This window comes from Pyxicephalus adspersus, chromosome 6 (assembly GCF_032062135.1).
Source record: "Pyxicephalus adspersus chromosome 6, UCB_Pads_2.0, whole genome shotgun sequence".
In the NCBI taxonomy this organism is placed as follows: Eukaryota; Metazoa; Chordata; class Amphibia; order Anura; family Pyxicephalidae; genus Pyxicephalus; species Pyxicephalus adspersus.
The window spans coordinates 15,807,588-15,871,209 of NC_092863.1; the positions used below are offsets into that span (position 1 = coordinate 15,807,588).

The following is a 63,622-nucleotide window of genomic DNA, read 5'->3' on the forward strand; positions in this document are numbered from 1 at the left end:
GAGTGAAGTCATGATGCCAGAACCTGCCCACTCTCTCACTGTAAGTCTGAGCCTATTATGGGAGAATGGGGACCTCTGACATGGAGAACCCTTTTCCCAATTTTTCACTTTACAGTCATTACAAAGTACATGAGGGCACTCTGTGTCTAGAGGAAAAGAAAGCTAATGTAGGGATCCTTCACAGTAAGTTATGTGAAAATGTGGTATAGGCTCCCTCAAGAAGTAGTGTCAGCACCTACTAAGATTGCTTTAGGAAAAAGCTGGATGCTTTTCTAGAAGCACATAATACAACTGGGTATTGAAGGTTTTTCAACCTGACTATGTAACTAAGTGACATTGATGGTCAGTAGAAAAGGGCACTTTCATGTTGTTGGTCAGTTTATTGCCCTTTATATTTGTAGTTGGTAGAAAAGGCCAAACTTACTTTGGTGGTCAGTTTATTTACTATTTTGTTGGTAGTTGGTAGAAAAGGTCACTTTCCTGCTGATTATCAGTAGAAAAGGCACCCTCACGCTGATGGGCCTTAAAAAATGACATCTTTACATTGGTTATCAATAGAAAAGGGGAACCTTCATGTTGTTGGACAGTAGAAAAGTGACCTTTACATTGGTAGTGGGTAGGAAAGGGCACCGTTACATTGGTGATTGGTAGCAAAAGGCACCCTTATATTTGTGGTCAGCAGAAAAGGGCACTTTCATGTTGATGAAGCAAGCCTACATTGGTGATCAGTTTATTGCCCTTTACATTGGTAATCAGTAGAAAAAGGCACCCTTACATTAGTGGTCAGTTTATTATCCATTACATTGGTGGTTAGTACAAAAAGAGCATCTTTACATTGATGGTCAATAGAAAAGGGGCACGTTCATGTTGATAATCAGTAAAAAATGGCACTCTTACATTGGGTATTTGTAGAAAAGGGTACTTTCTTGTTAATGATCAGTAGAAAAAGAGCATCTTTACATTAGTAGTGAATTTGTTGGCCTTTATATTAGTAGCTGGTAGAAATGGGCATCTTTCTATTTTTGTTTAATAGGAACATGCATGTTTTATTTGGCAGTCATTTTATTGCCCATTGCAATAGTAGTCAGTAGAAAATGGCACCCTCACATTGGTGGTCATTTACATTGCCCAAAACTATCACATTGGTGGTCATAAAAGCAGAAAAAGATGGAAAGCAAAAATCTGTTAAATTCACTTTTTACATTCATCAATAGGACATAGACCAACATTACCAACAACAGGAAGAGTACCTGTTTGTCATTGTACATAAAATGTGCTGCTCCTGAGCTCAATGTTTTACCTAATACATAAACACATAAATAATTTGATCGCTGGCCACTATGAACATTTGGGCAAATGTTCTTTGAGATATCAGCAACAGCAACATGGCCATTTGTAGGCAAAATATGGCCCGGGGCAAAAATAAAGTGGGGGGGGGGGCAAAATTCACTTTTCAGCTTCCTGCAGGAAACCTGTGTAATTCATCTAGACTTGGTGGCTCAGTGGTTAACACTGTGGCCTTTTATAGCGCAGGCCAGGACACTATCTGCATGAAGTTTGCAGGTTCTCCCAGTGTTTCCGTGGGTTTCCTGGATAAACATATGACTATGGTAGAGACATTAGATTATAAGCTCCTTTGAGGGACAGTTAGTGACATGACAATGGACTTTGTACAGGACTGCGTAATGTGTTGGCGCTATATAAATACTGTGTAATAATAATTTATTGAAACATTCCCTTGTGCATGAATTTCCTGCGAAAATACCGAAAGCTCCTGCTCTCTCCTTGTGCAGAGTGACTGGTCTTGTATCTGCCTTTTATGATTTCCTGTAGTCTATAGTGAGTGGGTCTGCTGAATAACTCCCATATGCCTTGTGCAGCACAGTGATATCTTCCCTGCTACTTTTACAAGTATGTTTGCAAAGGCACTGGTGATCTCTGGTTCCGCATTAAGTTAATATATGTTCAACATTAGCATTTAAAGAAGAAACAGTGTATAAAATACTTACCTAGTCTTATCAAAATGCCATTTTGCTGTTTGGCATTGAATGCCTTGCAAGGTTGCCTGGTGAGAACTCTGACCAATCAACTCCATTACCTAAGGAGCCCTTAAGCTGTTACAATCCAAAGTGGCTTTTGTAGGAGACACTGTCACCTCACCCATTCATGTTTAAAATGACAATGTCTTTCCTTAGGTGCCACTTCGCAGCAACTTCGCAGCATTTTCAATTCAAACCCCTATGGTTTCATATTGAGATGACCAACAAACTTTTATAGATGTGATAGACATCTATAAACCTGTATTTAACCTTGCACTGTCTATAAATTTCCTTTAACCAAACTTTAAATTTATAAATTTAATAAAAACATTTAATGTTATTGATTATATATATATATATATATATATATATATATATATATATATATAGCAAAAACAAGTCCCCAAGTGAGCCTGTGGTTGCAGTGTTATAAAATCAGGTTTCTTCAGCTGGTCATGTTTAGGTTCACCAATGTTATGTGCCCAAGAATGAGGCCAGGTGACTATCTGAATATACTGAATGACCAGGTTTTTCCATCAATGGATTTTTATCTTTTCTGATAGCATGGAAATATTTAAATATAGCAATGACAGGTTCCATTGGGCTCAGATTGTGAAACAGTGGTTTAGGGAGCAATGAGACCTCACATGGATTTCCAACCAATCAAATGTAAAGAAGTCCAAAACTTAAACCTATTGACAATCTTTGAGATGTGCTGGAGAAGACTTTTCACAGTGGTCTGACTCTCTAATTATCAATACAAGATGATATAATTGCAACTCTGGATAGATACAAAAAATGTTGTGACATTGCAAAAATTGAGCCTTATTACAGCTCTCCACGACCAGATAAGATAGACTATCATGGGAGAGCATTGGGGATCCAGCAAACCTGAAAAGGATTTCCTAAAAATCACTAACTATTAGTTTGCTGGATCCCCAAGGTACTCCCATGATAGTCAATTTTCCCCAGTCTTGCAGGCCTACTCTCTTACTAACTGACTAGTGCATGACAAAGAAAAACTCACACCCTGGACAACTGAGACTGGTTTCTATCTGCATATTGAAGGTCTGCTCATTTTAGCCTCCAGAGGTGTTAAGCAGGAAATTCAATGTTCAGATGCCTGAAGCTGAATGCTACTAATTGTAAATGGTAGTGAAATAGCTTAAGCTGCTTTCAGACATCTACATTATAATGTAATGCATTCTAAAAGTCCTGTTTACCCTGTCTATGGGGCTGATTCCTGGAAAACACAAGGATATGAATTGAACAAATGGAAAACATTGCTAAGGACACCAGACTCCAACCACATAAACCACACCAATGTGTTAATGTAGTCTGGATCCTAACCACACGATTTCACCAAAGCGTATTAAACTTGACAAACAGTTCTAAAATTGCCTTAATTGGATTGGGAGCAAAGTTAAATGACATATAGGCAGCATAAATGGACAGGCTGCACACCCTACAATACTTTTTAAAAAATCAAATTAACCTTTTTGTGGGCTTTGCAGTATGTTAAAAGCTAGGTCTGTTGGGCTTCATTTTAAATGCCACCATTGCAATAGTATTTATGTTTCTACAACAATTAGATGCAAATGGGCCCCAAACTTTTGGATTAAATTTGACTTTTTTTAACATATTTAAAGAGAGATTGGATCTTCATTCAGCAGTGCCAACATATGAAGAGTTATATCAGTGTTTCTCAACCTTTTTAACATTGGAGAAACCTTCAAATATTTTTTTTAAGTCTTCAGGGAACCACTCCTATAATTACTATATCTACTGCTCACAGTGTATAAGTGTGGTGGACGGTATAAAAAAAAATGCCACTTACATAGCAAAAATACCAAGTTATATATTGGAATACAAAAAAAAAAAAACAGTTGTTCATTGCTTAGAATATCAATAAACGTAAGTACACCCTTGACTCTATAAGTTTTACCGCCCTCTTAGCAGAAATCACTTTCTAGGCATTTTGCTTTTTAGGCATTTTGCCTAACTTCCCTCCAGTATTTCACATTTGACCTGTGAAATGTCTTCAGAAACAATAGGTTTGTGGGATTTTTTTTCATAAACTTCCTGTTTAAAATGACCACACAACTTTTTTTGGGACTCAGAACAGGACTTTTACTAGTTCCATCTATAACCCGAAATGTATTTCTTTCCTTGGTAGATTTGCTTGTATGCTTCCTATTAATAATGAGTTGAAACAGAACCCGCATGACTCACCTATCCATGTTCCTTCGTAGGGCATTGTTATCTTCCTTCTTTTACTCGAGACGATCTTTGGCTGTCTTGTTTGACCATGCTAAAATGACTTAACTCCCATGTAGACATGCTGGAGTTTATTCATCCCAAACAAATGTAAGGAAAGCCAGGATTGCCAGGTTTCTGCATGCACAGCTCAGCTTTTTTTTACTTTTCCCTGGCGCGATCAGGGAGGTAAGATTTTTTTGCAGAAGAGTCATTGTCTGTTCCTTTCTGCCTACCTGATCCCGTATTTTGTAAAGTGGGACTTTATTTCCACTTTAACAATCTATTTTGTATAATGTTCAACTTTTGGACATATGGCCTCATGTTCTTATGGCACTTTAATATAATGTAGGATAGATATTGATGGCTGAAAGACCCTGAAGCACCCTGTAACTCCAAACCATAACATTTTCATCACCATGTTTCAAACATAGTATGAGTTCCTTAAATAATGCTGCTGTTCAAATTCAAGATAAAGTAAAATTTGACCAGAATATTGGTCATTCGGTCCAGTTTTACAGTGACAGAGTAACATTGATATCCTATAATTTTTCTGCTGAAGTCCAAATTTTAGTGGGGTGGGAACTGTTAATTTCTATTTGTGTAGGGGTCAGAGGAGCTCAATGCTATTATACTTGCATGATATTTACTAAGTACTGCAGGCAGGGTCTTTGTTAGGCAGGGACTGTAGTGTCAGTGCTTTGTTGTAAAACAGTTATTGTCCTCATTGATTTCTGCTATTATACATTGGACTTGATTTAATAAATCTCTTCAAGGCTGGAAACACTTTCATCAATGAAGCTGGGTGATCCAGCAAATCTGGAATGAGACCTAAAAGTAATTTGCTATTTGTTAGCAAATGGTTTTAATGCCGAACCAGATCCATACCAGATTTGCTGGAACACCCAGCTTCGCTGATGAAAGTGTATCCACTCCAGCCTTGGAGAGCTTTAAAAAATCAGGCCCTTTGTACCTAATTATTTACAACTGAAACATATTTGAACATGACAAATAAGTGGCCTACATAAACCAAAAAATAAATGGTTGCCTCCTCTAGCAAACATTCCCACATTTTTCTCCTTTACTGATTCCCTTGTGTATTCTATTGTGTTTTAGGTAGACCATCCTTGCTAATAAAAGAAGTGAGAAGAAACACTATAGTCCAAGTTTGCCATCTGCTGCTGTTAAATGCTGAAAAAGGTCATCAGGGAAATCTGCACAGTACTTGTCAAGCTGTCACTTAGAAGGCCTTGGCTTATATCTTCTCTCAGGTCAAATGTCTGCCTGTTATCCCTTTGGTTATCTTGTTTAATTTTCTTGTTGTTCTAAAAATATCTTGCACATCTAGTGAGGGTTTGTAAAGCAGATCATTAACTAAAAAGGTGTATACCACTGGTTAAATAGTTATTAAGGAATATGTATAGCCATTTAAAAGTTAATTTGTGTTCCAAGATAAAAAATATATAAATAAGAGATACAAGTCTGAACTCAAAATACTATCCTAAAATCATGGCAAATCATGTAAATGGTGCTCTAAAAACAAATTCCTTTACAGGGTAAATAGTCTGCGTTTACTGTATTAATAGAAACTCTTCCTATTTTAACATATAGATTAATGGGATGTTTGCTGTATCATATCACATATGTTTTAAAGAATACTAGGTGTGCCATCTAAATGGTAAAGAAAACATAGCATGGTGTCGTTGAATAATTGATTTGTTTATTTTGGCACAGATTTACAACAGAGCAGGTGGTTCAGCAAATATTCATCTTTCCTATTCACCTCCCATGTCATTTCATTCAGCTGTCAGGATCAGAAAATTTAAAACCCCATCTTAGTGCAATACCAACCTAATGTAGCCTACAAGGGGTTATCAATAGAGAAGAGTTTGGGGTTTACTAATATCATGGGGTAAATTCACTGTCTTAGATTAGCAGGGGATGTTTTTTATTTAAAATTGTAAAGCAAAGCTTGGCCTTTATACATGGGTTACACGCTTAAAAGGCAAAAAAGAGGACTTCAATAGAAACCAGCCTCTTCACTATAAAATTATGTCTGTGGGGAATAGAGAGGGAAGTGTATGAAGCTCCACAGAAGTATGAGTAGGGGTATGTTCAGACCTGTTTCAGGATTGAACGATCCCCCACAGCCCTTGGTGGCTGGCAACTAGCGTCTGAATACACAACAGCTGGCAGCAATGAGAAGTACTGGTACTGCTCACTGCCACCCCTATTCAGTACACGGGGGAAAGCTACATGTAACATCTTCCCCAAGAAAAAGGTTCACTGGCATGAGAAGCAGTAACCGCACCACAACCCCATAGCCAGTGTGAACATAGCCTAAAAAAACTGTCTTAATTCTGTTTGCTAGCTCTTCAGGCAATCAGCCCTTTTGCTGCCTTTGTTCCTGGTTGATTTTGAGAATAAAGATGACTTTTATTTGCTGTTTGATCCACTCTAACCATGCGCTTTAGTAACAGGAGAGTGAATGAGCACTGTTCTTTTCTATGGAGAACGGAAGGGGCCAAATGTAGCATCCTGCTGCACTACACAGTACAATGATCATCCCACTGTGACCACTGTGCACATGCTAGATTTTCTTTTCAAGAAGATCATGTACATTTGTCTCTGAGCTGAGACAAAAGATAGGATGGTCCTAAAGATCAATGGATTTGAGCAACTTTACTACTCAAAACTGCTTGCAAATTATGGTTAATATTGGACCCAAAGGGTCAGTTTTGTTCTTCAGGCGGTTGGTGCCAGCAGCATTGCTTCTATATGCAATGTCCAGGGGCAGTTTCCAGCCTAATCCACATTCAGAGGATAGAATTTTAAAAAAAAGTTCTGCTAGACTTTTGTGGCCCCTGCTATTGGTTCCTGTTTTTTACTACTCCAGGCTACCCTTACTATATACCATAACCTGAAACCTCTGTTTTATCTTGAACAGATGACCAGTAAATTTTTACAAAATTGGGAATTTGGGTATCTGTTGGACAAAGCAGAACTTTTTATCTTTATTTGATTTACTTTTATTTTATTTGGAGATCCAGTTTCTTACAGATGGCCTTTGTTAAAAGGTTGTTATCTGAATGTCACACAGTAAAGAGGGTTCTTGATAATGTCTTTTGGATGGATGTAGTAGATAATTGTTCAAAATCAGTACAGCCTCCATAATGTTTTTTGATTGCATTGTTATGTTAATTGGGCAGATGTACTACTTGTTAATTCATTTAAATAAAGGACAAAAAAAACTCTTTGATCAAAGACCTAAAACCTTGAACAGACTTCCCATGGATGTCAGAGGATTGTGGCTAGAAACAATCTTTAAGATGAACAACTGCAAGTTCTATACACACAGTCCCATTCTGTTTGATAGAGCGAGGAGGATAATCAAGCGCAATCTTGCTGTGCACTCCTCCATAGGAATGAACAGCAGTTGTTCCCAATCGGTCATTTATCAATCAGCTTTGGCAATGTCGGTGGACCACTATATACATCTGGCATAGGCACAACTGTTTATCTTGGGAGACTTATTTTATTGTGTGTACGTAGCTTACCAAATATTGTTTTCTTTAGGGTGATTTAACAAACATATGTCAAAAACATGTGAATCTGGTTCCTGATGATAAATTCTGGTAGATGTACTTCATTAGTATTGTAAGCAATGCTCATGTCCCAAGCATCAACCACAGCCACAGGAAGGTGACTGAAAATGTCCCTAAATATCAGGTACTGGAAATAACCATGGAAGTCACTAAATCTTTCTGGATCTGTGTCAAGCTCTCTGGTGTTATCAGCTTTAATAACAACCTTTGTGTCCGGAGGAAAAGACATTGCAAGGCCTCATGGACATTGAGAACTCCTCCGATAAAGAGAAGAATGGGAAATGGCCGGAAGTGCTGTCCCAGACATATGACGACAATGAAGTATGGACCTCCCGCCAATAGGTCGATCTCTTGACTTATGTAGGAGTCATCTTTGACTGTGTAAAAGGAACTTGCGACAAATGGATGGCTGTGCTTTTTCCAGTGTAGCTGAATGTCCTGCTTTTCATTAGTGGCAAAAAGTAGAGAAATCAGTCCCTCACAATGCAGATTGTCTTGAACCCTGGTATTACACAAAAAGGGTTAATTCAATGTGTTTTCAAAGAGATCTTGTCCCCATACTAATAATATCAGCAACAAGCTTCCTTTAAGTTTACATGTCCAAAAAACTTGTTTCATTTATTTAATCTCCTGTAATTATTGATATTATGATGCTGAACATGCACTTTAGTCCAGCAGGGGACACGCTTCTTGGATGTGACATCAGCAGCCCCAGGCAGACTCCCAGCGGTCACTAAAATGATGACCTGAGATATTCTCCTGCTATTATTTGTCTGTGGACAGCCTCTCCTTTATCTGATGGCAGGGCAGATAGGCTCTCTGCAGCTCCTCTACTTTTTACATATTACAATCAGCTGCTGGTGCTTCTGAAAAACATTCAGTACAGAGTACACATAACAAAATTACTAATTCTACCTGAGATTGATAGGGTGATAGGTTCTCTTTACGATATACCCATCACAAGAGAAATATTAGGGCTACTTTTGTTTATATCTAATGCTAGATCCTTGACTGTCATACTGATAGTTTGACTTGATGAACTGAAACGAGTACAAACATAAGGAATTCCTACATTTCTCTGGGACTCTAGTTAAGAAAATATTGGAAATAAAGTACAGTTTGGGACTATCATGAATTTTAAAACAGATTAGATTAAAATCCATGGATGTGTATAGAAGGAAGCAACTAAGTATGCACTTAAAATGACAATCAGCGTCATAACTTCACCCCATGTGGCTCATGCACATAAATCAAAGCACATTTTTATTGGAAAACTTAGTATCACCTTGTCCTTTGCAATGACTTTATACTCTCTGGTTCTAGAACATGATACCAACACTGGAAACGCAACACTGATCTATTTCCTTTTTTTAATGTAGGTTCTTTTTATGTCTTTTATAAAGTTGGGGAATCTGTGGTATCTATAAGACTAGCTGTTACAGATCAGCAGCTTTCCTACTTTGCTGCAGTCTGCGTTATTCCAGGATTGGGGGATATAGGCCTCAACATGTCATCTTTAGGGTAATATAGCTCCTACACAAACAGTGTTGTCCTTACTATTGAGCTGTACCTCTTGCTTAAGCATAAAGTAATTTTCCTAGCTCTGAATATTTGGTTCCCCGTGTTAGTGTCCCTCCTTTGCTGTCATTACCTACATTTACCTGACTGTCCTGGATCGTTATTGCCATTCTCAGGTTCTATCCTTGATCATCTACCATCTACAAAAGTTTGTGTAAATGTTGGAACACTCATTAGTAAAGTCCACCACTCCTTGTGAGGTGCTCTAGTGAAGATCTGGTAGGTGTTCTTAGATTCTGTGTCTTGGTCCTTTTAGGGTTCACAAAGCATTCCCTGAGTAAATTACTATCCTGTTCTCCTAAATTTGGGTTACTACGTACATGCATGTGTGGCTCAGATTATCTATTTGGAGATGAGAGTTGATAGGCAAGAAAATCTGTAAACGAAGAGATACATTCTCCCATGTAAGTCAGGATTTTTAATACAAATGCCTAAATAATGATATAGTCTGGGTTCATTGCATAATTTTACTGTGAGCTAAAGGCGCTTGATGATGTGCTCCCAGGAAGGGTCTTAGTTGACCTGGGCTTACAAAAAAGAGAACTAGCATATAGGACATGAAGAATATGAGGAGTGCAGCGCTGAAGTGTGATGAGGGTTAAAATGGGGGGAAGATATATCAGTATATATATGTGTATACTTTAAAGTTATAAAAATGGACCGAATCAAGATTGTTTGAGGCATAAGGTTTAGTGTGAGAACAACAATAAATATTAGGGTTGGGTAAAACTTGAGGAGGCATCAGTGTCTAAAATGAAATTTATACTTGATTTGGGTGCTGATTGTTCTTTTTGCAAATGTCCTTCAGATACCAACACCTACATTTCTGTATTTATATAAAAATGTAATATCCTAGCCTTTAGGAACCATCTACTTTAAACTTTTTTTCCTTTGTGTCATAGAGCCTATTGTAATTATATATGATGTACCTTCTAATATACTGGTCAAACTATCGAACGATTGCCGCACAGTGGAATCCCTCCAAAAAAGCACCCTCTTGTCATTTAAACAGGTGTATATCTGCTCTTGGCTTCTTAAAGTTGAAGATTTCACAAAATGCAGGTCTCCACATATTCTGAAACACAAATCCACTTGGAAATGGGGATTCCATTCCAACTGTACACGGTTCTAGATATGAGTCTGAAGAGATGAAAATTGACAGAAGTTTACAAACATGTTCTTAAACTGTATATATAACTGTATATAAATACTCTCGTTCTATAATCGCCTCAGGGCTGATATCAGACGAGAATCTTGCCCGTGTACAGCGCTCCTCGTCAATCGTTTGTCCTGGCGGATCCACGGACGAAGAAGATCATAATGAAAGTGAAGGAAAGAGAGCACAGTGGGGTGCCACTCTGTTGTTCTCCCCCTCCCCTCTTCATAGAGCAGAATGGTGTACCCAACCTTAGACCCTCTCAGGTGTTCTCAGATATTCTGTCTAGCACTTTGCTTCTATTTTCTTTTTGTATTCACATACTCACCTGACAGCTGTCATAGCAAACATCAAGATAGCTTTAGTGAGTGAGGTCAGGTAATAGATTAGGTTGGACTATGCAGTGTTGGGAAGAAGATCTTTGATAGGCTGGAAGGCTTCCTGACCTCAGTGGACATTTTCTTCTAAATCAGAAGTTATATATTGTCTTCTGACAGGTTGACAGGGGTTTCAGTATAAAAATACCAGCACCATAATTTTTACATTAAATCCCCTGCCAACCAGTATACAAGAAAATTGCCGCTGTGGTCATATGGAGACCATTTGTTTTGTTGACCAATTTGTTATCGGGGGTTTAAAGCCAGTGCAGACTGAGCCAAGGGGGCATAATTCAGGGTACAAGTGTGCCATATGTACCTGTTGTAAATATAAATTATCACAACCACCCAACACAGAAACATCTTTTTCGGGGCTGTGCTTTTCTAGAATAAAATTCTGACACTAATACAGTCTGCTATATAGCTGACATCTTCTAAAATGAAAAATCATTTTCAGTGGCAAGTAAAGTAGCAATAGCAGCCTCCATGTTTCCTTTACAAGTGTTTAAAGGATTACAAGTGTTTAAAGGATGTTTTACAGTGTTTTACAAGGATGAGTTAACTTACTTAAACATTCAGATACTTTTATGTGTCCAAAATCTCCTGGAATATTCACCCCTATATTTTGCCTAAAATGAACACAAAAGATATTGTCAATGTAGCTGATCAATTCATATATGTTAAAGCAGAACTGTGCTTGATTTTTGAAGACATTTTAAGTAGGTAAAGGTTCATGGAAGAAGAGGCTATTCATGTCACTTCTGTTTTAAAACCTCTTTTCTTGCTTGATAACATTTTTTATCCTATTTGCACACTGACCACCAAGTTTGTGCAACTTGTCTATAAAATGCATGAGCTTGGTGGCAGGATTAAGTAACTCCTAATCCTATGTGAAAGTGTAAAGCTGCGTACACACTTGCAATTTCTGTCGTTGGAAAGGATCTTTCACGATCCTTTCCAACGACAAGGGACTGCACGATGCATGAACGATGCTGTACATACAGCACCGTTCATGCTCTATGGAGAGGGGAGGGGGGAAGCGACGGAGCGGCACCCTGCTGCGCGCTCTCCCCCTTCCCTTTCATTAGGATCGGTTGTCGTCCATTGTCCGTGGATCCGGCAGGACGGTCATTCGGACGATGGACGACACCGACTGTACACATGGCAGATTTTCGCCCGATATTTGTCCGATGCCGATTATGGGGCGATAAAAATCTGCCATGTGTACGTAGCTTTACATCATTCATGGCAGATCAATGCAAAAGACAGCAGATTACAAAGAAAAGAAGGAAAAGATGGTAGTGACAAAATGACAAGGGATGGTAGGGGTGGTGCAATTCTGAAGGAAGGTACTGTAAAAAGTGTTGAAGTCCTTGATGAAATGTGTGACAACCCTCAATAAAGACCCTCAGTGACAGACCTTTAGTGGAGACCCTTAGTAAGAAACCCCCAGTATACTCCCCCAATGACAGACCTCCAGCAGAGACATTTTGTAATTAACTCTCATTAACCTTTAGTAGAGACCCCCAGCAAGAACCCTCGGGGGCAAGTCTTTAGTAGAGTAAAGGCCCTCTAACCTCTAATACAGAATTCTAGCAGAAAACCTCAGTAACAGATCCCTAGTGCACACCCCCAGGGATATGATAGACCTCTTGAACATACAGCTTCTGCTATGCAGTGTCATTTAATTAAAATGTAACTAAACCCCGCTATACTCACCTGTCCCCGTTCCACCATAGGGTGCCACCACGCTCTTCCTTTTTCTTTTCCTGGATACCATTTTCAAACATCTGGTTGGTTGAGCTTGGATGATCCTAATCCCCACGCAGGCGCATGGGAGTTCTTTTATTTCAGGCAAGCAGAGGGGAAGCCAGGATTTCCGCAGCTCTGCAGTTCCCCAGAGTGATCAGACAGGTAAAAGTGCTTATTTCTGACGCTGTCTCTGCAATATTGCCTGGCCTGATCCAGAAGTTTTTAATGTGGAGCTCTAGTTCCACTTTAACCTTTTTTTGTAAAATATTTTTTTTCCATAAAAAGCAAAAAACAGCAGTAAAAAAAGCTGTAACAAACTAAACTGACAAAATTGACGCAAACCATTAAAAAGTTCCTGTAATAAAAGAGATACTTTTAAGTGAAAAACATTATTTGGAAAAACCACTAGATGTCTCACTAGGATATGGTATACACAGAAATCATTATTATGTTTCAGAGTATTATGTGGTGCTGCAGAGCTGTATGAATCAGTTTCAGTTGATTGAAATTGAAAGGAAACACCTGGTAACAGCTGGAAACATGTTAAATGTGGGTTTTTTTGTTTTTTTTAGCACATAGTAAACTATTAGCCTGCTGAATAAGTATACATTAGGTATGAGTATATTACATTCTTTTCCACTCTATCCAAAGAGAAAAAAAATTTGCTAAAATTAAAAAAAGGTGAAAATGTAGTGACACCACTGAAAACCCAATGTTACTTGATTCTTTTGTTGGGCTTTGCTCTTTTAAAGTCGCCCTGTCACAAAAGTGGGAAATTTAAATCAAGCAAAAGATGTAAAAATATTCAATATCAGAGATTACTTGCAGTGGAAACAATCAGTTCAGAAAATGATCAGTAGATGCATATAATACAGATCTCTGTTCCCTCCTGTCTTCCAAGCTCATTAATTATAATTATATACTGACTTTTTTTAGACACGTGTACATTCATTTACCTTTAATAATACAGTTTGAGCAAGAGAGTTCAGGAATGAAGTAATACATTTGTGTACTTTGAATCACTGACCCAGAACATACACAAGTTAATTCTGACTTCTGACCTTACCTTGATTTGCTTGCATATTGGTTCTGGAACAATTTTACAAAGTATAAAAGCTGTCAGAATAATAACCAGGCAAGTAGTATTTTGGTAGCTGGGATAGTAGCTGCTGTACTTCTGTCATTTCTTCTTAATTAAGCAGAATTAAACTATGTTGCTGATGCCCAGGGTCTTGCCATAATGTGTATTGTAAGTATGCACAGACTTACCTGGCAAAGCACCCCCTCCAACGCTGCATTGGCTATGATATCCTTCGGCACTCCATCCCTGCAGTTGTTTTCTTCCATGCATTTTCCAGATTTGGCATCTTCATGGCATCGCAATGCTTATATTCCTTGGGCAGCATTTTCATTAGAGTGCCATGCAGGCGACGTATAGGGAGGTGTGTGGTTACTACTGTTGTGTACATTTGTTAAATGATAACTGTATTTTTGTACATTCTTGTAAAGAATCCACTAGATGGAGTGGACAACAAGTTTCTGTTTTTTGTTAGTGGGTGCTGTTGTTTTGAAGTTGTCGAATTGTGAGTAGCACCAGACTGGTGGCCACTTTGGATTGAAGCTCTATTTAAGATGGGCCTACCCACTTCATTAGGAGCATGAAAGGAACCCAAAGCAAGACAATGGGGTCTAGAGCACAAGAAATTGCAGGTTAATGAACATCAAGAGGCCAAGCACAAGAGATGTAGGGGGGACTAGCCCAGAGTCAGCCATACTCAATACCCAAGAGCCAGAGGTAAGAGAGTAGTCAGGAGATGTACAGTAGCTGGGGTCAAACACAGGTGAGAGTCAGCCAGATGTAGAACCAAGGGCAGAGGCAGAAGAATGATTAGGTCAAGCAGAGGTGAAGTCAGGTAGCAAACTAAAAGGGTCTGGCAGGAGCTGTTTGGCAACTGGTTGCTAACAATGCGGTCAGGATACAGGGCAAGCTTTAGTTTGGCTCTAAGCTAATTTGGGGGTCAGAGGATGCAGATTTCTCCACTCAGCAGAAGAGGGAGAGGACTGTGTAGCCACAGATCATATGGTTCACCTTGACAGCAGGAACTATTCAACAAGTACTGACAGAAAGATTACATAAATTGGGTCCAGGACAAGGTCTGCATCCTAGCAAGGCTGCATCCAGAAAGTGTGTAGGGAGAAGTACTCTCCCTTCTTGTGGAGTTTTTTTCTGGTCACTATCACCTATATCACAATGTAGGTGGGACTTACAAGCATGTCATCGGACACAAAGTGCTCTAATTTGCATAGATCCAGCACAGGAGGGTTACTTACTGTTGCAACCATGAACACACTAAATAATATTATATAATTAGCTTGCCATGGAGCCTGACCACATGAAAAGTCTATAAAACAAAACCTAAATTCATCTTTAAATACAAAAAAATATAAACAAATTAAACAATTTACAGGGTTCTCCCCAGGCACTTTTAGCTGGGTGCACCACCCGGCACTTTTCAGCACCCACCCGGCTGTTTTTGGGTGGTTACCAAAGAGTTTGGTCACAATACAGGGGCTGCCACCCAGCTAAAATTTCTTTCCACCTGGCTTAAACAAATTTCTGGGTTGAGCACTGAATTTACCTTTCAAAAAGGCCTCTCTCTTTTTCCGAAAGGAATGACATATCTCTGTTGTAGGACTGGAGAACTGTTAATGATTCACAGTGGGCATCTTTTGGTTTCTTGCAAAAAAATGATTCCACGTCTTTATCATATCTGTATTTACAAACATCATCAGTTCTGTTTAATTTAAATCCGCATTCAGCCCTGACCTTTTGAGTTTCAATTTGAAAAGTTCCTACAAATTCAATAAGACCATAGCAAGGAAGCTCTCCACAGTAATGAAACAGCCTCACTTGGATGATGGAGTACCAAGGAAACATTGACTATCCCTTCCCAAAATAAAGGAAAATGAACATGATAGGTCCCATTGTTGAAATCTTCTACACTTCCACTTGCTGCAGCGTTAAGATGTGGAGAAATTATTCTTGCTTTTATAAAATCTCCTCCATAAGTTTTCTTATTAACCAAGATGTCAAACATGTCAATCTGAACAATTTGTCTCCAACAGGATACGTCTCTCTTGCTGTTCTTTGTACTTGTTGTGAAATTAATGTTAGTGAATGTGACTTTAGGGACCAGTTCAGACATTTTGTTCAATATTGTAAGTTCTTCTTCTGATGGCAGGATTGCATGAAAAAATTTAGCCTTACTGCTTGTAGGAATCATCGTAGAGAAAACCTTAAGATAAAGAGTAATTAAAGAGTAATTAAAAAGCTATATACCTAAAAATTATTTCTGAAGTAAATGGTGTCTTTTAATTGGTGTCCTATTGGTAAAAGCTAGTTAGAAACACAGAAAGATAATGTTAGGAACGGATGCATACAAACTTACAAAATGGCGGAAAGAATAGTTTATTGGTTTCAGAGGTTTGCCGGGTCTGATCACTTCTCTATTACAAAGATGTCAGTGGGGCGGTAGCCATTATGATACGGGTATCTTTTTAAATCTTTCCAGCCTCCAAATCTTACTTAGTACTTACCTGTCCTACTGGAAGCCACACCATCTCTTCACTGAAAATCTCCTGACTAAGTAGAGTTTATTTCCCCACCTAAAGAGAGAATTCAGCTGCTCCTATGGGAATGCTATCAAACCTGCTGATGTTGGTATAGGAGCAGAAGTATAGTAAGAGTTGTATTATCTGCTAAAATTCAAAGGTTCCAACATTACATTACTACACATCCATGGTAAACACATCCTGAGCTCTTAGGAATAATCGTAATGTAAGTGAAGGGAAGAGAGGGCAGTGTGGTGCCGCTCTGTCGTTCTCCCCCCTCGCCTTTCCATAGTGCAGAACGGCTCTGTATCATTCAGTCTTTTGTCATTGGAAAGGATCATGAAAGATCAACAATTATTGAAAGTGTGTATCTAGCCTTAGGCTATGTACACACGTGCTATATCTATTGTTGGAAAGAATCTTTCATGATCCTTTCCTAGGACTGCACAATGCATGAATTAGCATTGTACAATCAGCACCGTTCTGCTCTATGGAGGAGGGAGGGGGAGAACAACGGAGGGACACCCTGATGCTCTCTCCCTTCACTTCTATTACAATCGTTCATCGCCCATCGTCCGATCCACGAACAATGGCTGGTTACACACGTGCAATAAGGACATACAGCACCGTTCTGCTCTATGGGGAGGAGAGGGGGAGAACGAGGGAGCGGCATCCTGCTGCACGCTCTCCCCTTTTACTTTCATTAAGATCTTTCGTCGTCCATCGTCCGTGGATCCACCAGGACGGTCGTTTGGACGATGAACGACGGGGGCTGTACGCACGCCAGATTCTCGGCCAATATCAGCCCTGAGCCAATTATAGGACAAAATCCATTTGACGTGTGTACGTAGCCCTAGAGTGTAGGTGATGGGAATAGTGATAATAGTGACATTGTAGTATAGCCACCATGGCAAATCTAGTGGTAGAGAGAGGACAGTAAACATTACCTTTAGTCAGTACACTTTAGGCCAGTGTTTCTCAACAAGGGTTCAGTGGAACCTTACGGCTCCTTCAAAGGTTGCTATGGGTTTCTTGAGCAATGAGCAATTTGTGGCTCTCAGGTCAATTACCACTGATAGCTGAGATTTATGAGCATCTATAAAGGGGACATTCTTCCCATCAGCTAACATTGTAAGAGGCATTCGTCCCATTGACCACCAGGCTAATTTATCATGAATTGGGCATATAATAAATATTGATATATAAATAATGAGACCTGAGTTCTTTCAAAAGATTGCTAAGATCTTAAAAAGATTGAGAAAGACTGATTTAGTCTATGAATTAGACGATAATAAAAATAAAAAAAACTAGACACCATTAGTCATGTTATTTGGTTTGCCAGTAATTATGTAAACTACAAATTAGATTAGGTTTAATTTCCTGGTGATATAATAGCCTGCAGTCTTTAAAGCTCTGTTCGTGGTTACACCCTTTTCACAAAGTATGGCAATGAAACTGTTGGTGAAGTTTTGCATATTGTTATAAAGAGTGAATGATCTTGATAAACGATCCTTAGATTATGATCCAGTTTCTTCAACTTTAACAACAGCTGAATGGATTGAATTGTTTTATATATGTCATTTGAGTGACTCTGAATCCTGGCCAATGAAAATGCAGTTGTCCATGTCCCCAGATGCCAACCCTACCTTCTTTCTGACTGTTTGTTCCTGACTACCTGATCTACCTACTTTTCTGACTGTTTTTTAAGTATTGCTTTTTGTATTGTGAGATATAGCCCAATGTACAAGCGATGTTACCTCTTTGAGTTGTAGATCAAACAGACATCTTCTTCAACAAAACTCTGAAAGGAATGAAAATTTTAGTACATAAATGTAATGATATTTCATGTTTATTGATACGAATGTAATTATGTTTACGAATACAATTGTAGCTGAGCTCTGGGATAAGCAAATATTGCCTAAATACAAGAGGTGTATATTCTACTTCAATCTTGGTGTGCTGTTTATTTATTACAGATCTGTGCAATAATTTAGCATAAAGAAGAAAAATCAAATAATTGGGAATTTCAAAGCGTAAAAAGGGTAATTATTTATTTAATAATAACTATATAAAGGTAAAAGGCAGTTGGTAAAAAAACTGACTGCTAACATGGCCCAAGGGCTAATAAATCACAAAGAGCTTTACTGAATACAGCCAGTCTCAAAGAATAATATATCAACAATTCTTGGTAATACTTCAGATACAATATGGAATTTTACACTTTCAATCTATGAAATATTCTGCCAGTGTGTTTCATAACAGTACTTCCTTAGAAGAAACAAGCAAAGTGTAGAATTCACATTATGAAAATGGTAGTACCCATGCTTGGTTGTGTTCAGGTAGAAATATATTTAAACCCAGCATAAGGGAGGGATGACTGGAAAAATTTACCAAAGATCTCTTTCTCAAGTAATGTGTGTGCGCTCCCACTGAGCAAACAACACATCAGTAGTTGAGCATGGTTGATTTTGTTTATAAAAAATAAATATAGTTAATTTTTCATGTCTCGGGAACACTGAGACAATGTGGCTTGGAGGGCAAAAACAGTCAAAGTGGCTTTTGTGGAATTTCGGGAAAGGGTTAGGACAGTGTCAAACATGGCCATACCTAGAAGAAAAATGTGCCATAGTTACACTGTCCCTTGTAGTGTAGTGGTAGTTGTAGTGATGTCCCACTGCCCTCCATACAGTGTCATGGTTTATTAGTTCTCAAAATTGTGTGCCTCAGCATTCCAGTGCTCCGTAGTATGTTGCAGCCTTCAACTGTTGATACATACACATACCCTCGCACAAAAAAAGACATTCTTATCAAGGAATATATATATATGTCTTGCTTAAATACTAATTGATGTCCCAGTCTCCCCTAAAAAAGCCATTTGGCAAGAATAATGAACATCTAACAAGTCGAATACCTATCTTTTTTCAATTCTGATATCTGCATATACTAAAGGGCTGGCAAACACTGATAAGGAAAATAGAGGAAGCACTGTATCACTGCATATTACTGACATGCATTTATCATTGGCAGCGGTAGGGAATGACATGCAGATAATGCCAACAACAGGCACATATTACCAACTACCGATACATATCAATGACAAGTAATTATTCCACAAACAGACCATTGACAAGATGATTCCCTAGTAACAAGGTAGGCCAGTGACAGGGGAAAGAGCCACCTGTTACTGCTGAAATTTGGAAGAGGGCTTCTTGGGACACCTGGGAACTGTTTATGGTGTGGGGTACCACTGTGAATGCATTTAGGTAGGCTGCAGGGAGCCCCTACTGCTGATTGGATTAGTCTATGAGGATCAGCTGCATACTCCACACTCCATTCCGCACTTACATTCTTGTGTTCCATAACTGTTCTCTCTGCTGGCCATGTCCCCATGCCGCATCACCTGGCTACCACAATATTGTCAGTAACTGACTCCATTTAGGGTTGATCTCTGGCCTCCTTGGTCTTAAGCTACGTACACACTTCCAATTATTATCGTTGGAAAACGAACGACGAACGATCCTGCACGATATATACGAACGATCGTATAGCACCGATCCTGCACATAGAGATAACGACATGATCGTTTGTAGATATTGTACACACAATAGATACGATCGTTTAAGCGATAGAGGAACTATGTGCACGACAGGAAAGTGAACGGACGTTCGTTCATCACGCATGCTCTGAACATGGACGATCAACGAACGACCGTACACACGAACGATGTTCAACGATCGTCGTCCAATCCGATCCGCTGGTCCGGTCGTTCGTTTCTAACGAGTTTCCTCATTCGTCGGCGTCGTTGGTTACTTTTTTACTTTTTTTGCCCAATCGATCGTTCGTCGTTCGATTGGAACGATAAAAATTGGAAGTGTGTACGCACCTTTAGACTGTTACCTTGCATGGCTGCCTCTGAGACTTTTAAGAACTGACCTTATCTTTGCTTAGTGATTCGTGGATCCTAATTACCTGCAACTGTTTTTGTTCCTGTAATCAGTCTGGATTATCAACTTCCTATTTAAAACCTGCAGTTTTCTGTTCTTTTTTTCCTGGTTATTTTGGTTTATTCTGTGATCTTGTGTACTGTTACTAGGAGCTATTGTGGTTAAATGTATCTCAACATGGACTTTGTCATTGGCTCTCTCTCTGTCCTGCTGGCTTGACCTATGGACTTGCCTCGGACAGCTGTTGATTACTGTTCATTTTTCTGTTTGCTGTGTTCATCCACTACTGGGTACACTGGTTAAATTGGGATGAGATGTCCCAGATAGAAACATTTTTAGGACAGGAAGTGGCTCAGCTAAGCATCAGTATGGGTGACATTTAATGAATCATTGAACTGTGCTTATTTTAATCTGAACTAGAAGTCTTCAAATGCCATTTTCAACTGAAGTTAGGTTAGGATCAGGTAAGAGAATAAAATTAAGGGTTAAAGGGATTTAAAGTAACCCATGATTAGAAGAAAATGGTGGTTGTGAGTAATGTTGTGGGTCCCACCTCGTACAAATGGGGTATGCCTGGTTGTTTGTCACAATATTTTCCTAATTACTGTCCTAGAACATATATTAGGATAGGAAATTCTGATATTTCTCCAATAGTACATTCATGTTGGTCTGCGGGATCAATAGAAATGTGAAAAAGAAAGAGCTGGTAAACTCTAAGACCACCATGAATTGTTAAAGCTTTGCCCATGTAGATCGACCTAACATTTAGGTAGCATGGACAAAAGCTGCTGCGACCTGGGTTCCTGTACCTTTTTTTTTTAGGTGATAATTACGTTAAGCCAGCAAATTTTGAAGGTTAAAATGACTAAAAATTGCAGAATACATTCAAATTAATAGCTAATATTGAATCATTTACTAGACTTTGGGCGAGGAGGAAAGGGGGCTTTATGGAGTACTGCAGCGTCCAGCAATTAGAACACCCTGCATTTAGTCATGACATTTGTCATCTTTAAGAGTTGGAAATTAATAAAAATCCTAATATAAATAATCTCCTAAGTATACAAATAGTTACAATGCATATTGGTGTTCAGATATGTAAAACTAAAACACTCAGGAAATTGGCTTCCTCTGGTTTGCATGTTTGCAAAAGAAGTCCAGGAAGTCAAGAATGACAATGATAACAAAATGTTCCTCAATCCACCTTAAAGCAGAACTAGTGTTAAGAAAAAACTTGGTACAGGAGGGTTCTTTAGTGCAGAAAGAACAGATCATGTCTCCTCTGAAATATAATAAACTTGCTTGTCTGCTCACAATTGTTTTAATTTTTAAGGTTAGTTCTTCTTTAAAAGCATTTTTTTCTTTTGACATCCAATGAGTATTAAACTGCTTCATTAGATGCTATTTTGAAGAGCTAACACCGTTTTAACCATTTTAACACATTTTGAAATATGGGAAACTTTAACATTTTTGACAGCAATTCTTGTTCTAAGCTGCTTCAACTGTGTTATAGCAACAGCATCCACAGAATAATTAGTTCATGTTTCACAATAAAACCTGTGTTTATTTTGCATACCCATATCCAAAAAGAATGTATTTGCTTGCCAATGATTTAATAAATTAACTTTTAATAATAACAGTTAATTTATTAATATCAACCTAATCTCTACCTTATTCCTTGAAACGGACCTTAACTCAGAATTTTTAATTTACATAAACGGGTAGACAACTTTTTATTTTTTTAAAATGGATAAAAAAAGTGCAGTGTTTAAGACAGAATGGGAGTACAAAGCTTTGCGGGATACCTACTTGGCTCTTGGCTGCTCCTTCTGTGCATGCTCTTTGCTGGGGCATGTGCAGAAGGAGCCTTTTCATCAATGGGAAAAAAATTGCCGGTGTCACGCAAGTGCAGTGAGATCGGCAATCTTTTTTTCCAATCTACGTCACCCGATTTTGCGCTTGCACAGTGCGAGATCGGGTGATGCAGGAAAAAGGACCTGGAAAAGACAGAAGAAGATGTCGGTGCCTGCGCTTCCCCTGAACTTGGCAAAAGACAGATGCTGGTACGGCATGGGACCCAATAGAAGAAACCTCCCGGCGGATTTTTTTATTTTGTGTTCACTTTAAGCTTTTCATTGTGAACATTTCTGTTTAAGCAAGAACAACCTCAGCAACTTTACAGAGCAACAGCCAAAATTGTTGGCTCGGTAAGATAACATATCACATCCTGTTTTTTGGGTCTTTGTTCTGGGTTTGTGCTGGGTTATAAATAACAAGAACTGCAAAATACACTTTTAGCTCTTCTTAGTTTGCATCTTGAGATTTAGCCTGACCTTAACAAAGTCCACATTCATGTCACTAACTGTCCCCCACAGGGGTTCACAATCTAATGTCCCTTCCTTAGTCATTAATGAAGTCTAAGGACAATTTTTAATGGAAGCCCAACTAACTTATCAGCACATTTTTGAGATGTGGGATGAAATTAGAAGGCCTAAAGACCTAGAAGACCTCCAAAAAATATATTTTTATAATTAAAGTTTCAGTGGGGCAACAAGATTACTTTAGCCATAATGCCGAGAGTGGCTCGGGGTGAATTATCTATACCAAAAGCAGTAACCCTGGGCCACACTTGGGATAGAATTGCCAGGGAGTTTAAACCACTTACCTAGTAAGCAGTGCCTGGCCTCCTGTCCCCCTGGCGATGCTGGCTAGGCATCTGTGTAACCTGGCGATGCCCGGCTGGGCATCTGCGTTCGAGCGTGTGGCTGAGGGGCGGGACTGTGTGGCTGGGAGTTGGCACCAGGTGGGAAATTTAAAATACTAAGTATTTTTAAATGTACTCATTTTAAATTTAAAAATACTTAATATTCATACCACCAGGGTGGTTAAAGTGAAATTTCATAGAAAAAAAATCACTTAAACTTTCATTGAATATATTCTTTTTAGCCATGGAAGACATGATCTTGCTTAACGTACACTTTATGCCTTTGAAAACCAAGGTATTGAGCAGCACTGGAGGAGGCCAGGTGGACTTGCACCTGTACCAGAAGCCCCTAAATGACAAAATTGGACGGATACAAGACTTTAAACCTTAGCCAAAGAGAAAGAGCAGCGGTGACTGGTCTTTACAGGAAGCTCCTGCACAAAGAAAAAGTTTCATGCTTGATTATTGCACAGATCTTGAAGAAAGACACAAAGGACCTCAAAATGTAGGTTAACACACACACACACCTCTTATATGTAGAAAATATTTGCATAGCCCCGAGATCAGCTTTAAGTAATAAGAGTTTTTTTTTTTCAACTGCAAGTGCTGTGTCTTCATACATTTTATATTACCATTAGGGATTACCTAAATTATTATTTAAAGTAGTTGGAAGGATAATTTTAGTCTTTACAGATTATTTATGTTAGTGTTCAGCAAAGAGAAAAAAAAGCATATTCAAGCATTGAAAGGAAAAATATAGAATAGAACAGAACAAAAGTGATAGCTATGGCGGTCAAAAAGAGCAAAATTATTCGGGTGAACGAACATCGAATTCATCAATGGGGGAAAAAATTCAGGTTGTATTTTGGGACTGTGTAGAGCTTCTACAGCCTATAAATACATTTAAAAAGACATGTCAAGACTCCCCCAGTTCTGCACAACACTGTACAAGTAAAAAAAAATAAGGAAGGCTTTTTTATGTTGCTGGCAAGGCCATTTTATGGGGCGGTCAAGGGAACATGCCAGATTTTATTCCGGCCTCCGACAAGAGGCAGAGAGGGCCACGAGGGGATTCCTTCGGTCCAAAAATTAGCCACCAGGTTTCACTGCTCTGTTACAAGCCATACACAGGGTTCAGAATACAGGCAGAGGTCCCTGAGGGGTCTTTCAGTCAAAAAATGATCCAGTTACACAGCCCTGTTACAAGTAATATGGGCCTCACAGGAGTGGGGACTGCATTGTTAACTGGAATCTCGAGCTGGGTGTAGTGCATGGCCAATGCCACCTTAAAGTCTGTAATACAATTTTTGTGAATGGAGTACTGACAGGTGTCAGCAGCAGGAGGAGGAGGCGGTGGGCTTGTAGACCAAGTGTGGACCGCATTAGTATCTTGCATCTAGAGTTGGGTACTGGGCAGACAGCAACAGTAACATCAGGAGTAGGAGGCGGTGGGCTTTGTGATGGAGCTAGGATCGCATTAGAGGTTGAGGCCATTATCTCTATGGACAGTGTAGAAGCTGTAGCTATTTGAGACATGAATAGATGAACGAAATTCACACTGTCCATACCTACTATCTAGTGAAACCACATAAAAGGGAACAGGCATAGTGGAATCAGCGGGGAAATACATAAATTGTTTATCATTTGTGGATATCTAGCGAGTGCTATCACAGTTGAATATCTGTATTTGTTTTAGATAAATACATACATTTTTATGGGTTTTAAGATAAATACCAAGTGCTATCAGAATAAAATTTCTGTATTTTTTGGAGAGAAATATAGAATATTTTATGGTCTTTTGGATAGATACCAAGTGCTATTAGAATTAAACATCTGTATTGTTTGGAGAGAAATACATACATTTTTATGGCTTTGGGGATATATAGCAAAGTGGGATCAGAATTAAATATCTGTATTTTTTGTAGAGAAATATAGAATTTTTTATGGTCTTTTGGATAGATACCAAGTGCTATCTGAATTAAATATCTATATTTTTTTGAAAGAAATACAGACATTTTTTGCCTTTGGGGATTAATAGCAAAGTGGGATCAGAATAAAATATCTGTATTTTTTTTTTACAGAAATACTGAAATTTTTATGGGTTTTAGGATAGATACCAAGTGCTATCATAATTAAATATCTGTATTTTTTACCGATAAATACAGAAATTTTTATGTTTTATGTGATAGATTGCAAGAGGAATCTTAAATTATGATACCTCTTGCAATCTATCACAAAGACCAGAAAAAAATTCCGTATTTTTCTAAAAAAAAAATACTGATATTTCATTTTGATACCATTTGCTATCTATCCAAAAAGACAGAAAATTTTCTGTATTTCTCTACAAAAAATACAAATAATTAATTGAATCATTAGATTAAATGAATCACAGCTCCGTTACAAGTGATATAGGCCTCAAAGTAGGTAGAGGCAGAGGGCCCTGAGGGAGGTGCTCCATAAAAAATACTGACCAGTTACACAGCTACATTGCAAGTTATAGGCCTCAGGGACAGAGTAGAGGTGGAGGGCCACAAGGGGGAGGAGTAGAAGGAGATGCAGAAGGCTGTGAAAGTGCTCTTCCCATCAAGGTGTCAGCAGGCCATGCAGCAGTTGACAACTAATCAGTACACTCCGCAGAGTCATTGAAGTCATTGCCGATCCAAGCCTTATTCATTTTAATAAAAGTGATTGGGTCGACATTTTCTGCTGAAAGCCCAATCCGCTTGTCACTCACTACGGCCCCAGCTACACTGAACGCTCTTTCGGGTAACTATATTAATCCATAAAAAATACAGATATTTCATTCTGATGCCACTTGCTATCTATCACAAAAACCAGAAAAATGTCAGTATTTATCTATAAAAAATACAGATATTTCATTCTGATACCACTTGCTATCTATTATTAAAGCCATAAAAATTCCTCTATTTCTCTGCAAAAATTCAGATTTAATTATGATACCTCTTGCAATCTATCAAAAAAACAAAAAAAAAATTCTGTATTTCTTTAAAAAAATATGCAAATATTTTATTCTGATACCACTTGCTATCTATCAAAAAAGCCATAAAAAATTCTGTATTTCTCTCCAAAAAATACAGATATTTAATTATGATACCTCTAGCAATCTATCAGAAAAAAACAGAAAAAATCCTATGAAAAAATGTTGTATCTCAGGTTTGTAACGTGGATCCAGTAATGTAGCAATCCAATAGTCGTCAGTCTTTGTTTTTATGTGTTGTATGCGCAGATCCTTGGATATGCACTCCTGCATGAAGGCTGTCATGTGGCTCAAAGTTCCCACAGCTGAGGTAATTCTGGACCCACACTCCTGTGGGTCGAACAGCAGCACAGGGTCATCCTCCTCCTCCTCCGTCTGGTCTTGCCATCCACGGAACATGCCGCCTTGTGTTTGGGTGGATGGATGCCATGTACCCTCACTATCCTCCTCTGCCCCTTCCTCCCCTTCTCCCATGCCTGCAATGTCCTCCTCATCCTCTTCCGACCTCCTCCTCTTCCTGGATTTGTGGTGCACTATGCATACTAGGCACACATGTCCGAGATGATGTTTGAAACGTAATCTCTAGATGCAGCGTCCACTCTGTGTCGTGTCCGAGATCCACCATCATCTGTTCCAGCAGGCATATGATAGGGATGGTGTCACTGACACAGGCCTGATCCCCCCTTCATATTGCAGCCATTCCGCAGGACTGAAGAAAGGTAGTGTAGGTATACGTCTGAAACCAACAGACTCTGACACGTAAACCACCACCGCTTTCTGTTGTTCAGCCAGCCGCTGCAGCATGTAAAAGGTGGAATTCCAACATGTGGCCACATCACAAATTAACCGCTGCACTGGCAGGTTGAGATTTTGCTGTCAATCCACCAATCTGGCACTGGCTGTGTACGACCGGCGGAAATGCGCTGACAACTTTCTGGCCTTCAGCAACAGTGGCTGGAGGCCTGGGTAATTCCTAAGGAAGTGCTGTACTATCAGGTTCATGAAGTGAGCCAAGCAGGGTACGTGTGTGAGTTTCCCACAATGCAGGGCTGCCAGCAGGTTGGCTTCGTTGTCACACATGACCTTGCCTGGTTGGAGTCTGTTGGGAGGTAGCCATATGTCCTCCTGCTCCCACAGGGCACTTGCCTGTGTGGCTGAGGGAACCCAGGCTTCGCAACCTCAGGACTGCTTGCCAACATCTGAAATAGCCAACTGCAGGTTGTTGCTGGCAGTGAACAGATGCTGCCAAATGGGAGGTGTTGGGTCTCCTTGTCAAAGTGTCTCTGGAGGAAGAGGTTGAGGCACTAGAGTCAAAGGAGGAGGTGGAAGTGGAGGTTGAGGAGGAGATTGCATGGCGATGTGTTCTGGGTGGAGGTAGGTATGCAGGCCTTGCTGCAGCTGCATGTTGCCCTGCTGCCACCAAAGTTACCCAGTGAGCTGTATAGGAAATATATCTTCCCACACATTGCAAAGCAGGAACACATTTTTCTACAAAATACTGTCGCTTGGGCATAATGTACTGTGGGTTCATGCAGAGAAATGCGTAACGGAACGCATTGCAGTCCACCAGCCGATAAGGGAGGAGCTCTTAACGCAATCAGCTGTGCAATTGCCGCATTGATTGTCTTTGTCTTGGGGTCATTTGGGCCATATTTCCTCTTGTGTTCCAGCATCTGGTGCATGGAAGGTTGGATGCTACTAATGCTAACCACAGAAAGATTGGACGATGGGGTAGAAGGTGTGGGGGATGGCAATGATGCCTGATCTTGACTGCTAGCAATGCGACAAACAGCAGCCGATCTGCGTTGCAGCTTTTGGCGGAGCCTGAAAAAGGTAGCGCACAGCTACATGCCACACTCAAATTGCTGGCAGCAGCACTGGTAACTTTGGTGGCAGAAGGAGGAAAGGCAGCGGAGGAAGATCTAGCAGTTTGAGCTTACTCTGTGCTTTGCCCAGGTGTTCCCACCAGGTTACCGGGTGGTGGCTTTTTAAATGTGTGCTCATGCAACTTGTTCCAAGTTTGTTTGGGTTTTTGCTGTCATCACTATGGACATTAAAAAATGCCCACACGGCCAAACATCTAACTGGGCCCAAAGGTGATCTGGAGGTGGTGCTCGTGGTGGCGGTCCGTGGCTGTTTTGGCATAGCTGTGGTGACAGCTTCCGACGTTGGACGACTATGACTTGCCTCACTGGTATGTGAAGACTGCAGAGTATGGACAGCTTTTACCCTCTTCCTCCCTCTCCCCCTTTGAGGGTGCTGTGCAACCTCCTCCTCCTCTTCTTCTTCTTCTTCCTCCTCCTCCTCCTCCTCCTCTTCTTCCTGCCTATGATGGTCTCCTTGTTCGCCCCATCAGATCAAGGACATCATCATCATCATCATCAGAAGAGACAGTTTCCCTATATGTGCCGAAAGAAAGCAGCAGCCTTTTGGAGCCAGTTTGAATTGGCCTGTCTGGCTCAGAGTGTTAGGGTGAAAAGTAAGTGGGGGGAAAGGCTGTTAACTGACTCTCTTCGTCAGATGACTGAAACAACTGAGCGTCTTGAAGGAATTCTTGTAGCTCCGCCTCTCCAACCCCTCGGTGGGACTCCTCTACATACTGCCGTACATGAGACTTTCCAGCCGATGATGAAGAACTAGGAGGAACAGGTGTATCATGGACTGTTTGGGACACCTGTAAGGCCTGTGTCTGGGACTGGGATGAAGAGGGGGTACAATCAGCTGACCCAGGCTGGGTCATGTACTCTACTAGCTCTTGTTTAAGGTGTGGTAGTAATGGACGTCCACCAGCAACCAGCAACAGCAGCACTTCTTGTTCTCGGGTAAAACAAACTCATGCTGCTTTGTTTGCCCCCCTGCCAAAGCTGCCCCTTCCTCTTTGGCCAGGCATTGTACTAATTTTTTGTGTGGCTTGACACCCTGCAAAATATTTTGGAGCCAATATGCTTTACAAAATGTAAATTTGTACAGTAAGTGGATTTTTTTATTGGGGGGGTGACACCAAAAATGCAAGTGCTCTGTGTGACACCAAAAATGCAAGTGCTCTGTGTGTGTTGTATGCAGCACTTTCCTTCAGTGGTGACACTTGTAATATGCAGCACAGTATACAAACTATATACGGCAGTATACACTGCGTCTGTGTGTCTGTCTCTCAGTACAAGTGTGATACTGTGCACGCAGTCAGTGAAACACTCTACCTATCTGAGTACAGAAGATTTCAGGACTGCACCCATACAGTACAATCCAACAATCTATCTGACTAATAGTGTGAGTGTGACACAGTCTAACTAAGTAAAGCACTTTTTTTCCTTTGACAAAGCAAGCCAAGCAGCACATAAAGGTTGTGATGCTAGCAAATCTCTGTTAGGAGTGGTAAATGCAGGCATGCCCTGGCCCTATATAGGCCAATGGCTGCCTGTGTGGCATGCAGTGACCGACAGCCAATCGACTGCCTGCCACAACAAACAGAGGAGAGCATCCCTGCTGCTATTGGAGAGCCTAGGCATTATGGAGGAGGTCCCTAGGCATTGTGGGAGGGCCAAATACGGAGCTTCAAATCCAACAAAATTCGGGTCAGGTAGACCCGAATTCGATCGGCCACATTATATAAAAAAACTTTTTGTGTTTGCCACAGAAAAAAGTCTTCAACTTCAAAATGCTGCATGTAGGAAATTCTACAAAAGATCTATTATAAAACAGTTCTTAATAAAATAAGATCCTCATAATAAAACTTATATGGTTAAAAAGGAAATATATTAGGTAATAGATTATTTACACATGTTAAGCACATCCCACTGTTGAAATCATCAATATTCAACAACACCCCTTCCCCTGTCCCAGGTATTTTGAATTTGGTTTTACTTACAGAAGGAGGTGCTTTAAAAACCTTCATTGCAGTGGACTAACAAAAGGGTGGCCAGCAGATAATTTTCATCAATTCTATTTCCCATAAGCAGCAGTTGATAAAGTAACGGTTTTCTTTGTCATTCATGATTTTTCTTTTATATTGTTACTTGATGATAGGTGTGGACATCATTCTACTGTTTCAGGATGTAGTCGCAAAAAGAGCTACATCCTGTGCTGTAGATGACCCACATACCTCTAATTTGAATATTTATACTACTGTTATAAGAATAATTTGTTAACAAAAATATAGTATTGCAGCCTTTGATAAAAGTTGAACATTAAGGCTGCCTAAACCTACCCTCTGCCATCTCAGGGCACAAGAGGTCTTCTGTATTATCTGGTGATGTACTTATTATGTAAGCTGCAATTAGGTAAGCTGAATTGCTGACCTGGTTCTATATTATCCAGCTTGTCTGGTTGGTTTTCTGATCCTTAGTTCAGTGCAATTATGGGACAATGAGAAGGGTTGGGTATAACGCATGCAAACTTTTGTGCAAAACAGGGTAGACGGGGTAAAATAAAACAGAACAATTGGATTTTTTATGGTATTGAGTCAGTCAATTTATAATAATAATGCAATTTACTTTACAAATCAAACATTAAAAACAAAAAATAATTACAAACCAATGTGTAACTGACAGCGTGTATCTTTGCATATATTGCTGCTACCACCAAAAATCATATACTAAACAAATGTAAATATATACATATTTGCTACACATGGTCTTCAAAGATAGCATATCAATAAAGTTGGCAGAGCAGTGTCACTTTTCAACGCGTTTCGCAGTAGTGAAATACCTGCTTAATGAAGGAATGGTAAGTACACATGCTATTAGGCTAACGTCACAACTTGGAATTTTTACAGTATCTGGCTAGGTGAGTAGGAAGGACGGGGTACAGCATTGTGCACAGATATGCAATAGCTCACTGACTCCTTTAAATGGGAGCAAATCCTTGTGCACACACATATACGCACGAGAAATAAAGCGGGAGCAAGATTACAAGATGTCCTTCCACTTCTGTGTTTTTCAGCTGTGACACTGGATCTGATTTATTAAAGCTTTCCAAGGCTGAAGAGGATACCTTCGAAACATTTGCTAGCAAGAAGCAAATGACTTTGAACAAATCCATTCCAGGTTTGCTGGATCACACAGCTTCACTGATGAAAGTGCATCCTCTTCAGCCTTGGAGAGCTTTAATAAATCAAGCCCACTGTGTGGATAAATAAGAGAGGGGGTAAATTTGGTCTGTTTTGTTTCAGCCTGTCCTATCTATTTTGTTCAGTAATTGTGTTATCTGCATGGTTGTTTTCAGGTGTGTGGCTGTGTCTACTGACACCAAAACATCAAATATACAACCAGGGAATGAGCATTCCTAACAATGAGTTCAGCAATGGCTGTTTTTACATGACCTTCCGTGGTGGGTCCACTTTAAGAGCCTCATCTATTGAAGTGAAAGGGCCATGCAGTGCAGTTATACCCTGATCACAAACTGCATGAGGACATCCCTGGGCAATCAAAGAGGGCAGAGTAGGCATGTTAATTGGGGATGGGATTGTAAAAGTTCCCTAAATAGATGCATTATTGAGAGTTGAATCTACATGGACGTTTTCCCCAGCCTTTATCCTGAGGCTTTAGAAGCCCATGTTTGAAATTCACATGCATTCCAATGGCCTAACCTACACCAAGGCTGGTGTTTCCTTGAGGCACTTTTTTGAGCGTTATAGAAAAAGCTCCTTGCAACGTTTTAAAAACGCAGGGAAAACCTAGGAGCGCTGGGCTCAAGCGTCATCACGGTTTCCCTTTTTTCTGCTATTCAGCACCAGAGGTGAATGGGGATACTTGTCCTCATTTGCTTTCTAGTGACTGGGGATCCCACACTGTCAGTGTTTGCTGTTTTTTTTAACATATAAGGTTCACATTATCATGTCTGCTGTCATCATTAGAGTCCGTGTGTTTAGTGGTTCGTAGATCCGAAAAGGTTTGGGACCGCTGTTTTACTTAATATTGGAACAATTCAGACTGCAGTGTGTATGGCCAGCAGGGTCAATACCAGGTTCTAATAGCTATCTGTTTTCATATTTGGGAGATCTAGCCTTACTTCCTGAGTTTTTGCAGTTATTCGGCTTGTGGACTGAAGGCTTAAGAAAGATGATGGGTCTTCATTTGAAGTCATCAAGATTGTCACTTTGTAGTCAAGTTTGTCAAGTTTGTAGAATTTGTTTAGCTGTTTTAGCAGTTTGTGTAGATGTGTTGCCCTAGTGGGTTCTACACCCCATAACTAACGTTAAATGCCTGTATGCACCTAATCCAACCTGGTCTATGTTCCTGTACTGCACCCGCCACCATGTTGCCAAAACCTGCCTGTTACTCGACTTGCCTTTTTATCAGTGTTTCTGTTCCCTGTTTACTGGTACTCGGGCCCCCTAGCTTCCAATGTGTCCTGTCATTAACATCAGAGCCAGAATGGCAAGGAAGGCTACCATCACCACCTTTGACAATCACCAGATAGGTGACAAGGTAATCTATGCTCCCGGACTCCCTAGGACAATCGGACAAGCCCCTACCTAAATTTTTTTTATTTTAATCTCAGTCCAAACAATCTTGTGAGTTTTTGTGTATAAAGAGACTTCATCTAGCCTTTCCAGAGTAGATGGGCCCCATATGAAGGACGTAAACTTGTTTAAAAAACAGCTCAGGTGATTGCTTATCTGCATATATGCAGGTTTGGGTATTCAAACTTTCAATACAACAGCCCAGCTAGGTAGCATGATTTATAAAATCATCAGGCACACATTATCTTTGTAAAATAAATTTATATTTGTTTTTTATTCCAGTTTAATAAATTAACATAATCAAACCTAATATTACAAATACAACATTATCAGTTTTAAAAATAAACACTGACCGAGGTTAAGAAAAAGTATAATATAGCAGAGGGGAAGAAAGAAAATATATAGAGACTGAATGACACAGGTGGATATTTATAACTTTCTTTTGAAAGTTCTAGATGCCTAGCTGTGAGTCTCTGAGCTTTAGCAAGTATGAGGGTAATAAAGTCAAAGTGATATTACATTAGCCTTGTGCCATTATCTTTAAATGGTACTGAATACATCCAACCAATGTAAACCTCTGACCTATGTCACAACACAAAACAATGCACAAAAACAAATGCCTTGTGATGCGGTATGCAGCATCAGAAAATGTTGTTTATGGTGCATCTGAAACCTCTAATAAAAGCATGGACTGCTTCCATACAACATTTAATAACTTATTGAAACTAACTGGACAGGTTTTCAAAGAACATGTAAAGCTATATTCACATTAAAAAACAATAGTGCATTATAAAAGACAAGTGTGAATGCATGCTAGCCATACATAGATTTTGTATTTAATTTACAAGCAAGCATTCCACCATCTATTAAAAAATCAAACTATGCAATAAATGTAATTAGGACAGTTATTCACATTACCTACTCAAAATAAAGTTTTGACTAGAGATAAAGTTTAAGTACCAGTCTGTCAGCATCCAAATAAAAAAATCTGCTTTGACTTGGGTGAACTGAATTCTGATTATTTTGCATTGCCAAACCAGTGGCTTCCCTGCATTACTAAACACATAAGAATATCATCAAGGTATCGCACACGCATTTGTGTGCCGTACTAATTCTCCGTGTAATCCTTTGATTCTTATAAACAACAAAACATGTCATTCAAAACCTGGGTGTGTTCCTAAAAAAAAAAAAAAAAACAGTCAATGTCAAGTTTTTTAAACACAACAAATTTTAGTGCCATTGTAATATAGGGTTTAGCTTTTAAAAAGATGACTGCATTTGACGTAAATGTATTTATTTCATTTGTTTCATGGTTTTGTCCTGCCCATTGACGCATCTGATGATATATATAAATATATATATATTTATATATATATCTGTATATCTATATACAGGTTGTCAATCAAAAATCCAGTCATCGATAATCCGCATCCTTCAGTTTCCCAGCATGAATTTTGGATCGCTTTTTCAATAAAGGGACTGCAGTACACTATTTGGCCACTAATGTTTTCTTGGCACTGTCCTGCAAAAACAGCAGTTAGGTCTTGCTTGCTAAACTAAATACACGTTGAGACGTCTTTGCTGCCTGCTCCCTGGAACTGTGCCAGACGTCTGCAGGTGCTGCGAGAAGTAGGTTGGCCTGTGTGTGGAGGTAAGTATGAAAAAAAATCCAGAATTTTCAAATATCCAACACATCCCAGGTCAGGAGGTTGCCGGATTTTTGATTGTCAACCTGTATGTGTATATATATATATATATATACATACATATATACAATGTGTTTTTTCTGGTGACTGGAATTGAAATAAAATATAAAAAAAACCCTGTTTGTTGACTAAAACAAATGTTCTTGACTACTTTTGCTGTTCTTCTGAAATAACATATGGTGGGCCTTCTCAAATAATATTTGGTACACATTCTTTTGATTATTGAACACTGGTAGAAGCATACTACATAAATGCTATTATTGTTATATTTTTAGACAATGGATTAGACAAAACATTCCATTTTCATTCATATTCACAACCAATGTTAGAGATAATGGTAAAATCATAAATATGATCAATTACAGAGTTGGTATTGGTGTTTAGTATAAAGTTGCAGGTACATTGAATACTTGTAGCCAATCCAAATTTTAAATTGATCTTGGCAATGATCAAAATGACCACGAGGCCTGGTTCATTAAGATAGATTATCATGGATGAACCAGGCTGATTCAGAAAACCTGGAATGGATTTATCATCATTATTCATTTGCTGGATCACCCAGGTTCATCCATCATAGTCTATCTTCTCCAGGCTTGGAGAAAAATCTACAGTCAGCAGGTTTTTCTGCTAATGAGCACATTTATGGAGGACTCTGGGATGGTGCCTGCATGGAAGATAGGTAGGAGGGGAAGGATGCAAAGTGAGCTATAGTCTATTTCCAGAGTGGAGATATTCATTGAGTGCAGTGACTCTGGTTAGGCAGATCTCATACACAAAAGAGCATTCAGGGAACTCCTTGGCAGGTGCTAAACGCATGTTTTTCAACATAAGAATTATACATTTTACTTTTTTTTAACCTTTTTTATTTATTTTTGTTTTATCTATTTGATTCTGGTATCATTCCTTCTTAAACAGTTTAATAAACCTCAATAACAACCCCCAAATATATTGACTTGACTTGTTTAAATTAAGTTGATGCAATAAATATGCTATAAATATTCTATAGGCAGATAGACTACAGATATACAGATGGACTGTTAACCACTGATGCCTTCTCTACTTTGAGGAATACTAGATGTAAGGTAAGATGAATGTTACAAATCCATCAACACCCTCACATAATAACAATACCTTCTTTTATGGAGTAGATATTTTTGGTAGTTCATCTGAATGTATCAGCAAATATATGTTAAAAACATAAGTATCTGGTTTCTAATTACAAGTTCTGGTAGATGTACATTGTTGGTATTGTAAGCAATGCTCATGTCCCAGGCATCAACCCAAGCCACACGAAGGTTACTAAAGGTTTCCATCACTATCAGGTTTTGGATATATCCATGGAAGTCACTGAGTCTTTCAGCATTTGAATCAACCTCTCTAGCATTCTCTGTTTTAATGATAACTTTTGTGTCTGGACTTCGTATAAGAAGACGTTCAACAGCTTTGTAGACATTGAGAACCCTTCTAATAAAGAGATGGATGGGAAAAAGTCGAAAGTGCTGTCCCAGGCAGATGACAAGAACATAGTGTGGACCACCAGCTAGTTGGTCTATCTCCTGACTCATGTAGGCGTTGTCTTTGACTGTGTAAAAGTGGCTTGCAACAAAAGGATGACTGTGTTTTTTCCAATAAAGTAGAATATTCTTCGTATGATCTGCTGCTATGAGTAGAGATTCAAGTCCACTTCTATGGAGATTAAATGTCTTCAGACCTGTTGTGCAAAATAAATATAGCAACATCACATTCATAAATGTAAGAATGGATCAATATATTAGTCAGTTTTATATTAGCTGTTTTAAAGTGTGTCTAAATAACAAAAGCAAAAATGTAATCTAATGCAGTTTACAAAATTCTTAGATGTGAAAGCTGATTATTATTCAATTTCATGCTTTTTTTACTTTGTTTTCATCTGGTTATCCTGCAAATAACACGCTTCTTGTACCTGGGTGGCCAGCATGAAGAAAGCCATGGTTGCTACCCTGGACTTCAATCATGTCTTCCTTTCTTTATCTCTATAGAAGGTGATCTGAACGGAGTCAAAATTCCAAGTCAGAAAACAGAAAAAAAACCTACAATGGTTTCTTTAGGCAGTTTTAAAAATCTTAGTACATGTCCAGTTGGAACCAATTTTTACAAGCTCACCTCCAATTGTGTTTAGAAAAAATTTAAAACATTTACACGAAAACGCAAAAAAATTGCCAACTAAATGCTTCAGATTGGAACTTAGATTGGTCAAATTCATGTTCTGATCCAAGCTTGGAAAATTAGATATCTGTCGCAGTTGACATTGAGATATTACTTGCAGGCCACAATGAATGTTTGAAACTAGAAAAGTTTTAATTTAAATTAAATTGAAATGTTTCTAGTTACTGTAACGTACATGCACCAAATAAAAGAAAAGACAAATCAAGAATTTCTGCACTCGCCATTTGATGCTCTTTTCATTAATGAAAGATACAAAATGAAAGCTATCATACAGTGCTGGCCGATCATATATTGTTCCGTGCTCAGCATTCCTATACCGAAGAGCAGAAGCTAAACCATACAATACCCATGTCCTGTCAATTATAGGGGGTTGCTAACCTTCTTTGTACCCCAAATCCTCTGCAATGGATACTTCCAAAGAAATGCAATTCATGTGACAGATAGCCAAGGGGAACATGTTATTACTACTACATCTTCAGGTCCCTACATCTCTACATTTCTGAGAAATTAGGGTTCACAGGAGTTAAGTGCCCAGATATGTGTGACAGGGTATCATGGTATGATAGGTATAGTTTTTTGTATCGTTATAGTGCCCTAGTGATGAAATTTTAGGGGGAGTTAGCCACAAGACTGTTGCACTTGTACTTACATTTCCCTTATCTTACAGAGCAATTGGGGTTCATAGATAGTAAGGGGATAGTATGATATGATGGTTATAACATTTTAACATTCCTATTTGCTCCCATATTTCTAGTTGCAAACATCCCTCTGTTCCAGAAAAATTGGGGTTCACAGGAGGTAAGTGTCCAGCTATGTGTAACAGGCACCCCAGCAGCCGCTCAGTCCGCCACACCACAGCGTCTGAAGATTTGACTCCAGGTGGCAGTGAGCGATACTTAGCGTCTCCCCCCCAGGCAGGGTTCTATGGCATGAGGAAGGGGTAACCACACCGCAACCTCACCGCCAGTCTGAACGCAGCCTTAAAGTTTTGTGAACGAGCAGTAAATATTTGGGGTACCACTGCACAGAGCGAATTGGCGTTACCCTAATGCTCACTGCCACGGAAGTAGCCCCCAGGAGTCCCTAACATGCATACTCAATTTGGGGACCCTGGTCTTGAAATAGACCCCCTCATTGTGAAAATATCTATTTTGTGTTACTAGGATTTTATGTGACCCTGTATCTGGCAACTTGGTATGTTTAGGGGGCTAATTAATAAATTTGGTTTAGTAGCAGCTCTGAGGGTCCCCAGGAAATGTAATGTTTTTATGACAATCTGTGTACGAGATATGAAGGTTTCTACATGGGGTAATGACAGCTGCATGGACACAGACACAGCTCTCATGCTGCTGCCCACTCTCAGGGAGCTCACACTGAGCATGCTCAGGAAGCTCCTTCTCACTATCTCATAGAGCAACATAGGAGATATGTGCACCCCATTCCCTGTAAGACAAGGAGCAGTGGGGGGATGAGGAGGGGGCTGGACCTGGAAGCTCCATGGGCATTTTCTGGCCCTAGTTGGGCACCCTTGTTCTAGATAATACATTTACATCTCTAAAAATTGCATTTTTTTACGTTGCTATATAAACCACATTGATAAACAAACATTGGTAAGTCTTTACCTTTAAATGTGCCTGTTAAAGTGTAAAACCATTGTCGTAAAGTTGAGTCTCCCAAAATATAGATCATTTTGTCCTGTAAACAAGTGTACATCTGTTCTGGAGTACTGAAATTTTTGATTTGACAAAAAACAGGATTCCAGACATTTTTCAACACGAAGCCACTTGGCAATGGTGAGTCCATTCCTATCTTGCATTGTTCTAGAGGTGCTGATGATGTTCCTGATCAAAAAAGGAGAAAACAATATACCAGTAATAATAAATAATAAATAAACAGTCAAGAGTGTAAACAAAAAAAAAAAAGCACAGTAAACCCTTTCTGAAGATTTTTTAAACTGGATCTATCCTAAGAAAGCATTTTTTTCTTATTTTACACAAAATACCTGGAAAGGTTCATTGTGGCTAAGCAGTTATCTACCTTTTGCGTTTATTTTTTTTTATTTTACAATGTAATGACAATTGGTGATCTCTTAGTTGTGATGCTCAATGTTCTGAAGACCCTATAAATAGGAAACTGTACTTGCAGAAATAGCATCTCCTTACTCCAAAAGCAACACTATGGTACACAAGGAGAAGATATACAGAATAAGGTTGAGGCAAGAAAAACTTTTCACTTTTTACATTGCCGATTCAGTGCATTCAGCCACAAAATGTGATAAAGCTCTGGTGCACAAAATGACTGGAGGAGGAGCAATAAACCTAGGAAACCATGTTTCATGCTGGCAGGGTTCCTATTGCCTCATATTTTTTCAGGCTTCATACTCATGTGTAATTATTGCAACCTATTCTGCTTCCTTTCCCATTTACTACATTTGTGAACAGGGGATTTGACCCTACATTTAGCTGATACAAAGCCCCTGATTCATCAATGAAATCCGCGCTCGCTGGAAGCGCGAACGTACGCGCGGCCAGCGATCGCGGATTACCTCGCCAGTAAAAAGCTGTCGGATAAGCGCGGCTCCGTGCGCGAGCTTTTTCAGTTGTTGAATAGCGCGATCGCGCACGATTCCGGATCGCTAATACGAATGCGCGACCGATAATCCGATTTTGCTTGATGAATCAGGGGCAAAGGGTCCAAGTAAGGACATGAATATACTTGGGATGGCCCTAAATATTGCAGTCTGCTGTTAAGATTCTTGATAATATCTGCATGCTATTAATATGATGAAATATATTTGATAGCGGTACAAATACTTACTTGCACATAAAAGTAATAACTAATAAAAAAAAAAAGTACTTACTTGCACATGTGGACACATCAATATATTCAAAATCTTTTTGTATAGCAACTGCAATATTCTCTCTATAAAAAAAAATTCACACTTATAAATGCGATAAAGGGAAAGTTTGTTGTTTTTTTTACTTTTTATTTCAAATATAGTAACTGGTTTGAAATGCATGATTTACCTTTGAACAAGAATCTTCTCTAAGCTGCTGAGAAAAGACAGATCCTTGTTGAATGACTGAAGATACGATAATGATCCACAATCAAAATTTTCTACTTTGGTACAAAAATAGGATTCATTTTCTTTTTCGTATCTATATTCACACACATCTTTTGTTCCATTTAATTGAAATCCACATTCAGTCTTGACTTGTCGAGTTCCATTTACAAAGGTTCCTATGAAGTACACAAGACCATAGCCATGGTTCCTAGCCCTCCAGAGAGCTGAAACTGCCTCGCTTGAGTGGTGAAGAACTAATGAAACATAAACTTTACCTTCCCAAGATAAAGTAAAATTGATATGGTACATTCCATTATTTAGGTCTTCAACTTTCCCTGTTGCTCCAGCTTTAAGGTTTGCTGAAAATATTTTTGCTTTTATAAAGTCTCCTCCATAGGTTTTTTTGTTACCCAGGTAGTCAAACATCTCAATTTGTACAGTTAATGTCTCCCCAGTGCAATACTTCTGTCTTGGATTAAATATTGAGGCTCTGCTGTTCTTGGCACTGGTGGTTTTGTTAAAGTCTGTGACTGTGAGTGTGGGGATTATAGCAGATACTTTGTTTAAAATTCTTAGCTCATCCTCTGTCGGTGCTATGCTGTTAAAAAATGTTTTCTGTGGAGTTTCATTATGTTTAACTGGAGTAACCTATAAGGCAAATATCAAATATTAAAATGACCATTTGTGTTTATGTTAGCGTAGGCCAACCTCTCAGCAAAGGACAGTCATACATTGGAGAGCATGCACCACCAAAAAATTCCACTGACCAGGCATTAGAACCACAGATTCCAGCATTAGAATATCTTTCATAACCAATTCAAGTAAATGTATTTTAAGACAACATTTCACACCATAGATAAACCTTCTCCAAGAATATTTGATTAAATTGTATTTTGTTGTGTGGAATATTATGTGGAGAATGGGAATTATTATTATTATGTTACTTTGGGAAACCCCTTCTCCTGACTCCATTGTCTTTTCTGTCCTGTATTTCAAATTTGTTTCTGGTTTAAGCTGTAGTTATTATAGTAATGTGATGTTATTTCAATTTACAACTCCAAGAGAACCCTGTTGGTTGGTTCAAAATATTTTTGGTTCATATAAACCAAGCACAATGGCCTACACGATAATCTGTCAAACAGTTTCTTCTATACATCAACTGTTGGTTGCCTAATCCAAGTCTTCCCATTAGTTAAAAAATATTTACAAGTATTTTCCCTGACAAACTTGGCCTTCCAAGTAAACTAAATGAAGCTATGGTGACTTCAACCAACCCATCATGTAATAAAATATTTTTTTTTAATGTGATTCAAATATAAGCAGTAATATCACAGTGAATTCCATGGGACTTGGCGAATCAGCCGCTAAAAGATTTATAAAAACATAAACAATACTTATTTCAAAATTGATATGTATATACAATATCTATGTTTATCTCCAAAGTTGTTTTTTTAAGGACCCACAGATAATAAAATAAGAAGAATGTAATATAAGATGACGCAAAGATGAAGAATTTGTGTTTCAGTTGCTCGGTGCTATAAAGTAGGGACATTTCCAAACAAATCTAGGTAAAAAAACAAGGTTTCTGTTAATTGCCAAGTATGTATACATTTCTAACAAGTACATGTAGGGCTAAGATTACTTACCATGTTCATAAAGTACCTCCTATGATTGATGAAGCTCAAAATGAATATACTTATTAAAACAAAAGCCAGGGGTATTTTCCATATAAGCCTCATCTTGCCAAAACCCTGAAAAAGAATGCAAATGAGAGAACTGTATTTTTCTCTAGCAACAATTTTTCTCTTCTCAATATTTCAATGTTCATGTTCATCTAAAACACTTCGTTCAGCATTAGTTGGGGATGCCAGTCTGCTTACATTTGTATTCAAGAAAATACAAAGTTGAACTACCTTTCAGTGTACTGGAATTTAAATTCTGTTCAACCAGTTTTTTTTTAATTTGTACAAAGGCAATACAGCCAAGCCTAGAACCACACCACGGCTTTTTTTGGATTTTGGTGGTATGAGTTAGCCTACGTACACACTGCAATAATTATCTTTGGAAACGAATGACTAACGACTAACAAAAAAAGTGCACAATGACTGGCCAACGACACCAATGAACGAGGAATGTCACCGGCCACGACCGTTTGCTATCTATTGTGTGTGCGATCGTTCAGTGATTGTGGATTGTTCTGCGGTACACTTTCTCCTGTACATGTCACTTCCTGCATTGTTCAAACGATTGTATCTAGTGTTGTACATTATTGGTGGATTATATTTGAATGATCGTATCGTTACAGCCTGTACAGAATTGTGCACAATACGATCGTTCAAAATAGTCGTGCATAATCGTTATTTTTCTTACGATAATTATTGCACATGTGTACCTGGCCTTGGGGGTGAACATCCATTATGCATCAAAAATAGAAAGCAGAAAACTTCAACTTATCAAGGCTTTGTTCGTCTTGGTTTATGCCCACCTATGAATGCTTGTAGATACCACAATGTTGTACTTTTTACACCTAAAGCCACCGATTGTGCTAAATACTGCCTTGGAAAAGAACTGGAGTGTGGACACAAATACATTATTCAATGCAAATCATTTAAATAACCGGTCTATTCTGCAGAACTCTAAATCGATGTTGACACTAATTATATGATTAGAGAAATGAAGATTCATGATTCATGATTGAGAAGTCATGATTATAACATGGTGACGTAAAATAATTATTGAATTTCAAAGAGGTTCAAAAAACTAGGACAAACCCATGTTAACCCTTTATCGTATTTTAATGTATCTACTGTTAAGTGATTCTCTGCATCTGTTGGAAGTCTTTTCAAGCATCCACTATTTCAGGACAATAATACTGTTTTAGGGTTACTGGTACACTTTCCTCATTCTAGTTTAAGGCCATGCTCCATGTTGCTGATCTCCAGCCAAGTATGCTAAGCAATGAGATGCAAGATCACCACTTGTTCTTTTTCTGCCCTACATGATATTCTATAACTAGAATCATGTCTAAACACAATGGGCTTGATTTATTAAAGCTCTCCAAGAAGATAGGCTGTCATGAGTGATCCTGAGGGATCCAACAAACCTAAAATGGATTACGGAAAAATCTTTTGTTACTATTTGGCAAACATTTACAATTCGGTACGAGATCCAATTCAGGTTTGCTGGATCACCAAGGTTCTCCCACGATAGTCTATCTTCTCCAGTCTTAAGGAGCTTTATTAAATCAGGCCCATTGTGTAATACAGCTGTCCAACAACTACTATTGCTAAACAGGCAGAGCGAAATATCAAGGAGAAAGGCAAATTGATCTTTTGTCCCCTTTTCTATAAATATATATATAAACTTGCATGGGGTGCTACACCTGGAAAAATAAACAGGCACAACTTAAACATATATACACACATATTGTAGTAGGCATAATACTTGTCTAGTATCTAAACACAAGGTGGAATGTTTTAGTCTACTAATAGAATAAAATAGCACACAAAGATGATTGTAGATACTGATAAATTACAAAAAGTAATGATATTTACATTTCTTTTGAAACTTTTTTTATTAGATTTTCACATATATATTTAGAAAAGAATAGTACAATGTGGTTGGTAGTAAGTTGACATTTCATAGCCAATTACATGAACAGTCAATCATACATACTTAATCGAAAACAAAGCCACCTGACACAATGGCCATCATGACACATACTGATAAAAAAGATGAAGCAATGTAAAATAAACAAAAGAGAACAAGAATAATATGGCTGGGGATTCTGAGATTTGCTTGCATAGTTTTTTAAATGTTTAAAAGACTAAACTCACTTTGTCTAAGTTGCTAAATATTTAGGTGGGGGTTCAATCATGCTTTCATAATGCAGCATTTGACTGCCAATAGACAGATATGAAGGTCATATACAAGGTGATTGTTTTGATAGTAGACTATTCCATATATCCAAAGAGGAGTAGTAATAAGTCTAGGGTCACAATGGAGCCTGTGAGTTCATTGATATAGTAGTCAACTTGTTCCTAAATCTCTAGTATATACTTGTAGCAACTTCAATGGTGTGCCAATAGCTTTGGGTTTCGAACAAATATGACCTTTGCCAGCAGATAGAACTTTGAAAGAATTTTGAGTTGTAGTTTTATCCAATTCTGATTTGTCATTATTTGTTTATCAATTAAGAAACCGAAATTGATTTTTATAGGATCATCATAGGTCTTTGTGCCTGTAGATTACATTTGTTTCTTTTAAAGGAACCAGAAAATGGTGGTAAAAATGTACATGAGCAACAATAGATGGATTCCTTGCACTAATTATGTTATCCAAAATATTTTGGTGAAAAGCTTTTTCTCGTTCTATTTTCCAGTAATTGGTAATCTGTTAGAATTGCAAAAAGTGATGCCCCAGGACCCCATATTTATTAAGAGGTTTTAAAAACTGAAAGGTTTATAAGTTCCCTTGTACACCCTATGTACACCCTCTGTGTACATAGGGTTCCTATAATGGACAGGACAAAAAAGGTAGATGTAGCTCTTTCCTAGTTTTGCACAATATGACATGTTTCTTGAGTTTTGACATTTTACTGATTATTTGCATAGCATGGGATGTAGGCCAAGTTATACTCATTGATATTAGGTATAATGTTTTTGTTTCAGTAGATATAACTTTTGTATAAAGACGCAAGCTTTTTATATTTAAAAAGACTTGGTCAGGTTTATTTATACCTGTATGTTTAAATTATAACACAGATTTAGTAAGATAAACTACCTTGCGTAAAAAAATTAAAACAAAAAAACAGGGATAAGGATTTCCACATATTCATCTCTGAAATAACTTTGGAGTGTAAATGAAGTTATATATAGCTCTTGGTGTTTCACCAAGCAAATGGAGAAAATGTTTGCTAATGTTTAATGTAAAACAAATAGAAAAAAAAAGCTGGATAACAGAAAAGTTAGTATATGGTTGGGATGGTAAGAACAATGTTGAAGAAAAAAAAGGATGTTGTCTACAAACAATGCAGAACATAGATTAGCATCTCCTATCTGATTCCTCTGTAGGTCACTGTTAGTGAAAATATAACCAGACACTGGGGAAAAGTGAAAGACCTAAAGGGAGAATACGAGTCACAGAGAGAAATTAGTTTCATACATTTTATGAGATAGATGGAGGAAGAATCCTGAAAAAAACAGTTTCTACAACCAGTTCATATTCAAGCTATGTAGCTTAAGTTATGTATAAAGAGAGGCATTAAGGAGCTCAGGTGTCTACAGTCTATGTGTAAGGAACTTAAGGTGCGTACACACTTCCAATTTTTATCGTTCAAAACGAACGACGAACGAACGACGAACGATCGATTGGGCAAAAATCGTTCGTAAAAAAAGTAACCAACGACGCCGACGAACGAGGAAAGTCGTTGGAAACGGCTTGATTGAATTTAACCCTTGCTGTGCTGTACCATTTTGAATAAACCTGATTCAAGGATATCTGGAGTTGGTTGTGGTTTGTGTGCCCAGGCGCATTACACTATGCTTTTCCTTGCCAGTATTTTAAATATAGGCCTCTTTACCAGTGTCCTATACCTCTAAAATATCTGTTGTGCCAACAAATCTAAAAGAGTTTTACACAACTCAGTCCTGGGTTTGGGGCTTTGTTATACGCTAGATGTTTTTTGATTGCTATAATTTCTTCAGGTTAGACAAGTCTCAGTATTTAGCCTGTATTGTGAGTAGCCAACCCAATGATTAAGAATTGCTATTCCTAGAAAATGGTTTACAGAAATTCCATAAAGCTAGTTTTTCGTTGTGCTAGAGTACTGTAGACTGTGCCTGGGCCATTAAAAAGTTGGGGATTGTATGTTGGTTAGCTGGTGTTCTATCCTTGAAATTTATTGGATCTTAGTTTAGTAAGGCCATCTCTAAATAACTCTGTTCTGTGTAGCTGCTAATCAGGTTGAATGATTATAATATTCCCTTGCAATTATTGCCCCATATAATATTTGTACTTTAAATTCCAAGACCTCTTGCTCATAACCATCCATGTTACCTCCCCCTATACATATGTTTTTTCCTGGTGTCTTATTTCTAACAATTTAAATTGCTAATGGCAGCAGGTAACTAAAACAAGCCTGGAATTTTAGAAGAATATAGGGTGCTGTTCCTGTCATTGTTTTAAACAATGCAGTTTGGACGTTGGACATTAGTTATCAAAGTAACTAGTAGGACAGGGTTTATATTGTTCCTTATAGCAAAGGACCTTTTTAGGTAGGCAAATTGGAATCTGCTTGGTTCTGTACAGTCTGCTGTTTTTTTTATTATTATTTTTATTGTGTGAACATATATTGAACAACATATCATTGATTTAACATATAACGTTAGAACAATGATGGTAAACTTGTAAAGATATAAGGGCCTCAATTGTGGACCCCAATATCACCAAAGGGCAGGTATACAACGTACAGGAGGAGTGCAAACATGCTAAAGATTAAAGACTTAAGGACTGCTAGAACTGTGTTTCTAAACTGGGGTTCTGTGAAATCCTAAGGTTGTTCCAGATGTTGCTAGGAGTTCCTTGTGCAATGAGCAATTTGCGCCTCTTAGGTCAGTTTTATTGACACCAATAATCTTTTTGGTTGTCTGTAATGATGTCCTTCTTCCCTCAGGCCTGAAATGTAGGAGGCATTCTTCTCACTAATCACCCTACTAATACAGTGTGGATATAGTAATTATAGAAGGGCTTTCCTAAAGATTGAAATTTATTTTTGAGGGTCCCCCACATAAAAATGGTCTGTTTACAAATCATTGCCAGACTACAATTTGCTGGGGTCCAGGGGCCACACATGCATCACAGGTCCATACAACATATATAGAATCACAAATTTATGCATACTTTAACTCAACTCTTGCAATAATTTTGTATACTACACTAATATATTGGTATAAAAACAGCACTAAATAACATAATAATTTATCATGTCATGCATCTAAAGCAGCCAAAATTTTTACCATGTAGGAACCTTTGAAATAACTTGCAAGACTTTAGTGAACCCCTGCTATAATAACTATATCCATAGCTCAAAGTACATTAGTGTGGTGGCCAGTGGGAAGAATTTCTTTTACATTGGGAAAAATATCACCCTACCAGATGGTTAAACAGATTACTGGTATCTGTAAAACTGATGTGGGAGTACAAACTACTAATTGCTCGAGAACCCCTAGCAAATATTAATGAACCTATGAAATCCTGGTTGTAAAACACTGCTCTAAAGTGTTTTTAAAATTTAAGTGCATACTATATTAAAAAGACAGAGAACAAACAAACGTGTAAACGTTTAATTATATAAAAATATCACAGCCTTAAAGATTTGGAATGCTCTGTCTGCATATCACAACATAGAAAAGGGCATTCAATTAAAGGAATGTTTAATATTTTGTAAAATAGTATTACTACATTGCAAAAAGTGTACATGTAACTTGCTACAATTTGCATATGACCTATATACTACAGTAAGATTGACAAATTCTATGTATTACTATTATATAAACAAGAACATTTAATTAAAACAATTAAAACAATTATCTGACTCTCCTATCTAAAAGCTATCATTATTTCATAGAGGCACTCCTATATATATATATATATATATATATATATATATATACATAAAAACTGTGCATTCTGAAACAGGTTATTTGAGTAACTTTACTCATTTACATTTTTCTTAAATTAGCAATGTAGTTGTTATTAATAATGAATGTCTAGGTTTAGGCTGCCTGAACTGTATTATATTTTAATTTAAAATTTACGTGTAAAACCCATGAAGTGTGTTACAGGTAGTGCTGGTGTTCAAATTCGGATTGTCCTTATATTCGACCCGAATATGGCTGCTCGAATTCGGATAGACCCGACCCGAAAAACACAGGATTCAACGGCGCAAATTCATATTAAAAAAAAGTGTTAAAAAAAATGAATGTTAATTTATTGAATGTGTGTGATTTGTGTAACTAACTTACACAGTGGGATAACCTGTAAAATTTTTTTTACAGGGTATCCCACAATGACAGGATGATTCCCACGGCTGCACCTGGGATCTTCTCAATGAATTCATTGAGAACACTGTGCGATTCACTGCACTAGAGGTTTAATGGGCACAAGTCTCCCCATTCAAAACCTCTAGTGCTCTCTGATTGGCTGAGGAAAGCTTTTCTCAGTCAATCAGGGGGCACTATCCATATTCCTAAATAGAGTTTCTCTATCCAGGAACACAGGACTCCCTGTGTTCTTGAATAGAGAATCTCTATCCAAGAACACATACAACTAGTAAAGTACTATAAGAGCAATCAGGGGAGCGGAGCTGATTGCTCTTGCAGTTCTTTACAGTCCCTAAAAAAAACCCAAATTCTCCCACTATTGACTTTATTGGTGTTTGAATTCGGCATTCAATCTCCCTATTTGATGGAATAGCTATCGAATAGTGAAATACTCAACCAACACTAGTTACAGGGCATTTTGATTCTGTTGTCTTGGAAATTTACAAACCTGACAGAAAGATTTCATAAGCAGTAGTGCTGGAACAAGGTATGTATTCAACGACTATGCTTAGTGTGCCAGGTTTTCTGTTGGCTATGCCACCAGATAAGGAATTTATTCTTTCTGTTTTTTCCCAAGAGGAGGACGCAGTGAAATGTCTTGTCTATCCACTATCCCCCCCCCCCCCCCCCCCCCCCCGCCCTCACCTCCGGTGTGTACGGCACTCATTTATTTGTTTTACTGTCATTTAAAGTAATATCTTTCAACCATTTTTTACAGGATTGGTAAACTGTAAGGTATTGGGTATTGCAGAGGGATATTTTACGGCAATCAGATAAAATCCTACTACTATATTTGTTAAAATTACATATAACAAGGTAATATGAACCCCATATAGAAAGAACATATAAAATAATAAGTCTAAAGATATAAAATTATTATAAATTAGAGTTATTTCCTAAAATACACATATACCCTGCATACTACAATAAGATAAAGAACATCCTAAAATGGAACTTTAAAGTTATCAATTGTATAAATCATAATAATCAAAGTAGGAGTCCGATGTACCTGACTGTCCTTTTCCACAGCTATGCAGTCATCTGTACCGCTGTAATGTTGTTCCTATTGCTTGTCTTTGCATTGCTCATTTGTGTTTGGTATAGGTTCAAGAACACAGTAACAGCTTGGCTTTTGACTTGGAGACACACCTGCAGGGAAAAAATTCTCATTCAAGCTCTACCTGAAAGTATTTCTTGAATGAGCTATATGTTTCTCAACATAAAAGACTTGTCAGACTGCCTTACCTGCACTGAGCTGAACCCAATTATATTTATAATTGAAAAACCAAGATAGTAAGGGATTTTAAAGATGTTAAAGTAGAATCAAAATATATCAAGGATTTTTTACTTTGTTTAATACACAATTGATATAAATAAAATCATACTATCAAAAGATAAAAAAAAAAAGAAATCTAGTGCATTCAACACAAATATGTAAAAGGCAAAAGTGGTCAGACCCATATCTCAGATATCCAGTCACAAATAAATGTTTTTCCCTTAAAATGAGAATAAAATTGCACATGAAATGTGGACTGGTTCCCTCTCGATGCCTGTAAGTTTTTAATGTGTCTATGCACTTCACCAGGAAAGTGAAAAATTTACATAAACTATTTAGTGTTGACATAATCAAAAAGAATAACATAAAATTGGACCAAAAACTAATTTCAATAAAAGAATCATTAAAAATGTATAAAATTATAAAGGATATAAAAAATACAGCAGTACTCACAAAACATCACAAAGGATGTGACATTTAGCAGATACTCCATTATAGTATAGATTATCATTAATAACACTGGGGAAGAATTTTGAACAAATTTTTTGTTGACTTCAATTTTTAAGCTTATTTACACTAAAATGGGTTTGCTGATTCGGAAAGTGCAGTTAGTTTTCTTGTATCACGTCAGGGTTTTTTTCTACCGCTTATATTAATGCATTTACTGTTGCGTGGATTTGCATAGGCTATTCATTTACATGTACAACAGTGTGGTCAGAGGTTGTGCACTGCTCTACGTAGTGAGTAGGCAAAATCTACTTTTCTACTTACACGCGTATTTCCTTTCTTTCAGATCATGTCTGGCTCTGCTGTTTCTCATTGTAAGTGCCTAAACAACCCTGATTCATTTTGTTATATCTGTGGCAGTTTCACCATTCCCAGTCAAAGGGCAAATATCGGCACATTTGTGGAGCAAGCCTATTTGGAATATTTCAAAGTTAAACTTGGTGATCAAGATAAGTCATGGGCCCCTCATAAGGTGTGCAAACAGTGTGTGGAGGGTTTACGGATGTGGACAAAGGGAACACGTGTAAAGATGCCATTTGGTATACCTATGGTTTGGCGAGAGTCAGGAGATCATTTCAGTGACTGGTACTTTTGTATAGTGAAAACTCTAGGATATAACAAGAAAAATAAATGTAACATAGACATAGAGTATCCTAGTCTACCATCAGCTATACGTCCAGTGGCTCATTCAGATGAAATCCCAGTGCCAGTTTTCGTTACACTACCTTCTCTTGAAGAACATGATTATGGTGATGAACTAGGTGACAACAATGATGAAGAGTTTGATATTGAAGAGGACTCTGTTGGTAAGGGATTTGATCAGCATGAGTTGAGTGATTTGGCACGTGATTTGGGACTATCAAAAAAGGCTTCAGAACTCGTAGCATCAATATTGCGTGAGAAAAACTTACTTGAAAAAGGAACAAATGTATTATACTTTGGAACCAGAGTAATTGGGTCATCTGTGTTGACCTTAAAATGGTAGGCTTCCTTCTTGGTCAGCAACGCGGATACACCAAGTATCCCTGTTATCTGTGCAAATTAGACAGCAGGGCTCGTGAGAGGCATTGGGTGGAAAGGAATTGGGCTCCAAGATCTGCCCTAAAACCAGGTGATCCCAACATTCTACATGAGCCACTTGTTGATAGAAAGAATATTATACTCCCGCCTCTGCACATGAAACTGGGTCTGATGAAGCAGTTCGTTAAGTCTTTGACAACTGAAGGAGAATGTTTCAAGTACCTCATTTTGGCATTTCCTAGCCTGTCATTTGGAAAAATAAAGGCCAGTGTGTTGGATGGTCCACAGATTCAGCAGCTCAACAAAGATGAACGATTTATCAGGACAATGTTAGATGTCGAAAAGAATGCTTAGTTATCATTCAAAGCCATTGTCTTGGACTTTCTTGGAAACACATGAGCAAATAATTACACAGAATGTTTTTAGAAACTCTTTGAGAGCTACAAAATGCTTGGTTGCAATATGAGCATCAAGTTGCATTTTCTGCCATCTTTCTAACTGTTAATGTATAAACTAGACAAAGTTTATACATTAATAAGAAACCACAGATAATTCATTGCCAAAAATTAAGAGGTTATTGGTTCCAACCTAAAAGAAAGGTAGTGTTAGAATTACAGGAAGGGTTTGTGTGAGAAATACAGGGAAGGGTAGTAAGAGAGTTAGTATTACCACTGCAGGATTTTGAGAGTAGAATGGAGCAAATGCATGCGAAACACAACAGGGTCCCTTATTTTGATACTTGTCTCTTATACATATATATTTGTACAAACTTCAGTTTAGCAGTTAGCAGCATAGATCTTCCTCTTTTAAACTCTTTGCATGTACAAGGACTGGGTAGACCACTGTAGTTTAAGGCCTCCTGATGGGCAGCCCAATGGCCCATTGGAGGAGAATGCACAGCAGGCTTGACTAAGGAGCTGTAGTGATGTTACTGACCAGAGCTTCAGATAAGAAAGAAACCTTGCAACTGATTTGAAAAATGCCAGCCTTACCACAATCTTTACCATTTGTATGGCTTCTACTTACTGATTTCAGTTTACAGTCAGCACAGTCACAAGTTAGATAGAGCCTGCCTTACGTTATGGCTGATGGGCACCCCACATTATCTAGACCCAGGACAACTGTCCCTGGCCTACCACTTTAATTTATTAGATTTAGGGTATTTCAGTCATGGAGGCTCAGCATCCTATATGGGAATTAACTGATAAGGTCTGCATCCAGAATGACACCCTTTGACGGCATTCAGATACAGGCAAAACTCCTCCCAAAAGCAATTTCACTGTTTCATCAAGGCTCAGATCTTTTTGCCATATCATAACTTGGGACGTGGTAGTATAATTGTTTTCCTTGAAGATTTGATGTATTTTTTTTTTCTTTAAAGCTCTGAGAAGTACAGAAGCAGGTTGCTGCAATGTCTTAGGTAGCTATGTATACCACACTGTGGACCAATCCCACCAGCCAATCGTCCTTCAGTGTTGCACGAGTGACACAATGATAAGGTCGGTGAGTTGAGAATACCGTATGTTTTATTTACCGTATTTTTTGCCGTATAAGACGCATTTTTTCTTCCCCAAAACTGGGGGGGGAAAGTTGGTGCGTCCTATACGACAAATGTGTTATGAAATAATTAAAATAAGATACTCACCCCATCCTGTGTGTGTCTCCTGTCCTCGCTGGCTGCATGCAGCGTATGTCTCCTCTCCTCTCTGGCAGCAGCGTGTACAGTGCAGAGCGAAAGAAGCCGGCACAGCGCCCCCTGCTGTTCCCTGTCCTAACTGCCGTACAGTGGAAAAAAAGCACAGAGTGATCAGAAGGGGAATTTTAATGACACATATTTGCATTTTTTTGTACTTTTATATGAAGAACCAATCCAGGCAGAAAGCTTAATCTACTATTACTATCTCAGGAAACAGTAAAACACTTTCAAACAAGACTTCATTAATCTTGTTATCTAAATGATAACAAGATTAATGAAGTCTTGTTTGAAAGTGTTTTACTGTTTCCTGAGAATATGTAAATACTTTAATGGGCATATTCTGGGCACAGGTTTACAATGATATCGAACGATAGCCCACAATGGCCCACAATAAAAGGAAAAGGCAAATGATAGAAAGATGAGTTTTTCATGCAAATGGTAAGATCCCATAGTCAGGTGCTGCTGGTGGAACAGATGAGAGGATATGTCCATACGCTGGTCTAAAAGTTTTTCAGCTGTGAATAACAGTACACTTAAACCCAAAATCAGCTCATTTTGAGAGGTATTGATCCAAGGGGCCTTGGATCAGTCATTTTGTAGGATCAAGTGTAAGGAAAATACTGTTGGCCATATAGTATGCATGCCAAAGGGCAAAGTTGTAAGCTACACAAACAAATTACAGTTACCCATATTACCCAGCGCCTCACAAAGTCCATAGTCTTGTCACTAGATGTCCCTCAAAGGGGCACTATAGTCATAGGTCATTGCCACACTCTAAGGCTAATTTTAGGAGGAAGCCAATTAACTTTTTTGCATGTTTTTGGAATGTGGGAGGAATCCTGCGCAAACACCGGGAGAACCTGCAAACTCAATTCAAAAAGTGGTCTGGCTGAGATTCAAACCTGTGACCTAGCACTGCAAAGGCCATCTTGTGTTCTCCTTCCAAAGAGTCGTTGGGTAGGGGTGACTTGATAGTAAGAGAATTATAGTTGTTGAGGCTCCAAAAGGTCATGTGAACAGAAGCAGCTGGAAGTATGCATTCCATATATGATATTAAATAGGTAATTATATGGACAATTATAGATTATGTATCATGTCCATTAGTGCGTGTTTTTAATATACTATAGTATAACAAGACCAAAATGAGATGGTAATGGCCATGTAATTATCTGATTGGTTGAATGTGGATGCTGCTATTGTCATGTAAAGAACTCTTAGCCTTTCTTCCTGCTTGAAATACTCCCAGGGTAAACCAAAATACTGCTTTTGGAGATGTTTCTGTTTTGGACCATTATACGCATATTAAGAAAACAGATGCATGAGTTAAAGATAGGAAGTCCTAACACGTCACACAAATGTATAATGTCTGTTTATTATTGATCATAGCCTTGACATTTCTGATTCTCAGATTCACAATTGTATCATGCATGATAAAGAAACTTGTTTCAAAAGCTTGCATTCTCATTCTAATGAGTCATCCAAAAAATGTAACAAACTATAAAGTCAAATAAAACATTTTTTTTTTTCAAAACATGAAGATTCTACTAACATATAAAAGAGAGCAACATGTTGATCTGATTTTGAATTATGGTCTCAGATGGGTGAGCATTATAAGATCCGAAGGCAGTGGTCATGTCCCAAGCATCTATAACCCCAACATTAAGACCTAAGAAGACTTCTTTCATCAAGAGGTACTGAGTGTAGCCATGAAAGTCACTGAATCTTTCCACATCCAGATTGATCTCACGAGTATTCTCTGTTTTTATGATAACCTTTGTTTCAGGACTTCTTTTTAAAAGGTTCTCTATGGCCTTACGTATTTTGAGGAGTCTTTCGATGAAGAGGATAATGGGAAAGGCTCTGAAATGTTGTCCTAGAGTGACAGCAATGACAGTGTTGGCGCCTCCGGCAAGTTGATCTATTTCCCTGGCGATGGAGGAGTAATCTTTTACCGTGTAGAGGCTGTGAGTGACAAATGGGTGCCCATGCTTCTTCCACTTGACATACAAATTGTTTTTTAGGTCCAAAGCTAGGTGAGTCCTGTGAATGCCTTTTCCTTGCATGTCAAAAAACTTCAATGCTAAAGGAAAGAGTGGACATAATATGGACATAATATGTTATATGTGAATGTCTGATATATTTTATTATTATTAATATTAGCCAGTATTTATATAGCACCTATTATGCAGCACTTATATATATATCTACACCAAGATAAACTGAAAACAATTAGTAATATTACTATTTAATAAAGTTTAACTCGATACACTTTCATAAGTGAAGCTGGGTGACCCAGCAAACCTGCAAAGGATTCTCACAAAGTAATTTGCTAGCAAATGTTTTGAATCCTGGACCAGAGCCATTCCAGGTTTGATGGATTACACAGCTTTACTGATGAAAGTGTATCCACTCCAGCATTGGAGAGCTTTAATAAATCAGCCCATTGGGTCTGACTTACTTAAACTCTTCAAGACTATCATTGGAGAACCTGGGTGATATAGCAAGCCTGTTTTTTTTTTTTTGTTTTTTAGGTCCAAAGCTAGGTGAGTCCTGTGAATGCCTTTTCCTTGCATGTCAAAAAACTTCAATGCTAAAGGAAAGAGTGGACATAATATGGACATAATATGTTATATGTGAATGTCTGATATATTTTATTATTATTAATATTAGCCAGTATTTATATAGCACCTATTATGCAGCACTTATATATATATCTACACCAAGATAAACTGAAAACAATTAGTAATATTACTATTTAATAAAGTTTAACTCGATACACTTTCATAAGTGAAGCTGGGTGACCCAGCAAACCTGCAAAGGATTCTCACAAAGTAATTTGCTAGCAAATGTTTTGAATCCTGGACCAGAGCCATTCCAGGTTTGATGGATTACACAGCTTTACTGATGAAAGTGTATCCACTCCAGCATTGGAGAGCTTTAATAAATCAGCCCATTGGGTCTGACTTACTTAAACTCTTCAAGACTATCATTGGAGAACCTGGGTGATATAGCAAGCCTGTTTTTTTTTTTTTTCTAAATCATTACCTATTTGTCCTGAACTAAACCCATTCCGGGTTCTCGAGGGTCTCCCATGATAGTCTATCTTCTCCAATCTTGGAAAGCTTTTATAATTCAGGCCCATTCTGTGAGGGGCATACCTTCAAATCACACTCAACTTATAACTTACAACTCAACTTTCAAGAGAATGTTTTAGGGGATGGCTCTGATGATTTCAGGTGGAATTTTTCCTTACAGTATTTTGTTTTTAATAGAGTAGGGGAGAAACTTTTTATTGCTGACCCTGATAAAAGGTTGCCTCTAAACAGAAAGTAATAAGGAGGCCAAAAATTCTGACCTGTCAGATGTAGGTTTAATCCATGACCCATTATCTGATTTTTCTTGCTCTGTTTGTGTGACGTGTGTTTGGTGCCCTCTTCCTGGGAAAATTTGAAGTACAAGACTAATAGTACAACCTATTACCTAACAACCAATAACACGGGTCAACATGTCATTTTCATCAGATATAATTTTATGTGGGTTTTGTAGTATTTTTGATGCGGATTTCAAATCTGTGTTCAGTTTTTCTAAAGCAGCTAATTTTATATTGTTTGAAATTCGTTATAAAGAGGCTTAACATATTACAACAAAAGTTTTCTTTTTTTAAGGTTAGAGACCACACTAACTGCAATTATTTCTTTTTATGAATCGAGTAGAAATGAGACAAGGATTTTTGGCAGCAAATTAAGGTGTATTTTTCAAAAAAGTACAATGGGAGTGACACATATTTCATTACATCAGTGTGAGAAAAGCAAACATGGTAAAACACACTGATGTAATGAAATATCTGTCACTCACGCTGTACTTTTTTGAAGCATTTCTGAAGAAACAATGGTACCTGACTGACACTGTTCAGTAGATCTATACCGCAGTGTTTTAGTACAAAATACATAAACGTACAATGTTAACTATAATAATAATACTCATAACTCAGGAACTGTACTTGTTAGGGAAAAACATATCTGAAATCTGCTGAAAAAACTAATTTAGAAAAGTTTGTTGTAGTTTTTGATGATTATTAGAACTAGTTTTTTGTTGACCTGTGTAACCTTTTTCTTCTGCTGCTAAATTAAAATTCAAGGAAGCTGCTTTTTGTTTAGCTGTTTTAACCCACTGCACATAATTCTCTTTTTCATTTTTTTTCAGTTTAATTACTTACTTTTGATTACTTTTGGAATGTACTCAATCCATTGGCGCAACGTTGAATCTCCCAAAAAATAGATCATTTTACCAGACAGGCATTTGTTGATTGCAAAAGACGTCTCAGGTTTATAGCGTTTGCAGTTGACAGGGTTCCATTGTGTTCTCAAAAAATAACCACTAGGCAACAAAGGATCTTCCCCGATTTTGCATTTTGATTCTTTTTTTGTTAAATTTCCTGAAAATTTTTGGAAAAAAATATTATTATTTGTGAATATTTTTATAGCCACCACATTTTAGTACCGTAAAGCTGCAATGTATTTGATTTTGAAAGTTGTAGCAATTCCAAATTCTAAGGAGCTATTTATTTTTTTATTATAGCCCGATACCCAAAACCTTAGAATAGGCACTGAGTATGTTTTTTTTTTTTCTCATGATTCTATATATTACCTTGCTAAAGCAGAATGCTACACCAACACATTTAGTTTCTTGACTTTTTTAAATACTAAAGTAAAAAATAAAAACTTACTGTTGCATTGCTGAACATCAACGCTGCCAATGTTTTTCGGAAATTCCAAGCCTAAATTAGAACTTTATTTTCATGTAGAAATAACAATAGAGAAGGATTTAGCTTTAGTGTCATAAAACATAAACTATTCCACCCTTCCCATGCCTCCCCCCCTTCCTTCTCTTATTTACGCAGCACCAAAAAACTTATTGCTAATTTATTTCCTTTTTTTTGTTATTCATCAAACTCTTTTTCCCTGTCCCTTGCTGCCACCCCTTTTGGGAGTGATAACAAGTTGAACTAGTTTGGATGAGACATAAGGTAAAGAGGAGAACAGCTGGATGGAGTCTACTAAAATCCGCTTCAAATTCCTGAAGTTAACCTGTCCATGCCTCCAAAGATTTAGTCAACCCTTGGTTGGCTTGTAAGCTATCCTTTCCATCAGAAGTAATAGCCCCAGAAACACTACAGGGGCAGGGAGGCTGCCAGAGGCAAATTTGTATAGATTAGAAAAGGCTTTTTTGACCTTTTTAAAATGGGGGAACCATTGAAAAAACTTTGGGGTCCTCAGGGAACTCCTTCTAAAACTTCTATATCTACACCTCACAGCACATTAATATGGTGGTCAAATGGAAAAATTACTCGTACAATATTGGTGAGGGGAAAGAATGTTATCCTTATAGACAGCCAAAACGATCAATGGTGTCTCTCAAACTGACATGAGAGTCTCAAGGAACCCCTAGAATCCTCTTTTGGAATCTTGGTTGAGAAACACTGGATTAGAGCAAACAAACTGAGAATAGTTGAACTTAAGTACACTATTGCATCAACAAAAGGGACAAACTGGGCAAAAGCAAAAAACCAACAGAAGTGTTATAGGCATTATGATAATATAGTACACTTTAGCAGCACAACAGAATGGCAAGAACTTTCAGGTGACTGATCCTAGCTAAAATGGTCAAACACTTCAAAATCATATTTTATGTTATCTTAAAGTGGTCACACCTTTAAAGCCCATATAGTTCTAGCTGGTACTACTGAAGGTAGAATAATATAGGGTTATGTCAAAATGTGTATTTATAGTCAGCTGTAACATGTCACACTATTCCTTAATGACCTTTTTGCACAATGCTATGGTAACAAAAAAGGAGAAAGGTCTGAAACTAAAAAAGTAATCTAAAGGCCAGGTAAATGTCATGAAAATAGGAAATACATAAGAGCACATCTTTAAAAAGTCACTAACTTTAAACCTATTTGGTTTTGAAGTCATTATGATGGAGATCTATACTCTTTGTTTGTGCGCCCTATTTTTCTTAAGCTAAACTTAGAGTTCTGTGGTTACTCGATGAAAACTTTGATTCCTTTTTAAGTGAGGATTTTATTGAGAATTTGTGCAGAGATGCACCCAAGACTCTCACTAGACTCACTAGATAACAAAACCAGTTGCTAAGTAGATTACATTTCAGATTCAAGATGATGTATAATAAAACAAAATGAATTACAATTAAAGTGTAAAATTTTACAAAGTGAAGATTGTTTGATCTATACCCTAACTTCATTCCTGATTATTTCTGCTGCAGTAACACTTACAGGTACCAAAACATGGATTGTAAATCTTGCTTGACATTTACTTGGCTTTCTTGTACTTCTAATCATTTGATGACCTTTTTTATGGTATCTATGGAAATATTGGTTGGCCAAACTTTTTCAGAGACTAGCAGACTACAAATACTCATTCTGACCTTCCTTGGGAACGAATCCCAAATATTCAAGCAATATAAAGAATGGATTCCACACTCCAGAAGCAATTGAGAAGTAGAAGGTCATGAATTCTACATCTAATTGAAAAATAATAAACTTTTTTGAGACTCCTTCCTTGAGGCAAAGTTAAGGAAAGTAATCCTATCATAAAATCTTCTTGACCTGTAATTTGAAACCTCCTCCCTCTGACATGTTTAATTACCGAAATTCAACTAGGAGTGAAACATGCTAGAAAAGTGACTCAATAGGCTTGATTTGTTAAAGCTCCCAAAAACTGGAGAATATTGACTATCATGGGAGGACCTGAGTGTTCATGTGAACCTGAAATAGCTAACTCAAAGCGAATGATTTTAAGAAATCAAATCCAGGTGTGTTGGATCACTCAGGTTCCCCTATGAGAGTCTGTCTTAACCAGCCTTGGAGAGCTTTAATCAGTTTTGAACTATCAATGCAACAACAATCTTTAGTAAATTGCTTATGAATGTGACCACCATTTGGATGGGCTCAGGAGGGCCAGCACCAGTACATAGGGGAGTTTCATCAACTGGGAAACTTGATCCAGGTTTTCTCTTTTATTTCCATCATAGAAACTGAATTATTACCTGAAACTAAAACTTTTTAAAGCAGTACAGGGAATACAGTAATATTACTACCTATTATTTCTTTGTTAGATGAAAATCCATGTTACCTTTTAAACATTTTCCTCTCTTTATTGTTGAGGTAGAAATAAGGAGTATTATCGCTCTTCAGTGATATAAAAGCCTCACATGGAACACCTTGTGGTTTAATGCAATAAAAATACTCTCCGTATTTGTTATCGGAATATTCACAAAGTTCTTTTTGTTTTGAGTCCAACTGAAAGCCACATTCTGTATACACCTCCTTACTATTGTTCAGAAACTGTCCAGTGAAGATAATATATTTGAATCCTGCATTCCGTAATTTCCATAAAACATACACACCTTCGCTTGGATGGAGTAGAAGAATGGATATTTGTACATGCCCTTCCCAAAATAAAGTAAAATAGATTTTATATGTACCATTGTTGAAATCCTCGATTCTTCCTGAAGCTCCAGCTCCAAGATCTGCTGAAAAGATCCGGGCTCGTAAAAAGTCACCACCATGGGTCTTTCTTTCACCCAAATAATTAAACATTTCAACAGTTACAGTTAATGTGTCTCCAATACATAACCTAGACACATTACTTGAAATAGTGGCAATGCTGTGTTTAGCACTGCTTGTTGTATTGAACTCTACAAATGTGGATTTCACTAGTCTTTGCTTTATAGAACTTAACAGTTTTTGTACTTGCTGGTCGTTGTCACTGGGTATAGTTGTCAAATGCTCTACATCTTCCTTAGAAACTAGATAATGTTGGACTTGAGGAAATAGGATTTTTGAAGGCTTTAAAATAGACAAACTCGTTATTTCAAGGACAAAAAAAAAATACATCTGACAATAGTTTATGAAAGGCAGTAACAATCACTGAATTCATTTAGTTGTCAATGAAATCTATAATATCCAAAAATAGCAATAGCTGCATACACTTTTTAAGGCCAATTTCCTTAAGGAGACATCAGTGGACCTGCATAATGTGTGTTGGTCACTTGTAGCCTCCACTAGAAGGCAATGTTAACAAGTGACAATCCAGGAGCAGAACAAGAAGTGTTGTAAGTCTATAACAAGAAGTGCCTGAACACATACCTTCAGGGCAGGATGACAAAGAATTAGTTTAAAAAATTATGCAGATTTCAGGAAATAAATATTTTTGAAATTACATTTTTAAACAGACAACAGATTCCAACAGAATAAGGCTTACAAAGGATTTTAGTGAAAAGGTTTACATATACATTAACATTTAATTTTTACCAAAAAATGATTTTGATCATCAGAAATCTGCTATTATCTTTGTTAACCAAAATGTCTCTTATATGCTCCTCAGAAATAGTCTTACCTTATTTCTGGGCCCTAACTTTCCCTGACTTCATGGACAAGCCCCACCTTCTACCATTCAACTACCCAAGGAGCATTCCCCTACATGCTCTTTCAAGTGGGTAAATATCATTATCACGGAAAAGGATCAGAGCGTCTACAGGGCGGGATGGCCTGAGGCTATGGTCTAGTCCAGTCGGGACCAGGGCCTTAGCCAGCCTGGATAGATAGAATGAGGGACTGAAAAAATCAGGAATCAATAATATGATGCCTGTTGAACAATTGAAGGCCTTGAGTGGTTTCTATGTGACAACAAGGACCCACACGTGCTACCAAGTTTAGAACTGTTACAAAGTGGTTGTTTCACCTCAGCAGGGAGGATCACCACAAACTTTTGTTTGCAAGGGCAGATTAGCAGTGGGAGAATGCCTGACATCTGATCTGGCATCTGACATCTGATCTGGAAGAAACACAAAGGTGTGTAGTGTCAGGTACACTCATGCTCCTCATGTAGTCACGATATGGTCCAGCTGTTGTTGGGGACAACTGGTGTTGGTGAAAGTGAAAGTTGGTTGGAGTGGGTCAGTCAGGCTGGTAGAACTGCCTCATAGTGCCTGCCTCATAGTAACAGATATGAACAGGGAGGGCATTGATGATATAGTCAAGGGCTGGCTATACCCACCAACTGTTTATCACTCCCAACCAACTCCAAGAAATCAGGACACTCAGTGAATTTGATCATATCACTGTTGTCAGATATGTTTTACCATTAATTTTACAACGCATCTACCAAATACAAATGAAAAATAAAAAAATAAGGGTTTCTTAAACACATATATATATATATATATATATATATATATATATATATATATATATAAAAGAATCAAAGTTACATATTTGTATAATTAAGAACTTACCTTGAACATATATAGGTGAATGATGTAACTAAGCAGGGTGATGCAAATGATAGAAAAACATACTATGATTTTAAAATCTTTTATGGGGGTTCTTGACATGCTACAGGTCCTTAAAACAAAACAAAACATAGTTTATTGGTATATTAATTATCTGTATTTACCTAGAGTTGAAAAATATCAAATATCAATAAAATGTCTTTCCTTGTCTACTTTTAATGTACTATCCCAATGACCATAAATCTGAATCACTCTGAATCACTTTGCTTCCATTCTACTTCTCTGCCTTGGAGTCTTCGTTCTCCAGCTGCATTTAGCATATTGCAATAAAATTCAAAAAAAAAACCCAACTGGGTGGTTCATGTATAGTTTCTGCAGCAAATTGGGCTAGTGAGTAATCTAAAGCTTAACTAAGCCTAAGAACATAATAACCAAAACTGTCCCGGGTATAGTTTGTGTTAGAACTATCCCTGGCAAAACATTTTCTTATTTCAAGTTCCAATATTGGGTCTGTTTTATCAAAGCTCTCCAAAACTGTAATGGGTGAACCAGCAAACCTGGAATAGATTTTTAAAAATCTAAATAGCATTTTAGGATAGGAACCCCTATGAACTTAAAAACATGGTAATTGAAACGTTATGATTTGGGGTTGTTTTAAAGCATCAGAATATCAGCAAGTTGTAGTAATAAAGTCAGCTATAAATTCTGCATTATATCAGAGTAAGATTAATAAGAATATGAGGTCATCTGTCCAAAAGTTGAAGCTAAAGCAGAAATCGATCTTTCATCATAATATCGATTGGAAGCATACTAGCAAATCTACCAAGAAATAACTCAGAGAAGAAATGGAGGGTTGTGGACTGTCCTAGTGGACTCTAACTAGCCCTGGTTTGGATACCATTGTAAAGTTGTAGGGAATCTGAAACTGGCAGTTTATGGAAGTAAACACAAAAATATATTGTAACTTAAAGAATGTTGCATGAAATAGTGAACAATCACAATTATGAGACATTTTAGTCAATGTCAGACATTGGTGGGAACTTCCATCTAACAAGATCTTTAGAGACTTCAGATAAAGGAGTCAAACCAGCTCAAGGAGCCAGGGATGTACTTACTTTTTCCACATTGTATCATTACATATATTGATGTTTTCATTAAATAATAATGAAAAAGTCAAGTTTTTCTTGTGTTTTTACTCATGTATGTATATCACATTTATCCCTGGGGACTGTTTCAATGAACATTCAATACTTGCTCCTGTAATTATGTTGAAAAAGCCAAAAACTTCAATGGCACAAGAAAACTTTTCATATGAGTGTGGGCTCCTGAATTTACTGTACTGTATGCAAATATTGTGCTACACAATTGTTGGGCTTTGCTGCTTCTTTTCATGTGTCAAGTTTATGAGTCAGCTGATATATTGAGGACAACTCACACCCAGCCTTAATAACATCTTTTTCCGGGAGATGAAAGAAGTTGTAAAGGCAAGATTTTATATTTACAGTTACTTTACATATTTTATTTACCAGCATATATTGCACTTTATTTTTAACACAATAGCAAATTTCCATTAACCTTTTTAAAGCTGAAAAACTGGTTCTGGGTCGACTGATCCTTTAAAATGACTGTATTAGCATAAGGAATTTGTATGCAATACCATACCTTTAAAATAAATAGCACAATCCTTACCTCTTTAGTGTCCTGTCCTTTAAAAACAATGGTAAATTGTATATCATTACGGGTAAATTCCAAAGAGGGGAACCCAAGTTCGAGGTTGGGATTAAAAGTAATCTTTTCACTGAAATGTTTAAAATGAATCCAATGGTTAGAATCAGGAAGCGCAATTTAACCCAAAGACGGTCCGAAAGTTAAATATATTTGTTCCTTTAGTTCACCTCGTATCTTTCACCTGGTAATGTTTTGAAACAAATTGCCCTGTGTTTAAAGGGGGAATTGTTTTCCATTTTAAAGAAATTGAAAAAAAACCCTTAAGTGGTGATTCTGACCAGTAAAAGAAGCCCTACCCGTAAATTGTTGCCCCCGTTTTTTCTCCCTTCCCCACCAAGAATATACACTTCCCCATCTTTTCAAACCACTAGTATTAACTTCATCCCCAACTTTTTCCCCAATTTCAGTGTCTGCATCCCCGATTTCTTATAACAAACAATATCTGCTCCTTGCCCACCTCTCACCCAATCTGCATTGTGCACTCCATAACCTGTATCTCTCAAAAAGTAATATCTAATCCATTCT

The 63,622-nt window shown here is 37.9% G+C and overlaps 2 protein-coding genes and 2 pseudogenes across 2 annotated transcripts; all 4 read right to left on the reverse strand.

Annotated features, from left to right (window-relative positions):
- Window positions 1-7,568: 7,568 nt before the first annotated feature.
- Window positions 7,569-12,801, reverse strand: LOC140332399 (NXPE family member 2-like; annotated as a pseudogene).
- Window positions 12,802-15,398: 2,597 nt separating this feature from the next.
- LOC140332400 (NXPE family member 4 pseudogene) lies at window positions 15,399-16,384 on the reverse strand (annotated as a pseudogene).
- Window positions 16,385-35,359: 18,975 nt separating this feature from the next.
- Window positions 35,360-41,869, reverse strand: LOC140332401 (NXPE family member 2-like). Its single transcript, XM_072413671.1, has 5 exons — window positions 41,846-41,869; window positions 39,416-40,101; window positions 39,250-39,311; window positions 38,012-38,230; window positions 35,360-35,895 (listed from the first exon to the last, which is right to left on the reverse strand). Exons 1-5 carry the CDS (start codon window positions 41,867-41,869, stop codon window positions 35,360-35,362), a joined length of 1,527 nt encoding a protein of 508 aa, XP_072269772.1.
- Window positions 41,870-53,405: 11,536 nt separating this feature from the next.
- Window positions 53,406-63,065, reverse strand: LOC140333223 (NXPE family member 1-like). Its single transcript, XM_072414755.1, has 5 exons — window positions 61,373-63,065; window positions 59,209-59,924; window positions 56,781-56,842; window positions 56,271-56,489; window positions 53,406-54,134 (listed from the first exon to the last, which is right to left on the reverse strand). The coding sequence occupies exons 1-5, from the start codon at window positions 61,499-61,501 to the stop codon at window positions 53,599-53,601; spliced, it is 1,662 nt and encodes a 553-aa protein (XP_072270856.1). The 5' UTR covers window positions 61,502-63,065; the 3' UTR covers window positions 53,406-53,598.
- Window positions 63,066-63,622: the final 557 nt, after the last annotated feature.

Coding starts and splice junctions, on each gene's coding strand:
- LOC140332401 (XM_072413671.1), bottom strand. CDS start 41,869: ATGGATGTTCACCCCCAAGGCCAG. Junction 38,231..39,249: donor TGATGTGTCCACATGTGCAA/GTAAGTACTTTT, acceptor TTTTTTGATCAG/GAACATCATCAGCACCTCTA. Junction 35,896..38,011: donor TTTAACAGGCACATTTAAAG/GTAAAGACTTAC, acceptor TTTGCACAACAG/GTCTGAAGACATTTAATCTC.
- LOC140333223 (XM_072414755.1), bottom strand. CDS start 61,501: ATGTTTTGTTTTGTTTTAAGGACCTGTAGCATGTCAAGAACCCCCATA. Junction 59,925..61,372: donor TTCACCTATATATGTTCAAG/GTAAGTTCTTAA, acceptor TCTATTTTAAAG/CCTTCAAAAATCCTATTTCC. Junction 56,490..56,780: donor TGATGTTCAGCAATGCAACA/GTAAGTTTTTAT, acceptor AAAAATTTTCAG/GAAATTTAACAAAAAAAGAA.